The sequence below is a fragment of the Malus domestica genome, chromosome 16, assembly GCF_042453785.1.
Source record: "Malus domestica chromosome 16, GDT2T_hap1".
NCBI lineage: Eukaryota > Viridiplantae > Streptophyta > Magnoliopsida > Rosales > Rosaceae > Malus > Malus domestica.
In genome coordinates, this window is record NC_091676.1 from 14038166 (window position 1) to 14108755 (window position 70590).

General features: G+C 39.9%; 6 protein-coding genes across 16 annotated transcripts; 3 read left to right on the top strand and 3 right to left on the bottom strand.

Moving 5' to 3' along the window:
* Positions 1 to 8719: 8719 nt before the first annotated feature.
* Positions 8720 to 10235, bottom strand: LOC114821941 (uncharacterized). The gene is made up of 2 exons (XM_029095463.2): positions 9763 to 10235; positions 8720 to 9088 (listed from the first exon to the last, which is right to left on the bottom strand). The coding sequence occupies exon 2, from the start codon at positions 9084 to 9086 to the stop codon at positions 8913 to 8915; it is 174 nt and encodes a 57-aa protein (XP_028951296.2). The 5' UTR covers positions 9087 to 9088; positions 9763 to 10235; the 3' UTR covers positions 8720 to 8912.
* LOC114821940 (NADH dehydrogenase [ubiquinone] 1 alpha subcomplex subunit 8-B-like) lies at positions 9888 to 11508 on the top strand. Of its 2 annotated transcripts, none has more exons than XM_070816259.1 (2): positions 9888 to 10237; positions 11237 to 11508. In XM_070816259.1, exons 1-2 carry the CDS (start codon positions 9888 to 9890, stop codon positions 11250 to 11252), a joined length of 366 nt encoding a protein of 121 aa, XP_070672360.1. In that variant the 3' UTR covers positions 11253 to 11508. The 2 variants fall into 2 exon arrangements, with proteins under 2 accessions (XP_070672360.1, XP_070672359.1); XM_070816258.1 differs by lacking the exon at positions 11237 to 11508 and adding an exon at positions 10717 to 11048.
* LOC114821939 (serine/arginine-rich SC35-like splicing factor SCL28) lies at positions 11346 to 15441 on the bottom strand. Of its 7 annotated transcripts, XR_003769803.2 has the most exons (9): positions 15091 to 15431; positions 14594 to 14671; positions 14234 to 14398; positions 14081 to 14145; positions 13905 to 13950; positions 13333 to 13553; positions 12978 to 13223; positions 12428 to 12700; positions 11346 to 11672 (listed from the first exon to the last, which is right to left on the bottom strand). XR_003769803.2 is itself a non-coding variant. In XM_029095459.2 (7 exons), exons 1-7 carry the CDS (start codon positions 15273 to 15275, stop codon positions 11663 to 11665), a joined length of 822 nt encoding a protein of 273 aa, XP_028951292.2. In that variant the 5' UTR covers positions 15276 to 15441; the 3' UTR covers positions 11346 to 11662. The 7 variants fall into 7 exon arrangements, 2 of the variants coding, with proteins under 2 accessions (XP_028951292.2, XP_028951293.2); XR_003769804.2 differs by having other exon boundaries at positions 12978 to 13553; positions 14081 to 14142; positions 15091 to 15440; XR_003769802.2 differs by having other exon boundaries at positions 12978 to 13553.
* Positions 15442 to 26839: 11398 nt separating this feature from the next.
* On the top strand, positions 26840 to 32663 carry LOC103403802 (squamosa promoter-binding-like protein 7). Its single transcript, XM_008342650.4, has 10 exons — positions 26840 to 27627; positions 28381 to 28553; positions 28658 to 28881; positions 28980 to 29054; positions 29159 to 29266; positions 29408 to 29525; positions 29652 to 29787; positions 30266 to 30428; positions 30935 to 31519; positions 32001 to 32663. Exons 1-10 carry the CDS (start codon positions 27065 to 27067, stop codon positions 32322 to 32324), a joined length of 2469 nt encoding a protein of 822 aa, XP_008340872.3. The 5' UTR covers positions 26840 to 27064; the 3' UTR covers positions 32325 to 32663.
* A 1006-nt stretch (positions 32664 to 33669) lies between these two features.
* LOC103453032 (LEC14B homolog) lies at positions 33670 to 38999 on the top strand. 4 transcript variants are annotated; one of them, XM_029095877.2, is made up of 10 exons: positions 33670 to 33953; positions 34212 to 34687; positions 34830 to 34949; positions 35210 to 35287; positions 35915 to 36088; positions 36266 to 36343; positions 36683 to 36858; positions 37479 to 37637; positions 38115 to 38175; positions 38588 to 38999. In XM_029095877.2, the coding sequence occupies exons 2-10, from the start codon at positions 34298 to 34300 to the stop codon at positions 38777 to 38779; spliced, it is 1428 nt and encodes a 475-aa protein (XP_028951710.2). In that variant the 5' UTR covers positions 33670 to 33953; positions 34212 to 34297; the 3' UTR covers positions 38780 to 38999. The 4 variants fall into 4 exon arrangements, with proteins under 4 accessions (XP_028951710.2, XP_028951712.2, XP_070671590.1 ...); XM_029095879.2 differs by having other exon boundaries at positions 37482 to 37637; XM_070815489.1 differs by having other exon boundaries at positions 33700 to 33953; positions 34259 to 34687; positions 37482 to 37637.
* An 81-nt stretch (positions 39000 to 39080) lies between these two features.
* Positions 39081 to 39680, bottom strand: LOC114822253 (pentatricopeptide repeat-containing protein At4g38150-like). The gene has a single exon (XM_029096576.2). The coding sequence runs from the start codon at positions 39678 to 39680 to the stop codon at positions 39081 to 39083; it is 600 nt and encodes a 199-aa protein (XP_028952409.2).
* Positions 39681 to 70590: the final 30910 nt, after the last annotated feature.

Consider the following 70590-nt stretch of genomic DNA (forward strand, 5'->3'; position numbering starts at 1 on the left):
AATGAATCAGCACGTGCTTTGTTGCACTTGTCTCCACATGCTTCAAGGTATCATTTTCATTTCCTTTATCCGTTCCTCAGGCAGATGTGGCATCTTGTCGAGTTCCTCATCTCAGACTCCTTCTGCTGAGTTGACTGTGCAGGCTGCATTCTTCTCTGCTTGTTTCTTCTGCACGTTGTCTCCACGTGCTGCAAGGTATCATTTTCACTTGCCTTATCTGTTCTTCAGGCAGATGTGGCAGCTTCTCTGGAAGTACAGCAGCAGTGGGAGATGAGTACTCGAGAGCAGTGCTAGGTAGGCAATCAGGGAAGGGTTCCAAGCAGTCGGTTCCTTACCCGAGTTTGAGTGGAGGTTCCGGCATATTGTTTTCTTTATCATTGTCTTTGTAGGTAAGAACAAGGACAAAGGAAAGGACAAGGAAAAAGTATGATATGAGATACTTTTGCTTTGGAGTCATTTGCTTGCAGAGGTACCCCAAGGAATAAGGAACACTGAGTGACTCGAGAGCCTTCGTTGGGAAAGCATTTTTTTTAGATGAAGAAAGGTTCTGTATGTCTGCCTTGCTATGGAGGGTGAAGGTGGACAGTTATAGGAAGTCCTTTAATCCCTGTAGAGGTATTATTCTTTCACTCGTGTCGGCAACCATTGAGTGATTGATCAGTATAGCTTCACGTGCTTTCTTCTTTATCAGAAATCTTCGACAAATTGTCCGTAATTTTCGCCAAGCTGAGTGTGCATGTGACAGGTGTTCACGAGGCTGAAAAAGACTGGCGCCTCTTCGATATCTGGGATCGGCGCTTCGACAAATTGCCCGTGATTTCCGCAAAGCTGAGTTTGCGTGTGTCGGGTGCTAACGCGTCTGGAAAAGCAAGATGTCTCTCCGATTTCTGAGCTTGCATCTTCGATTTTTGAATTAGCCTCTTCGAATTCTGAGCTCGCCTCTTCGATCTCTGAAATCCCGTCGAGTGCTGATTTTTTATAGAGGCATGCAGTTCGTTTCAAAGCACATTTGAATTTTTTTGCTTGTAGAGACTCCCTTCTTGCACTTCTTCAACACTTTGAAAATGTCTAGACCCTCCGACCGTCATTTTGACTTGAATCTTGGTGAATAGGCAGTCCCGCCTTCTCCAGACAACATATGGCGCCCATCCTTCATATCCCCTACTGATCCTCTTACCGTTGGGGATTCGGTGGTGAAGAATGATATGATCGCTGCGGTGGTGGCCCGAAACCTTGTCACTCCCAGAGATAACAGACTACTTTCCAAACGGTCTGATGAGTTGGCTGTCAAGGATTCTCTGGCTCTCAGTGTGCAGTGTGCAGGTTCTGTATCTAATATGGCCCAACGTCTATTTGCTCGAACCCGTCAAGTTGAATCATTGGCAGCTGAAGTGATGAATCTCAAACAGGAGATTAGAGGGCTTAAGCATGAGAACAAAAAGTTACACAGGCTCGCGCATAACTATGCTACAAACATGAAAAGAAAGATTGACCAGATGCAGGAATCTGATGGTCAGATTTTACTTGATCATCAGAGGTTTGTGGGTTTGTTCCAACAGCATTTGCCTTCGTCTTCTAGGGCTGTACCGCGTAATGAAGCTCCAGATGATCAACCTTTGGCTCCTCTTCTTCCTGGAGCCGAGTGGTGTGGCTTCAAACAGTCAACCTCCGGCGCCTCTCATTTCTGGAGCTCTGCCGAGTGGTGAGGCGCCGCCTGATCGTCCTTGAAGATCCCCTCTTGTAAATTTGATTTTATTTATTTATTTATTTATTTTAAAGGTATGTATAATGCAAATTTATGTAAAATTTCCAGAAAAAATAAATAAAATGGACTTCTATTTCTCTCAATGCATTTCTCTTTTTTTTTTTTATGTGGTGCAATCCGCACCATCATTTTTTTTAATATATTTTTTTATTATTTATTTATTTATTTTTATTTTTTATTTTATTTTTTTTTGCTTTCTGTGGTGCTCACACCATCACCACTAACTAGATGATGGCCACCATAATCATACCGCACCATGACTCTTTCTCTTTTTTTTTATATGATGCCCATGCCGACACCACCAATGGCTGTCATTTTTTTTTCTTTTTAAAGGGGAGTGATTGCCAGGGAATTTGCAAGGACGGACGAAGAGCAGCGGAGGGCATGAAGAGGTCCTTTCTCTGCATGTACTGATGAGCATGAGGAGCTAGTGACGACGATGCAATTTCTGCGCTCGAGGAGTTCTCCGTGAAGCGGCTCCGCGTTGTCCACGACGGTTTATGCAGGTTCGGTGCCAAAGCCATGAACGCCGTCTTCAAGCACTGCCGTTGCTGAGGAATGGATCACTGTAAGGGGAATGACAGATTGACAACTTTTCCGAAGCTTCTTCACCGCCATTAGTGATGTATCCCCAATACTCATTCTTCTCAATCTCCCCAACTCCGCCGGCCTTGGGAAAAAACCGCCCTATTGCCGCCGCCTTAGGCAATTGCTTCTTCAAGGACAACCTCACCGAATTCCCACAAACCACACACTTAGTCCTACCACTCGGGAAACAATCAATGGTGTAATTGTAAGCTACAAACATAACATCTGCAAAAATTGACAGAACCCACTTGGCGATTCCCGGAACGCCGTTCTGTTCTTGGATCACAGGTTTGGCGCCAATCAGCTTCGCCGCCAAGCCTAAAGAGAATGAGACATACCCGCCGGTGCCAATGACGACATGGGGGATTTTGGCGAGGTGCTGCTATGGGAGTGGAATTGATGACGGCACTAGGCTGGCCCGTGGCATGTGGTGAGTTGCAAGTTGAAGGAGAAAACGCTAATTGGGCTTTGAGAGCCGGGCCTGGGCCTGGAGGAGCTTCGCCGTGAGAAATTCGAAGACGACCAGCCGATTTCTCGCTTACTGATCTTTCCTTCTTAAGGATATACGGGTTGGTTTTCGATTTCCGAAACAGAGACTTGCGCTCAAAGAAATCGGATAGATCCAAGCCGCAACAGAAGATCTGATTCTCGTCGACGTAGAAGATGGGGTTCCCCGCCAAACAGGGGTTGCACGGAATGTAGCAATGGTTGAAAATTGGTATCAGCAGCGAGGCTCTCTTCAAAGCAGTTCTCGCGACCCGCAAGGCCTTTTCCGGGTCGGGTGGTCTCAGCCCCAGGATTTGGACCAGAGGGTGTTCCTCGCGATTTGAAACGAAATCTCAGCGATCGGGAGGTCGAGCGAGGTCAGGCGAGTGACAGTGTTAGGCTTTGGCGAGTTCAATTGCGATGGGCATCTTCTGGAAAACGCAGAGAACGAGACCGTAGAAGTTGAAGTCGAGATTGAAGAAGAAGAAGGAGAATGAGACATGTATTTCGACAAGACTTGCCGGCCTTTGGGTCGCTTCGAAGCCATTGTTTTTCTCGGAAGGTAAGAGATGAGGCCTCGATGGGTTTTGGAGATGGACGGTGGAGGTATGGGTGCGCGCAGGAGGAGAGGGTGGAGAAAGCTTAAAAAATGGAGATGGAGAAGTTGGGTTTGGTGTTGCTTTGGAGTCCATGGCGCTTTCTGCCTTCTTTTGTTGCTGTTCGACCTAGACACACATTCCTTTTTTTCTTCTTTCTTTTTTTTTTTTGAAGAAATTGTATTATTATTATTATTATTTTGTAAATACATAATAACATGTGTATTCATTTTTTTTTTAACAAAATAAATTTATAATAAAATTGACCTTCATCAATGAAATTTAATCAAACCTTTTTTTTTCTTTTTTTTTTTTGATGTGACTGAACTCGAAATTGAATGCTTGAGCTGCCTACGTACCCTTTCAAAGAAAGAGATCAAGTCAAAACGTAGTTCAAATGAGCGATGGATTTTTTGTGCCGTACGCAGTTTTAACTCATGCAGGCAAGGAGTGTTGGTGTCGTTTGCAGTTTCAACTAATGCAGACAATGAGCATTTGGTGTTGCCTTTTATGCTCGTGCAGACCAGGAGCGTTGTGCCATGCAGTTTAGGCTCATGCAGGCGAGGAGCATTGGTTCGTGCAGTTTAGGCTCGTGCGAACAAGGAGCTTTGTGAATTTGTCAAATGATCCTGGAGAGGCATTCCTTGCAATTTTCATAGCAAGGAGTCTTGACTGAGTGATTGAAGAAGTCTTCAGGAAAGAAATTGCGCATTGTGATGGGGATGGACGATCAATGTGTCGAAATTTCATCATCTTCAACACGTTCACGTTGTTTTGAAGGTTGACAATAGCTGCTTTGCTCCCTTTCTGATTGGCGGACTTGTGGAGGAGACGTATGCTTCTTGTGCAATTTCTTAGGAGTGACTTGAGTATATCCTTCAATTTTGCTCGTCTTGGAGGATGCCCCCGGAGGTTGAGGTAAAAACTTTGAGTAGGAAGAGCCAGAAGTGATGGTGGTATAGTTTGACTTCACCACATCGTCAAGATCTAGCTCAATGATTCCTTTTTGAGCCAGCTTCATGATGAGATCTTTCAGCACGAAGCACTTTTCTGTCGGATGACTGATGAAGCGGTGGAATTTACAGTACCTTGGACTGTCGGTGCGATTCATCTCTTCTGGTCGTCTGCACTTAGGCAAGCCGATCACCTTCTTTTCCAGCAAGTCTTCTAACATGGCAACCACATCAGAGTCGGGGAATGGATAAGTTTTCTCCTCAAGCTCCTTCAAAGTGCGTCTACGCATCTCTTGATCACGAAAAGCTTCGGTTTGAATCGCCTTGCCTCGTGTAGGGATTTTGACAGGAGTTGTGTTGATCGTCATCACTTCCTTGGTGGGTTTCCATGCAGCCTTTTCCACCTTTGTCCCAAGAACTTTGTCGTTCTTGTAGTCGACGATCGGTTCTTTCTTCCCATGATGGGCGATGCTCAACTCCATGTCATGGGCGCGAGTGGCCAATTCCTCGAAGGTCCGTGGTTTAATGCCTTGAAGGATGTATTGCAAACCCTATTGCATGCCTTGGATGCACATCTCGATTGAAGAGGTTTCCGAGAGCCTGTCTTTACAGTCGAGGCTTAGAGTGCGCCATTTGTTGATGTAGTCAATGACTGGCTCGTCCTTCCACTGTTTTGTGCTTATTTGCTTTAGCATGCTCACAGTGCGGCGGGTACTGTAGAAGCGGTTGAGGAATTCCCGTTCCAATTGCTCCCAGCTGTTGATGGACTCAGGCTCTAGGTTCGTGTACCACTCAAAGGCGTTTCCTTTCAGTGAGCGCACAAACTGCTTGACGAGGTAGTCCCCTTCGGTCCCTGCGTTGTTGCAAGTTTCAACAAAGTGGGCAACGTGTTGTTTCGGGTTTCCCTTTCCATCAAATTGCATGAACTTTGGCGGTTGATAACCCTTCGGCATCCTTAAGGCGTCGATCTTCTTTGAATACGGTTTCGAGTACAACCCGGAGGTATTTGAGCTCCCTTCGTACTGTGCCTTGATGGTGTTGATGATCATCTCTTGCAGCTGCTGGATAGAAAGAGATCCCATGAGTGCCGCTGCTTGGTCTAGCTCCGGCTTCGCATCGATTCTCTCCACCGTAGGCTCATCTTCTGGGTTAGGGTTCTCGCCGTCCTGTGGCTCCAGTCGGCTGACGAGTGCAGCGATTTGCAAGTCTTTTTCTTCCACAGTTCGGGTTAGCCTTGCGATTGCTTCATTCATTTGAGCCAGCTGCTCATCGATTGAAGTTGCTCCAATGGTCATGACTTCCATGGCTGAACTGCCGCTCGAATCGGCATTGGAGAGCATGGATTCAGAGTATTTCCTTGGACTTTCGCCCCTTGGTGCCCTTGGTGAGGCTAAGGTGATCAAAGGCTCGTGCCTTGGGTGCTCTTGTTCCCTTGGCAAAGTTGATGCAGAGGTGAAAAAGGCGGCAGAAGTAGCTCTTGCCTTGCTTCGAGTCGTGATGCCTAAAGTGATACCACTTACGACGAGGACGCTCTTGTTCTTTGCGCCAGTTGCGGGAACAGTTTGAGCTTTCCTTGATGCCATTAATTTTGGAAGTGTGCTCGAATTTCTTGAACGGAGAAAGAGATGAGAGGTAGAGATTGTCCCACTGGGCGTGCCAAATTTGTGAACACGAAAATTTCCTGAAACGAAAGCGACAAGAACGTGCACAAAATAATATTTGTATTTTGATGATTTTGGGTTACAATCTCTCTCAAATTTGATCCTCTGATTCGATCTCCGTAAGGTATTGATTTGTGGATGTTTCGTTGATCCAAGGGCCGTTGAAGCTTGATCTTGGATGAACTGTTGGAAGTTTCTTCAAGGGGCCGTGGGCTTGATCTTTGAAGGTGGATTTGAGCGGATCTTCAAGGAGCCGTTGGGGCTTGATGTTAAGGATGAGTGTTTCTTCAAGGGCCGTTAAGGCTTGATCTTGAATAACGGTGATGAACGTGTCTTCAAAGGCTTTTGGGCTTGATCTTGAAAAACAGTGATGAACGGATCTTCAAGGGCTTTTGGGCTTAATCCTGAATAACGGTTGGATGTGTGGATTTGTCGACGTTGTTGATCCAAAGGGCCGTTGGGGCTTGATTTTGGATGAACGGATGATGAACGATGGTGCTTTCTTCAGGGGCCGTCGAGGCTTGATCTTGAATTGGTGGAAGTTCTTCAAGAGCCTTTGGGGCTTGATCTTGAATTTGTGGATTGTTGATCCAAGGGTCGTCGGGGCTTGATCTTGGAAGAACGATGAACGAACAACGAAGAACACTTTCTTCAAGGGCCGTCGGGGCTTGATCTTGAATTGGTGGATGATTGTTGATCCAAAGGGCCGTTTGGGCTTGATCTTAGGATGAACGATGAACGAAGAACGAAGAGAGCTTTCTTGATTCTTCGGGAACCTGGATGCTTGAGAGCTTCTAAGTTTCAGAGCTTCAGAGCTTCAAGAATTTTGCCTAATGATTTTGGTTCCCCCTAAATGAATGAATTAGCCTTCTATTTATAGAAATTTCCAAGGCCTAATTTTGAATATAATATTCCAGATGAAATAAGTCATTTCTGCCAGGTGTTGACACGTGTCCTGTTTGATGACTTTTCCAACTTATTTTGATTTTTTGTTTAGACACACGCTACGTGTAAAATTTATGTAATACATGAGCGTTGAAACTTTGATTTATCGGTCAACATTTATTTACCGAAATTTCGATGTCTACACATGTAATTCACTAATACATTAATGCTATGAATTTTGATCAAAATCTAAAAACTGATAAAGTCTCAGTCAATGCATATTTTGATACTTTGCACGAAACTATGCCATCATTTTTGCCTGAGAAACGTACAAGAAAATGGTAAAATTTGTTGGTCGAAAAGCAATACCCTGCTTGTTCTCGTCTCTTGATTCACCATTGATTTATTCAATCATGTGGCTACAACAAAGAGAGAAAAGGCAAGGCGATAAAGAGAGTGGATACCATTTTCCTTATCCAACTATTGAATTCAAGGGGAATAGCTTCAACGAACAAAATCTAGAGGAGCGGGATATAAACATGGAGTGCATGTTTAAATGCTCTTAACACTTAGGCTACAAGCTTATTGTGAATATCGCATTTAAGAATGAGAGAAATAGAACAAACTCGAAATCGGAATAAAATAACCAAGATAAATAACACCAAGAATTAACGTGGTTCGGCTATATGTGCCTACGTCCACGGGGCAGCAACAACAATCTTTCACTATATCAATAATGCGTACAACGAATAATCTTGCCAAAGTCTCTAGGATTAAGACTTGACTAAAAAATATGAAAGAACAAGAACAAGAAATACACTCTTTATCTCTTTTCTTTTCTCTCGCACACACTTTACCCTTACAATATTCTCTCACTCCGACTCCTTGAGTGGTATACTATTTTTTGTTTTACTCCAATTCAAAACTAGCATAATGGCCCCCTTACATAGACATGATAAAGGTCTTCTTCAATAAGGATTACTAATCCTAATTGGAATCTAGTTATAAATCCTTCCCCAATTGAGCAACTAACTCTAATTGGGTAAACAATTTAAATTGGATAAACAACTTCAATTGGTAAACAACTTCGATTGGGAAAACAACTTTGATTGAGAAAACAACTCCAATTGGGTAAACAATTTAACATCTAAGACTGTAATTCTAATAGAGTTAGGCCAACTCATCATGGGATGGAAAGAACCTAACAAAGCCCTTGTGAATCTGTGATAACAAGTGACTTTACCGTTGCACTTTCAAATATTCTATCTAATTACATACCAAACATCAGAGAACTTACTCCAACTCATTCTTCCTAATTTATTTGATCAATCTTAAAGGAAATCACAACATATCATATATATAGATAAGCAGCTTTCATTCATGGAGAAATGACCGACTCCAATAACTGTACTTTTTGCCTTATTAGACGGGGCATAAAAACCTAATCAAACTTAGGTGGATGAAACTCCAAATCCCAACTCTGGTGTTTCGGGTGGATTCTTGGGTACAACCGGGGTTGTTATCCCCGATTAGTATCTCTCTCATCACGCATACATCCTAGATTTTCTGAGTGACTAGACCCAGTAAACAACTAAGCGAACAGCTAGGAACTTAAGACTGAGAAAAGCAAAACATCACATGGCCAAGACACAGAGCCAAAGAAGACATAGCAACGCTATGATAGCATGATGGTCTTCCAAATAAGAAACCACAACACGTTAACTCTTAATAAAGCTCTTCGATATTTCAATCACCCATGTTTTAGAACAGCATGAGAGTGGTAGATTAGCAATCGAAATTTGAGTTTATTATGCTTGAGCTAGAGAGAGAGTGTGAACTTTCATCAAGATACAGCAGAAAACACCATTAATTAACCCAAGTTCTTAAGAGTTAGGTCTACCTTTAAACAGAGTGCCTACAAGGATTAAAAACAAAGGCGGACAATAATGGAAACATCCATAGTGCAGTGGAAACTTGCTCATTTCATCTTTGCCTCAGTAAATAGAACATGACGATTTACCCGAGGGTCAAATTTCCGAAACTCAAGCTTCTCTTGCACCCTACTCGGCTTCTTCTTGACATAGAAAAATCCAGTCCCAGCTGCTGAGATAAGTCGGATGAACAAGGTAGCCTTCTTCTTCTTTTCACCCATTCCTTAATTCAAACAACAGAAGAGAAAGCCAATCAAAAGTGACAGAAAACGCACGTTTCACTACACAAACAAGGAAACATGTGCACAACTAAAGTTGTGCATCTGCAGTAATAAACGAAATTCCTACATGGCCTTAAACATCACCCCCCAACAAAAAGGAAAAATTAATCAAGAGGAACAACAGCTATCTGTAATTCAAATCAATTCACAACAGAAAATCCTATCAAATCGCATAGGGAGAGGTAGGCATAACATCAATAAAGCCTTTGCACAAACAAGTTTACATCTTGACATGGCCGAGAATTTGAGATTCATTTTCCCAAGCACACAAACAAGTTTACAGTAGCACCTCCTCCTTTCAGATCTCTGCAACCCAACTAAAATTACCCAAATTTTATAGGAACCCCAGTTGAATTCTGAGTCAGATTGAGAAAAATATTAACACAATGGTTTAATCCCATAAATACAACAATGGTTTAATCCCTCTATCTTCCACCAAATCACATAAACACAACAATGGTTTAATCCCTCTATCTTCCATAACTACTACAACCATTCCCATTTCAGAAAAAAAAAAAAAATCAGTAAGAAAAACAAAAAAAAATTCAGAAGAAAAAGAAAAGCAGAAAGATGGAGTATTTGTAGCCAGAAATGATGAGAAGAATTTCGGGCTTACTGTTCAACTTTTGCAAGCTGCAATCGCCTGAGAAGTGAGAGGTGCAAAGCCGAAATGGAGTCTCAAGGAGGAGACTGAAAACCCGCAGTGTATTCTAATTCAAGTACAAGGCCCAAGGGTTTAGGATGGAAAGACTAAACTGCCCTTTCAATCTCCAACTCCAAAGTCGCCTTGTGCGTGTGGAGCTTTGTTTTTCAATTGGATTTCTCCGAATTAATAAAATTTTATTTTTTTGCTTCAAAGTTTGGATCTTTTTTTATCGGAATCGATCGGAGGAGGAGCCGGATATGGCTAGCGCGGTGGGCCCAGCGGGAGAACCAATCCTAACGTCGGCGGTGCTGACGGCGGCGGCGAAGCACATTCAGTTCAACTGCCAGGCCGAGAACGTGGCGTTTCTCAAGTGCAAGAAGAAGGACCCGAACCCCGAGAAGTGTCTCGACAAAGGTCGTCAGGTCACCCGGTGCGTGCTCACCCTGTAAGCCAATCCCAAATCCGCCTCCTATTTTTCGTGTCACTTTTCTGAGTTTCTTATGAATTGTTACTCGTTTGTGTGTGGACCCTTTTGAATTGAAGCTGTGATTTTTTGTGAATTGTGGCTTGGTTTGGTTAAATGAGCTCAATGTGGTTCAAGGGGTATGCAATTGTTCAAATTTTGTGGGAAATATGCAGAAATAGAACTGATTAATCGAAAAAATACAACTGAGGGACGCTAAACAAACAATAAGTTAGGTCTAGCTGATTAAACATTGTATCTGAACACTTTTTGGTGCCAAGTGAGTGTTGATCCTCGTCGTTAGAGTCGGTTTAATCCCAATGCTTATTTGACAGGTCAGTTTTAGAACTTGTGTTAAATGCCATGAATTTTGAAATCATTAGTCTTGCTGCTATGGAGAATATCAGGATTAATCTTTTCTTTTTCATACATATCAACTTAATAAGTTTCATGGGGAGCAGATTTCAGGAACTTTGTTTCGAACCTTGTTGATTGTAGCAAGCAATGTGACCTTTTGTCCGTGTTTCCCTTGAGTTAAAGAAGAGCTTGTTTGGTAACTTTTTTCGTTTTTAGGTTTCATATTTCATTTTCCTTGTATGAACAAGGGAGGAAGAATGGTGGTGGGAAGGAGTTGGAAGAAATGTGTACTGAACGGCACATAATATGGGAACCAGAAATGATTTTGAGCTGTTTTTTTTTTCCGTACATTCTCTTTCATTTCCCCTTCCTCGCTTCACCCTTCTTCATCCATACTTTACGCTCACTGATTTTCTTTTTATCTCTATCAAAAAATGAAATCTGAACCAAAAAATGAAAGGGTTATCAAACGCCATCATCCCAATAATACGGGCAGTGTCAAATGAGCGAATATTGTCGCATACATTTTCTACACATCTTGTTTGTGGAGCTCAACTAATTTTTGCTTACAGGAAAATTTGCACCGTTTTAAAGCATGATTGATTTCTCTTACCTGTGTTGCAGTTGCAGGTGCACCTGAGGGATGATTGGTTTTGTCATGAAAAACGCCTCCTTGTTCGGTCTCCTTTAAATTTTAGTATTACGAAAAAATGAGAGCTACAACTCAAGCCGGTATTCTATCCTTTACTTTATAAATCAAAGAAAAATCAATTAACAAAAGCAAAGAGTACGGAAGGAGAAATCGAAGTGCGAATTTCCTTCCGTACTTCAAACAATTTCAAACAATTGTACAAGTCACATTGAGCTCCATACAACTTAGATCCATTTGACTCGAACATACGAATAGTTTTAAATCCATAGGGCAAACTGATATGGTCCGAAACTCATATTTACCAAACATTCATGATCTTCGAGAATACTAAAGCATATCATCCAGTTAACCACGCTCAGAGTACACTTGGAAGCAGCAACCAACATACCCGACAGGCATCAGCGGGGACTGCACAGCAAAAAAATTATAGAGATTACCACCACAGCACTTAATCGACAAGCTAGTGTAATGAAATAGATAGGATGTGAAGATGACCGTACAGCAATGGTTGTAGAAATTATCACCACCACTACATATTTGGTTAGACAATTTAAGTAAATAGGGTCACATCCCACCCCACATACTTCAGGGGACCTTAATCACCAACTACACTGAGACCAGGCTATTACCATCCGTCCTAGTAGGGACTTGGAACGTAAACTGTTTTTCATTGGTCTAACATTCAGAATTTTGGTTAGAACATTCAGCATTAAAAGAAAGGTAAACAGGCAAAACTTTCATCCTCGCCTAATCACTAGAACCAAGCCCAAAGTAATTAACAGCAGCACTCAAATTATACAACTAAATCCAACTGAAAAATAACAGAAAACGATTTGGAAGTAGATTTTGTTTTCAAAATAAAGTTAACAAAAATACACTAAACTCCACTTCCATAAGGCTATCTCTCACATAATATGAAACTATATTCCGCAAAATTAAGACCATACCAAACTCCACTTCCATAAGAGTACCTCTCAAACATAATATGAAATTATATTCCGCAAAATTAAGACCACACCAAACTCCTTCCATAAGGGTACCTCTCACATATAATATGAAACTATACTCAGCAAATTTAAGACCATATTCTGTGGCCTCAACAAAGCTTATTATGATTACACTAGAAATTATTTACATGAGTACAAAGTCGAAGAGGCATCTACCTGTAGGATTGCGAACAAGACCTTGGTGGACTGCAACTGTTACCCCTAGGACTCCTTGATCTGCTGGCTGCATACTCCCTCACATCACGAATACTCCGACCATTCTCCCTGGGACTTGGGGACCTCCTGTAGTCTCTACCATCACGAGGACTTCGACCATTCTCTCTAGGACTTGGGGACCTCCTGTAGTCTCTTCCATCCCGTGGTGAGGGAGATCGTGAAATTGATCTAGATTGCACTGGCGAGCGATAATCATCCTTAGCCCGACGGTCCCTTCCAATGGAAAAAACACCTAATTATGTATTGAAAAAAACATGGAGATGCAGCAAGAGAATAAAATAGAAATATTCCAAATGAATAAGAGATGCACTAAACCCATCTCCATTTTTCACAAGAAAAAAAAATTCCCCGATTAATAATCTAGTACACATGCACAAGCAAAAGTAAGTTGAGCACAGATCAACAATTCAGAACCAATTATCTGTTTCAAGATAACCGAACAACTACTTACATCCTCTTCAAATCTAATTGATCAAGATATAACCTTTACCTGAACCTTTACAGGGTTCTGAACAAAAAATATGACACTTGGTTCAAACACTCAAGAGTTAGGCTAGTACTGGTTGATCAGCATCTGACAACTTCATAGCTCACTTTGCCCCAACTTTCTAAAACCAGATAATATCTTTTCCTTCAACATGTCACCATACTCTACCGGTAAAAACTTTGAATGGCTTCGTTTCTTTGTAGATGAATTCTTTCTTTGGCCAACTATAAGCTTTATATTCTTTCTTTACTGTATGGTATATGCAAAACAAGATATCAAACTTAACAAATTTCTCATTAAAACTTACTTAAGCTAATATAAGAAGGAAAAATAAATAAATATTAGTAAAGATTCCAACATCTCTAACACCCAGTTAGCTTGTCAGTTCAGTCGGTCGTAGAAAGTCTCACAAACCAAAGTCATAACAATAGGAACCCAATGCCATTTGTGGATGAAAGTTGATGGTGGATACAGATAGTACTTATGGAGACCATTGGTGGAAGGTAAAGAAGTTGCCCGTCACTTTTATGATCTCTTTTCTCATTAAACTTTACTAATCCAAAAGTCTTTAAATTATATCTGCATAAACAAGGCCACCAGAAAATATTATACAATTCATTCTCTCTACCTATAAGAGTTCTCATTCTGTAATTTCACCAGAAACACAGGTATGTGAACATAAAAGGTGGATTCAGTTATATTTCAATGAAAATGTGATCGCTCTAATGTACTCATCCATGAAAACAAGCATTGAATAACTATAACCATTGATCAATTTTGGAAAATATTATATCACCACGTGAACGTATTGCTGATGAATCTACCACACCTTTGAAAGGAGTAACCACCCTACCATGCAGATTACAACAGTATTATAGAAATGAAACAGTGTTAATGAATAAAAGAAGCATCTAGAGATAATATAGAGACCTTGAGTAACGCCTAACAGGTGATGGTGATGGTGACGGCGAGTAAGCTGTGACCAAAAACATTTGATGATAACTTAGAAGAAAGTAGGAGCAAATCATTTCACAAAGGACTTCAGAAAAAATAAAAAAAAATCTTGCATGTCATTCAGAAAAAGCCAAGTGAAAGTTAAAACTGACAACGATATTGCCGTCTTGGGGACCTTGGTGACGTTCTCCTTCTGGAGCTTCCTCCATGTCGACTACTGCAGATAAATATAAAATAAAATAAAAATCACATTTATAAAATGAATATCTAATTATATTTAAGAAGGCATGCCAAATACAACGTACCTTACGCGGGTAGTTGTGCGCATTTCTTGAGGAGTTTTTCTATTCTCCTCAGCAAACACAATTCTTATCTCACGCCCACCAATAACTGTATGATTCAATTGTTGCCTTGCTTCCGCTGCATCCTCACCAAAACGGTACTTCACAAACCCAAAACCCCGTGGCTCCCTACAAATTGAAAGTAAAAACAGTGAGTCAAAATAACTTAAATTTGTGCTATCCAGAAAATTCACAAATATGTCCACTTTCAAAGACATATCTATTCCAGAGTGCAAGTTTTACACCATTGACCCACAGCAGAAAAAGAAGAATCACATTACAACTTTTGCATAATTAACACTATAACAATCAAGAATGGCATACCCCGTGTAGTAATTCTTTGGAAGATACACATCCTTTACCGGGCCAAATCGCTCAAATGGGATCCTAAGATCTTCTGGCCTGCATAAAACAGATAAACAACGAATAAGCCTAGATGTTCAGTAATGGAAATTATCATGAATCCGTGCTTTGGGGTTAAAAGACTTGTCTTAATCAACTCAATTAGCTGAAGGATTAAGTCTATAACCATGGAAAATCAAGTTATTCTTCGATAATATACTTGTATTAACCACAGATTAACACAAAATTGTAGATTTAGAGAAGTAAAGCACAAAAAATTACAAAAACAAAGAAAATCATTACCACCCAATTTTAGTCACGCATTTGAAGAATAACCACATAAACAACATGATTAAAAATCTTGACTGACAAAAACCAAAATATACATATCAATACAAACATATATACATATATATATATATATGTATATATATATATATACATGCAGACAAAGAGATAAGACAGAGAGAGATAGATACCTAGCGTCGAGAGGGAGATTGCGAACGAGCAAGCCAGAAGGGGCGGGTGAGCTACGGTCTCTGTGAGACCTACTGTCACGGTGTCGATCACGCGGCTCGTCGTCGTATCGCTTGCGTCCACGCGGCGGAGTCCGGCTGCGCCGACGAGGGCTGTAGCTTCTGCTTCGGCTTCTGTACCTGGCCATTGTTGCAGCTAGGGTTTGAACCCTGAGCGCGCAAAACCCTAACCCTAAGTCCCTAGTATGATGGTGGAGAAGAATAGAGTGCGGTGCAGATATCAATTTAGGGAGTGAATTGAATTAGATTTCAGGGAGTTCTAACGAAACGCTTACGACGGTACTGTTTACTTTAACGAAAAATCATATTTTTACATTAAAAAGTCAAACATGATACTATTTATTTTACCCTTTATTTTGTCCTTATCATTAAAACTCAAAGTTTTCAAACCTTTTCATTAGTTTTCCTTAAATTTTAATAGATTTATGGGGTTTGTTATATTAACATCTCACTAATTGTTGAATATACTCATATTCTCACTACAACTCATATTTACTTTTTTAATTAAAATTTAGAGTAAAGTACAAAAAATTATCTCAATTATTGATGTAATGACACTCTCATACCTCATCTTTTAAAATTGACAATGTCATACCTCATCTTACGAATTTGTGTCAATGTCATACCTCCGTCAGTTTTTCTGTTAATTTCTCAGTTAAATGCTGACGTTACTTGATTCCAGACCCACTTTCTATTAAAAATTTATTAAAAACTAAACAAATCATTTAATATTTTTTAAATACTAAAATAATAAAGAAGGTTTTAAAAAAAATAAAAATAAACCAAACAAAACTTCCCCCGTTGCCCTCTCTCTTCTCCCCCATCTTCATCTTCTTACCTCTTCTTCCCCCCATCTGCTGCAACCCAGAAAAAAGAAAGAAAAAAAAAACAAAACCTATCTTCATCTTCCCTAACCCCCCCTTCCCTGCAACTCATCCCTTTCTTCCTTCCTCCTGTCTTCCCTAAACCCTCCGCACCCACCCTCGCACCCACTACCTGCAACCCATAAAATGATATAAAAAAAATTAAAAAAAAAAACCTAGATCCCGTTCGCCAGGCCGATTCCACAGGTGGAAAACTTGAGCGCGGAGAAAATGGGGGGAATGGGTGTGGATTTAAGGAGTAAGATGTGTAGAGGAGGGAAGAGGGTGGGTGCGAGGTTGGGTGTGGAGGGTGGGTGCAGGGGAAGACAATTGGTTTTTTTTTCTTTTCTTTTTTCTGGGTTGCAGCAGATAGGGGGAAGAAAAGGAAAGAAGATGAAGATGGGGAGAAGAGAGAGGGTGCGTCGGGGGGGGGGGGAGGGACAAAGTTTAGTTTCTTTATTCTATTTTATTTTATTTTATTTTTTCTGGGTTGCAGGTAGGAAGAAAAGGAAGGGAGAAGATGAGGGAGAAGAGAGAGAGCGTGCATGGGGAGTTTTGTTTGTTTGTTTTTTTTTTTTTTTCTGTCTGGGTTGGAGCAAATAGGGGGAAGAAGAGGAAAGAAGATGAAGATGGAGGAGAAGAGAGAGGGCGCCTGGGGGTGGGGGTAAGGGACAAAGTTTTGTTTTTTTTTTTTTTTTTTCTTTTTTTTTGGGTTGCAGTAGTAGGAAGAAGATGAAGGGAGATGAATATGGGGAGAAGAGATAGGGCGCAGGGGGAAGTTTCGTTTATTTTGAATTTTTTTTAACCTTTCTTTATTATTTTATTATTTAAAAACTATTAAATGATTTTTTTTTAGTTTTTATTAATTTTTTATTAATTTTTTAATAGAAAGTGGGTCCTGAATCAAGTCACGTCAGCAATTAACTGAGAAATTAACAGAAAAACTGACGGAGGTATGACATTGGCACAAATTCGTAAGATGAGGCATGACATTGTCAATTTTAAAAGATGAGGTATGAAAGTGTCGTGACACCAATAAAGTATCGTGACACCAATAGTTAAGGTAGTTTTTTGTACTTTACCCCAAAAATTTATCTTAATACACTCCACCATTATTCCTCATAATAGCCTCACACCCTACACTATCAACATACACCCCGTATTTTCTGCATACACTTCACACTCTTCACACCTAGGTGCAAGTGAAAGATCATGGAAGTATCCTTCTTGTTTCAAAGAGACATGGAGAGAGCCAGAAGGTATGTCTAGCTCTTAGGTGTCTACATTGCTTTAATAAACAACTCACAATAGACCAACGGAGCAGAACTTATTCGGTATTGTACAAGGTGGCTTAGCTGCTAACAGTGCTCATTTGTCACATAATTCAATGGTCCTCCCATGAAACATTTGAGTTAAACGGAATTTATGTTTGCCTTCTACTCAAGTAGTTGAGAGGTGTTCCTTGAAAGATGAAACTTCAAACAAACAAGGCAATCCAACTGATCAAAGGACATTGAAGGTTCGAATCAAAATGAACCCTGATGACATAGCTCGAAAGAATGTAGCAATATATAGTGGTCTTGGACTTGGCTCTCCATTTTCATCTTTGGAGAACAACCCTGAGGAAAGTAAGGAGATGATACCTCAATCTAAAGTGATTGTGGATGACTCTCCCACTAACATTAAAGTAAGCTAAGATATTTTAGTGCAGTTTCTATTGCTGCAAATGAACCTAAAATGATATGTTGCATTGATGGGCGTTGTTTATGTTTTGTAACAATTTATGACTTCTTTTCGTAGTCCTGGAGATGCATTAATATCACCACTTCATAACAGTTTTCTTTGCTTAATAAGAAAGTGAGAGCTTTATCAACAAAAACTAGTGCCTTCATCTAAGGGTCATCGTGAACATTCATCTTTTTTTAGTAGAAGAAGATAAATAATCTTGGGATATATAAATTAAAATGATTTTGGTGAACTTAGAAAATTTTTATTTTTTTAAGGTTGAAATTGTCATTGCGTAGTAGGTTAAATAACTTATCTAGTATTAAATTTAATGTGGGGTGTATTCAACAATATATAGGGTACTAATATAAAAACCGTTTAAGGGGGTGTATTAAATTGGAATTTTGACTTTGGGTTTTTATCATAACTTGTCTATGAAATCGACCCTCACTATCAAGATAGTCCTTGAAATTGAAAATTAATTAATATAGTCCTTGAAAATAGGTGTCGCAAATTAATGTGGTCCTTCCATCACAATTCTGTTAAAAATTCTGTTAAGTGTCGATGTGACACATAAATGGGTCTTATAAATCCTTTTTTTCTCATTAATGGTCATTGAAATTGACATGTGACATCAAAATAGTCCTTGCAATTGACCTGCAACATCAAAATAATCCTTGAAATTGAAAATCGATCAATGTAGTCCCTCAAATAAGTGTCACAAATCAATGTAGTCATTCTATCACAATTCCGTCAAAAAATTTATTATGTGATGATGTGACACATAAATGGATCATACAAGTCTAATTAAATTTAAAAAAATACAAATAAGTTTAATAATTTAATAGTTAATAAAAAGTTATGGATCCAAAAACCCAGTCCTACAATCGCCTCTAATCCTAATCCACATTCCTCTACCTCCTTCGTTGTCTATTCTTTAAAACAAATCTCAGTACACTCATCTTTACACACTTTGATACCCTTCATCGAATTGAACCTAGATCGAGATCACCTTTGGTGAGGGTCAATTTCATTGTGCAACCTAGATTGACATACTTCAACACTCCATTTGGAGTAGGTCCTATTATAAGAAAAAAAATTCTATTGTGCAAAAAAGGTATTTGGACAAATTTTTTCATTAATTATTAAACATACATCAGCACATAATAAAAAAATTCACAGAATTGTAGCGGAAGATTCGTATTGATTTGTGACACCTATTTTCAAGGACTACATGCATCGATTTTTAATTTTAGGGACCATTTTGATGGTGTGGGTCAATTTCAGGGACTATCTTGATGGTGTGAGTTAATTTTAGGAACTATTTGTGATAACAACCCATAAATCTCGTGGGGCCCATTTGTGTGCCACATCAGCACTTAACAGAATTTTTAACAATCTTGTGACGGAAGGACCACATTGATTTGCGACATCTGTTTTTAGGGACTACATTGATTGATTTTCAATTTCAAGGACCATCTTGATGGTGAAGGTAAATTCCAGAGACCATTTGTGATAAAAACTCTTCGACTTTTAAGGCTTATTAGTCAAAATGCCTTCTGAAACTATCATTGAGTCTTAGTTTATCTCTTGAAATTGGTTTTTGTCTCACTTTGACCCCTAAAACTGATATTTTTAACTCTTTTGTCTCACTCTACCCACTTTCATTAATGAAATGTTAAATCTAAGGTTATTTTAGACATTTCAATTTTTGCACATTTATTTACCTCTAGTCCCACACTAAACAAGTCTCAATTTTATTTTTGACAACTCTAATTCAACGCATAAATTTTGGGCATTTTTTAAAATAAATTATCCAATCAATAGAAAAATTCCGAGCAACAAAATCATTGTATCAACCAAAATAAGGGTTACATTTGTTTGTATGTCATTTTACTTGCAAGACATCCATGTATTGGCTTGAACTTTGCAATTGAAAAATATTCATTACAACAAAATCATAATACCGTTAAGCTATCCTATCCAAAATACTTTCAAAACCAAAAAAATCATTTAAAGCAAATGTGCACAATTTGAAAAAAAAAAAAACACATTGTTGAGCACTAAATCCACTAGGCATGAGCTAGTTCAAACTGTGCACATTTGCTTTAAATGATTTTTTTGGTTTAGGAAGTATTTTGGTTAAGATAGCTTAATGGTATAATGATTTTGTTGTAATGAATATATTTCAATTGCAAAGTTTCGAGTCAATACATGAATGTCTTGTAAGTGAAATGACTCTACGAACAAATGTAACCCTTATTTTGGTTGATACAATGATGTTATTGCTTGGAATTTTTGTATTGATTGGATAATTTATTTTAAAAAATGCCCAAAATTTATGCATTTGAATTAAAGTTGTCCAAAATAAAATTGAGACTTGTTTAGTGTGGGGACTAGAGGTAGATAAATGTGTAAAAACTAAAATGCCTAAAATACTATTATATTTAACAGTCCATTAACAAAAGTGGGTAAAGTGGGACAAAAGAGTTGAAAATGTTAGTTTCAGGGATAAAGTGAGACAAAACCAGTTTCAGGGGGTAAACTAAGACTCAATGGTAGTTTCATAGGGTATTTTGACTAATAAGCCTTTTTTAATGAATTTAGGTGTATTCAATCAGGATTGTAAGTAATTTTTTGAAATTAATGTGTATTCAATCAGTAGTTTATTAAAATCCTTAAAAATATGGGTGTATTCAATTAAGATTTTAAAGAAGTTTATAATATTCCAGGTGTATTCCATTACAATTTGATTTTAAAGAATTTGAAAAAGTTGAGGAATTAGAAGGAATTAGAGATGTTTTGTAGTGTATTTTAATCATCCACAAATCTCACATCTCCCCATGAGATTTTGAGGGAATTGAATCAAAATTTTACATGGAATCTCTATAAATCAATTAAACTCCTTAATAATCCATGGATTTATAAATCCATTGAAATCTCTCAAATTTCTCGAAATATCATGGGGAGATGTGAGATTTGTGAATGCTTAAATTACATTACGAAATCTTTCTAATTCCCTCAAATTCCTCAACTTTTTAAATTTCTTTAAAATAAATTCTCAATTGAATACACCTAAAATGTTATAAACTTATTTGAAATCCTAATTGAATACACCTAGATTTATAAGGATTTTAATAAACTATGTAAAATTTCTGATTGAATACACATTGATGGGGGTGTATTCAATTGGGATTTTGAAGGATTTTAATTCTTTTAATGAATATAGGAGTATTCAATTAGGATTTTAAGTGGTTCTATGAAATTTAAGGTGTATTCAATTATAATTTTAAGATAGTTTATTAAAATCCTTAGAAATCTGGGTGTATTCAATTAGGATTTTAAAGAAATTTATAATATTCCAGGTGTATTCAATTATAAATTGATTTTAAAGAATTTGAGAAAGTTGAGGAATTAGAGGGAATTTGAGAGATTTTGTAGTGTATTTTAAGCATCCACAAATCTCACATCTTCCTATGAGATTTCGAGGGAATTGAATCAAAATTTTATATGGAATTTCTACAAATCAATTAAACTCCATCAAAATCCATGAATTTATAAATCCATTAAAGTCTCTCAAATTCTCAATAAATACAAGCCCCTGAATTTTACAGAACACTTAAAATTATGTTTGAATACCCCTAAATTCATTAAAGGGTTTATATCACAAATGGTCCCTAAAATTGACTTACACCATCATAGATGGTTCCTGAAATTTGAAAATAGATCAATGTAATCCCAAAAAATAGGTGTCGCAAACCAATGTGGTTCTTCCGTCACAATTTCGTCAAGACTTCTGTTATAAGAGTTTTTATCACAAATGGTTCCTGAAATTGACCCATACTGTAACATCCCACATCACCCAAGTGAGTGATCCTTAAATGTATATTCACATCCCTACCTAGCATGAGGCCTTTCGGGAGCTCACTGGCTTCGGGTTCCGTAGGAATTCCGAAGTTAAGCGAGAACGATGTCAGATCACTCCCAGGATGGGTGACCCACTAGGAAGTTACTCGTGAGTTCCCAAAAACAAAACCGTGAGGGAATGGTAAGCCAAAAGCAGACAATATCATGCTACGGTGGTGGAACGGGCCCGGATGTGGTGGACCCGGGCTGGGATGTGACAAATGGTATCAGAGCTAATCCCTGGTCGGAAGTGTGCCGACGAAGACGTTGAACTCATAAAAGGGGTGGATTGTAACATCCCACATCACCTATGGGAGTGATTCTTAAATGTACATTCACATCCCTACCTAGCAGGAGGCCTTTTAGGAGCTCACTGGCTTCGGGTTCTGTAGGAACTCCGAAGTTAAGCGAGAAGAAGACCATAGCACTCCCAGGATGGGTGACCCACTAGGGAGTTGCTCGTGAGTTCCCAAAAACAAAACCGTGAGGGAATGGTAAGCCCAAAACGGACAATATCGTGCTACGATGGTGAAACGGGCTCGGGATGTGATGGACCCGGGCTGAGATTTGACACATACCATCAAGATGGTCCCTGAAATTGATCCATAATCAAGATTGTCCCTGAAATTGACCCACAATCAAGATTGTCCCTGAACTTGAAAATCAATCAACGTAGTCCTTGAAAATAGGTGTTGCAAATCAATGTGTTATTCCGTTACAATTATGTCAAAATTTTGTTATGTGTTGATGTGAGTTTAACAATTAATTAAAAAAGTTGTCAAAAAACTTCTTTGCATAATGAGATTATTTCAAGGCAAAACTCGCCATTCTCCGCGTCACCAAGATCACCGGGAGAGCGCCTAACAAGCTCTCCAAGGTCAAGGTTGTAAGGTTGTCGATCGCCCAAATATTGACTGTAGAGTCACAAAAATCGTCACCAATCCAAGTTGTCACCAAAGGTGGTCTCGATACTAGTCAAATTCAATGAAGGGTGTGAAAATGAGTGTCTTAAGATTTATTTATTTATTTTTATTTTTTTTCTAGAGAAGAGAGATGAATGCTACCATAAATGGAGGTAGAAGAGTATAGGTTGGGATCAAAGGTGATTGCGGGACTGAGTTTATGGGTTGATAACTTTTTTAATTAATTATTAAATTATTAGACATATTTCTAATTTATTTTTTATTTAGTTAGACTTGTGGGCCCATTTATATTATACATCAGCACATAACAAAATTTTTGACATAATTACGACGGAAGGACCACATTGATTTGAGACATCTATGTTCAGGAACTATATTGATTGATTTTCAATTTTTGGGACCATTTTGATGGTGTGGGTCAATTTCAGGGACCATCTTGATGATATGAATTAATTTTAGGGACCATGTGTGATAAAAAAAAGAAGAAAAAAGGACTTGTGGGACCCATTTATGTGCCACATCAACACATAACAGAATTTTTGACAGAATTGTGAAGGAAGGATTACATTGATTTGCGACACCTATTTTCAGGGATTACATTAATTGGTTTTCAATTTTCTAGGGACCATTTTGATGGTGTGAGTCAATTTCAGGGACTATTTGTGATAAAAACCCTTCATTAAAAGAATTAAAATCTCTCAAATTCTCAATTGAATGCATCCTCCTTAATGATGGGCGCTCTTCAACTAACTCAGTTTAGGGTATTGGCAATAATATTAATCTGGCTTACCTAACTACTGTTCGCTCCCTAAATCCGCCATGGCGCCTTGCGGGCAAGTCGAGGATTTACTTCACATACGATATTGGTGGGTGCGGGCGTGCCACTACTAGATGCCGCTAGTAGACGAGATTTGAATGATTGAGGTTGCGCCTTTTGACTTCAAATCAAGAGATTGTGCCATTTGAGTGGGAGTTGCTCAAATTAAGGTTTTTTGTTTGCCTTAAAAATAAGGACTTTACTTATATGGAGAGATAGAACAATATGTAAATGACAAGGTTGCTTGGAAATATAAATGACAGAGGAAAGTGACTAAAATTGCAGATTGCTTGTAATTTATATGACTGGAAATGAGTACATAAAAGCTACAAATGAGATCGATACCGCAAGTGAGCAGCAGAGCTAATAAACTAGATAAAAGAAGGCTTTTGGCAAATCTGGTTTGAGCAGAGTTTGTGCTTGCATTTGTTTGTTTGTTTGTTTGAGTGTCTATAATCCTTGTGCATCTGCTCCTTTTTATAGAGGTCTGGAGGAAACCCTCCTGCTGAGGTTTTGTACTTGCCCGAAAGAAACTTGGGCAGCTTGCATTTCCTTACTTGGGTAGCTTGCATTGCTTTTGCCAACTTGCATGTAGAAACAATATTAAAAGGGGAAATTGCATCTCCACCACATATTTTTAGTACATGTTTTCCCACTTGTAATAAACTAACAATTAAAAGAAGCAAACTAGCTTTTTTCATTACACATTCTTGCCCGAAAGCTCTCCCATTCACTTGCAATACATGCATGTATCTTGATTAAACAAAGGCTTGACAAACCTCCACCACCCAAGCAAATGGGAAAAACAATATTATAGTGTCAAACCCATCCACTTGCAACTAAATATCTTTCCAAGTTAGCTTTCTTGCATATTAATCCTTCAAATACCATATTTTACCCAAATTGCCCAAATAAGTAAAAATAGGTATATTTTGAGTGCAAACAACTACCAAGGCCCAATGCACGATTTTGTTTATTTTTCTTTCTTTACAAGGAACTTCTATATGCAAACTAAGACTCCAACAAAGGCATTATCAAACTCGTCATAGTTCAACTACACCTTTCAAAAGGTGTTGAGAAGAAAATATGCAGTGTTTATTCAATAGTCCAGGACTTAATATATGATAAAGATTGATATTAAGATATCGAATGGTGAAAGTTGTTTAAAAGGTCCGCTACTTAGTATTTTGGGGCTTCAAATCTTTGACGCCAAATATTTGTGCCAAAAAATGCCATCCTCTTATAATTTGACACATCCAAGCACTTAACACCCTAACCAAACAATGTGAAGTTTAACAAAAGTTAAAACTAAGAATTAAAAAACCCATCATCACCAAAGCTCAACCCACCCCAACCCGATCAACCACTCAACTCCGCCAACGGTAACCTTTCCCTGATTATCTTTTCTCATTTCTTTTAGTGTATTAAAAACACTACACCAAGCGTAATAATCTAATTTCCAATTAAATATATTATTACATTTGGTGTACCGGATGTATTACTAACAAAGTTAAAAATTGCTCTTAGAGCACTTCCACCCTTGTCAAATCCCCTAGGGGATAGTGGATTAAATCTCCTCCCTCCCCACAAAACTCCTCCATCCCATTCCAATCCACTGGGCTCTGGGGGAGCCTAGTTGCTCACCTAGGCTAAAATCGACCAACGTAGCCCCTAGACCATATGATGCAAGGTTGACGTCGGCTACATTAAAAAAATTAAAAATAATTTTTTTTAATTTTTATAAATATCTAACCATGTCTTGTTACCTTACACTATATTTCAATATTTTCAAATACTTTCAACAAATATTTTATTATCATCTGAAATTAAAAGTAAAATGATCTTTTATTATTTTATAAAAAAATAATAAGATTTTAATACGAATTGTTTAAAATATTCAGTTTAATGGTGAAGATTGAACGGTTACTGTCAGTACACTTGTAATGATTGAATTGCTTAGTGTTTGGATTGGCTTTTTAAGTGTGGAAATGCTGTTAAAGGGGATATTTATTAATAAATTGCCTCATGTGGCAAGCTTTTGGACTACTGAAGACCTGGAAATATGATGACGTTGACATCAGTTGTAATAAAAACACAAAAAGTTGCGGTTTCAAGCAGAAAATAAAGCAGTAAAAGTGAATTGTTCGCGTCAGGAATTTCCGTCGGGGACGTTTCCTGGCCGACGAGCGCACAGCTCCCCGGGAGGTTGGCGCCGGTTGAGGGCTGCTGTCGGGCTTCTGCTTCACTATCGGGCTTTGTCGGGCAAGCCTCGTCGGGCAAGGCTTATCGGGCAAGACTCGTCAGGCACGGCTTGTCGGGCAAGGCTGGAAGAGAAGGACATCGTTAACTTTGAGAGGTGCCTTTGTGGGGCCGGGCCTTAGGTGTAGGCCTTGAGGCTCACAATCAAGATTAACTTCTAAGTACTCAGGCGTGCCACTGCCATCTTTAGCATGGCAGATGTAAAATGGATGTTGCGTTTTAGTTGTATATATATATATATATGCCCGAGAAACCGTGTTAGTTATAACAGGTGCCTTTGTGGGGCCTTAGGTGTAGGCCTTGAGGCTTCATATCATAATCCATTCCATGCTTAAACGTTATATGATCATCATAATATAATAGAAATAAAACTAAGGGGTAGGTTGATTACTTGGGCCCTAAGTAACTTAGGACTTCTTGTTTATCAAGGACTATCGTGGATGAGTTAAGTCCACATAAGGTTCTTTTTTATGCCTTGAGGCCAAGGACTTTCAACTGATCAAATTTACATGCCCGAGAGCTTAGAACTTAGATCTGGTTTGAACAATGAAGATATATTCAAATCGGATCCAAGTACTAAGAGATTCTTTTAATAGTCATCTTACTAGATATAACTTGAATACAACTGGAAGTATACAACATATTGCTAGGCTAATGAATGAAAAGACAAGAACAAAGAAGGTCGGGCAAGGTTTAACCTTGTCGGGCAAGCCTGGTCGTCTTGCAGGTTCCTATCTTTGTGGCTTATCAAGGGTCTGAGAGCTTTTAGGGAGAGGTAAGGAGAGGAGTTTACAAAGAGAAATCGATACTACAACAAGGTTGAACAGGGTAGCCGAGCTATTACAAGGGTTTGAATGAAGGCTTGTCTCGAGAGGGATGAAGGCTTGGGATGACTACAACTTTGTTTTGAAGGCAAATCTGGCTTTGAGCAGAGTTTGTGCTTGCATTTGTTTGTTTGTTTGAGTGTCCTTAATCCTGATTTCTCTTTCTTCTTTTATAGACAACTCAGCTTGGCCTCTTGTAGCAGCAGCCTTGCCCGAATGCAACATGAGAGGCAGTGACTCATCGACTTTTTTACTTGTTCTGCCATTATAAAGTACTTTATGGGTTGTATAGCTGGTCAGTCTATACCACTTGGCCTTTAGGTAGGTGAGCAAGTGGTCTTCATGAGCTGCACCAAGTCAGAAAAGCCCTTTTCTGCTTTCTGGGCTTTGAATGGGCTTAAGCCGATTCTTCTTTTAGGCATCCTTTTGGGCCAGCGCCTTCCTGAACCAAAGTTCAAGTTTTGATCCAAACATGAATTGCTGCGGTCTTACCCTTTTTCAGCGCCGGTGGAAGGGGAATCTTGACGTCTAAGGTAGGAAGGTAGGAGACGTTAGGTGAGCTGCCGCTGCCAATTTTAGGTAATTTTGACCACAAAAGCGATGCAAAGCTCGCCCCCTCTCTCTCCAACGCAATCGCAACGGCAGCGTTTAGACCAACCACCTAGGGTTTCACAGATGGAAATTCAACCGCCGCTGCCCTCCGACGACACCTCCACCGTCTGGGAATGGGGAGATCTCTTCGATTTCACCGTCGACGATGACTTGTCGATCTCGTGGGGCTCCGCCGAGTATCCGGACCCCGAAGTCGGCCCGGCCCCGGAGCACCTGCTGGAGGATCCGAATTCCAATTCGAGTCGGATAAGGAAGCGGGACCCGAGGCTGGCTTGCCCCAACTTCTTGGCGGGTCATATCCCCTGTGCGTGCCCCGAGATCGACGCGAAGATGATGGAGCTGGAGGAGGAGGAAGCCGGGCACGGGAAGAAGCGGGTCAAGACGGGTCGGGCCCCGAACGGAACGGCCCGGTGTCAGGTCCCGTCTTGCGGCGTCGATATCAAGGAGCTGAAGGGGTATCATCGGAGGCACAGAGTGTGCCTTGCCTGTGCAAATGCCAGCACTGTCGATATCGACGGTGAGAGCAAGCGCTATTGTCAGCAGTGTGGCAAGTAAGCCAAAGTTTTTTTTTTTTTTGTTTTTTTTCCGAAATTAGGGTTCTTGATTGTATTGTTTCAGCTATGGCAGTTTCGTTTTTAGTAGTTTGGAAGTGTTTTACTGAGTAATGTTTTCGGATAAATTGGTTTTCGAGCTTCTCAATTTGTGAGCTGTGATTGTAATCTTACTTAGTCACTAGGTGCTAATGACGAGGACAGCTTGCACGAGTCGTTTTGGCTTCGAATTGATTATCAATTTGAAGGCTTTACCTAAGTTGGGGAAGAAGGGTTTCTTTGGACTTGTTAGCTCCGAAAAATGCAGAGTAGTGACTGTTTAAAAGCGATGGCAACAGTTTCAGCCCTGCCTCTTTTAGAATGGCATGAAGTCTCTTTGGGTTCCCGAGCGAACACGGTAGAGGAATTTAGTTACTCAAGGCTTAGATTGAGATATATTAGTACTAATATGCAGATTCAGTAGTGTAAAAGCACATGATTTTTCTTAACTGAGGTATCATTTGAATTTGTCTTTGGAACTGTTTCCATGGTTGATTTCTTGTTCTTAGGTGAAGGGAATCAGAGGAATTTTCTTAGGAACAAGACAAGCATCACTTTATTAAAAAAAGATATGCCTTCTAATGTTGTAGAATTGTCACTATTCTGTTTTATTGAGGAACTGCATGTATTATTTTAAATTGTTGTAATGTGCTAGTTTTATGTTAATATTGTTTATGTAATTTCGTTTCTGCATGTGTGCCCATTCTTTGGCAGGTTCCATGTCTTATCAGACTTTGATGAAGGTAAGCGGAGCTGTCGAAGAAAATTAGAGCGTCATAATAATAGACGGCGAAGGAAACCTAGTGCTTCTAAAGGACTGAGTGGAAAGGAATCACAAAAGGAAAATCAAACTGAAGAGACCAATTTTGATGGTGGAGCAACAGAAGGTATTTGATATTTGTTTTGATGCAAACAGCTTGTAAAAGAGTACTAAAGCTGCAACACTGCTTTGGAAAAAGAACCTACGTCTAATTGTATGAACAATGTACAGATTGTTTACAGTTAAGCAGTCAGTTAAATGAGGAGGAAGAATTGCTGGAGTCTCAAGGTGGGCAAACTCCTATCCTCTGTTCAGTGCCTGAATCCCAGAATATCCGTAGTGACAGCGGTGTATCATTTATGGCTTCTGGTGAAACCCAAATGGATGCAAGAAAACATGATTCTAACAACTCCCTTTCTCCGTCAAATTGTGACAACAAAAGCTACTCTTCTATGGTAGGTCTTTGCTGAATGTCATTGCTTTTGCATGGGTAACATTGATTGTAATATGAGGAGCTCTGTTTGAGGCATACTGATTTGATACATTCTTGTAGTGTCCAACAGGTCGTATATCATTCAAGCTCTATGATTGGAATCCAGCAGAATTTCCTAGAAGACTTCGGCACCAAGTACTATTAAAAGATTGTCATTACAGTTTAGTATACATAGGGAGAATTGTTTTTTAATGGAAAATATCAGGGAGCAATAAACAAGTGGGCTTATGTGTTTTCAGATATTCGAATGGTTAGCCAGTATGCCGGTTGAGTTGGAGGGATATATCCGCCCCGGATGTACTATCTTGACTATTTTTATTGCAATGCCTAATTTTATGTGGATGAAGGTAATGGTGTTGGCAATCTTATTTGTAAGATTGAGTTTGTCACAGCTTTTCTCTTACCTTCACTCTATAAATTTTGTTCTACAACTTTGGTTTTGATCTTCTTTTTTTATTTTTTTATTTTTTATTTATTTTTTTTATCAGTTGCTTGAAGATCCTGTATCATATCTACATGAATTTGTTATTGTACCTGGGAAAATGCTATCCGGGAGAAGCAATATTCTGATTTATCTAAACGACATGATTTTCCGTGTTGTAAAAGGTAATCTGATGCTTCATATCGGTGTTATGTTTCTATTAGATTATTGCGTTTTAGGTTGGGAAAGTAATTGGTCTTTACTAGTAGTTTGAACTACTAACATGCTTCTTTTTATTTTGATATGCACAGACGGGACTTCTGTAATAAAAACGAAAGTGGAGGTGCGGGCCCCAAGGCTTCATTACGTTCATCCTACATGTTTTGAGGCTGGCAAGCCCATGGAGTTTGTTGCCTGTGGAAGTAATTTATTACAGCCCAAATTTCGGTAGGGCTTTCAATCAGTGTTTTCCACATGTTTTTAGTAGTTTATTGTGCTGTACCTTTGATTCACTCCTTTTGGCTGTTTCTTGTAGCTTGTTATGCACACACTGTTCCCTATAAACTGTAATTTGTTTGAATAGTTAATAAACTTGATGGAGAGAGGGGAATCTACTTGATGGACACTATATAGACTTGTCACTATTTGATAGTAAGTAATGTAATCACTAGTCTTCTCTGTTGCTTCTAAACTTCAACACTCATAGTGATCTTGAGATGTATATCAAATGTGGAAAATATTTCTAGTTGTCTGATGGCATCGACTGATTAGTCTTCTACTTTTGAAGCTTAATACCAAACAAAGTAATTCTCATTTGTTTAAAGCTTTGCATTTTGGTATATAATATTCTGTTAGCTGTTTCATGCATGCAGAGAGCAAAACTGCTGTCACGTAAGCTTCCTAATAAAGATCATTATGGTTACAGGTTTCTGGTATCCTTCTCCGGGAAATATCTGGAATATGATTATTCTCCTCCATCTTCCCATAGTCAGATTGATGGGGAGACTGCTAGTAATTTAGACCATCAGTTCTTCCAGATACAGGTCCCTCAGACTGAATCAGATTGTTTTGGTCCTGCATTTATTGAGGTAAACATTCTGATTTATTTTCTCTTCTTACTTTTCCTTTTACACCACGTTCAACTATCAGCAGGGACATTCTGTCTATCTACATGGTTGTTCGTCATCTGTAAATATTTTTGATACATATTTAGCCTCATTGTTGTGTATATCTTGTCTATTCATATTTCCAGACTCCAGTGATCATAAGAGTGTTATGACCAGGGATTTTTAGTGGTTAGTTTATTTAGCTGGTTGTGCATTGATGAGAGTGCTCGCTCTTCAAACTGGCATCTCGTATGGTATCTGGCACAATTACGTAGGTTTGCTGATAACGTTAACGACAAGATATAACTCTGGACGGGAATCTGCTGTATCTGCACTGTTCCAGATTCATGTAGATAAAATTAAAACTTTAACACTCATGTAGATATAAACATACTTTTCAATAGCATCTTAAAGCATGATACTTGTTTTGGACTTACCAGGATTTTCTTTTGTTACGTAATTTAATATTGATGGAATCTGTGTTGCAGATTGAGAATGAATCTGGCTTGTCCAACTTTATACCGGTACTCATTGGGGACAAAGAGGTTTGTGCAGAAATGAAGACTATTCAGGAGAGATTTGATGAATCTCTCTCTTTGCAAGGATTACACTTTTCTTCTAGGGTTTCCCTTTCAAACTCTTGTGAAGCATCTTCAATGAGGCACACAGCATTTTCTGACATTATTTTAGATATAGCATGGTTACTAAAAAAACCCTTGTCGGAAAACTTCCAACAGATCATGACTGCTTCACAGATTCAAAGATTCAACTATCTATTGAACTTTTTGATATCCATCAAGTCAACAACCATATTGGATAAAGTTTTACAAAATCTGAAGACTCTAATGGTTAACATGGAGTTAAACAGTGCAAATAATGACAGCGTTGATGCAGATATGAGGCTATTACAGAATTACATGAAATATGCCCGTGATCTTCTTTGTAAAAAATTTGAAAGCTCTGAGGTTTCAGTCAGAGAGTCTGGAAGGTTGGTGAAAAAAGAGGATCTTGTTTCTCAAAGTCAAACCTGCTTTCAGAATGATGGAAAATCGGTTGCTCCATTCCACTGTGAGGTGAGTGCTTCTGTTTTCATATTTTGTATCCTCTGATATCGGGTAATCCTAGTTAAGATAGCTTTTCACTTTACACTTGACTCATTATCAATTTAGCACTTGTTCTGATCTGGTGCTACAAGCCCCTTGCACTAGTCAAGGAATTATTTGATTATACGATTTGGCTAGGTTATGGTTGGGCTTACAATCCTGGTTTTTTTCCGCCCATTTTAAAATTGAGATTACAGCTTTACTTCGGCCATCTATGATCTTATAATAGCTATTTTGAGTAATTCACCATTAAATTTATATCTGTAATAAAATGTTTTCGAACTTCTAGCCTGTAAGAGGTCTTCATTGGGAATATGGTTGTTTTGTTGAGCACGATCAATGACTATATGTAGAAAATTTCTGTGCTCGTTATTTTCTCTCGTCGTAGTTTAGCATTATTTATTTCATAAACTGATGCGTGTTTTGTTACATAAATTGTTATGTAAAGCAGGATACGGAGATAACTGTAGATGGTAGGCTGGGTATAACTGTGGGTTCAACTGCTAATGAGAGAAGTGAAACTGTTCCGATGTTGAGTAAAAAAGCAGTTGGTAAAGCCAACTTCATCAAGGAATTGCCTAGCGTGGCTAAGTGTCGCACTTCCGGGGAGGTCTTAAGGTTTCGCTCTAGTGGGATGTTCTTGAGATTTCGCCCTGCACTTTTTGTAATTTCTGCTACAGCTATCTGTGTAGGGTTATGTGCAGTCCTCATCCATCCTCACAAGGTTGGCGAGTTTGCAGTATCAATACGCAGATGTTTATTCGACAAATTTTAGATGTTAAGGCTCTTTTTTTCCCTCTCCCTTCAATGTATTTCGCAACCCCTTAATCTTCTGTTCATATATCTCCGTTGTACACAACTTTCTAACACTAGGTTAAGACAAGCGGCTAAAACGCTTTATCTTGTCACCGTGTAGTTCTTCCGGGTGTGCTTCTGGGCGATGTTTACCCACGGCGTTTGAGGTAGTAAGATTTTTTTTTCTAAATTTTTGTTGTAATGTCTGTAGACAGGTTGCCTGTTGTGCTTAGTTAATAAGAAACCATGGTTTTCCAATGGGATTGCTTCCAAATTGTAAAATTGTAATGATCTGAAATAAAGGGCTTTTTAAATTTTAGTTTTCAAACTTGCCATCAATTTTTTAATCATTATTATTATTTTATTTATTTAATATAATTATCATTTGACGGTCAAGTATAACTCATGTCAATATATGTCTGTAATACAATCACTATATAAATATTGTAGCCAAATTTCTTGAAGGACTAGCTACAATAGTATTGTAGCTAAACTTTGAATTACACGTAAGAACACAAATGATTGGAAAAACTATTGTATGGTATTGGAACACAATCACATGTTTATATTTAAAGTATGGGTGAGTGTGATCGTGTTTAGATTGATTGATTGATGACAATGGACTGGTGGATGTTAACATTTTATATTTCCACTGCTTTTTGTTTTATTATTTCTATAAAAAAATCAATATAAAATGTTGACGTGATTTAACCGTGATTACATAAATAGAAGATGATGGAAAGGAAATGGGATGGGGGAGGACAGATAATCCAGGTCCCAATTTCAATCCACTTTGGTTCAAACAGAACCCCACATCGAAAATTAATCTCACCCTCAAACAATAACTGATGAATAGTTAATTGGTTTTTATATGATCGAAATTTGTAATTGGAGGAATCAAACATCTCTACAAGTAAGCAAGTAATTTTTTTTTTTATAATTAATTAAGTACAGTAACCTTGACAAATAATTAACAACAATCAAATAAGAAAAGAAAACTTCTTGAAGATGCGAGTGAGATTTGTTGGTGATAATATTGTTTATATATTTTGGCTCAACTTTGAATCTCCCGATCACAAATTATAAGAAAAAGTGTTATTCTTACTATTTATTTGCATTCTTTTTTAGTAGAGATGCGGTTCATACTGGATCTTACTTCTATTAAAAATATGATACAAATAAATGATATGTTCAAATTAGTCTTTTTTTTTTGTAATATTAAGAAGATTAAATTTTCAAATCAAATTGTACAAACTAATGATATGCTTGTTGATGATTCAATTATTAATTCAGTACTACATAATTTGATTTGCAAATTTGATGTCTTTATCCTTTTTATTTTGTTTGTGTTGGGTGAGAAATTTGATGGTCACCAAATCAGCCGGCAAAGGTCCCACTCTTTTGAGTCTGAGACCGTCTAGACTCATCATCGTTTGTTTCAGCATGACGACGCCCTGCATTCAAACATGTATGGTTCCACGTTAACGATCTCTCCTTCCACCCAAAATCCTTTCACGGCGGCGATTACTCGACTCTCCGGCTCTGTTCAAATTTACACGGCCCTTCTCCTCTAACCCAATTCGTAGGGATCGAAGCTCGGTTCGCGCAGGTAAGTCACTGCAGCTCTGGTTATCTTTCAACGGCTAAATTTGTAATCATTTGCCTGCAAATGTTGAATGGGAGCTCAAAGTTCGAATCTTTTGTTTGAATAATATCTGGGTTTGGTTAAAGTTTTCTGATTAATCTGAGCTCTGCTTTTACTGTGTGTGTGTGAAGTGTGAAGTGTGAGTAGGATGATTCAGGTTTGAACTTTAAAGTTAGGAACTTTTTAGCTCTGGGCTCTGAATTATTCACTTTTACTGTGCAGTTTTTACCCTAATCAGAACTAAATTCCATTGATAATTTGATATGAAGGTCCATTGAGTAGTGGGTACTGAGTAAAATTTAGAAAAAATGAGTTACATAGCGAGGCTTGGTAAAGATAATAGCGCCTGTGATACCGGAAATTCTGCTGAAGGTTCGGGTTTAAGTAAAGGACCTGATGAAGTATCCAATGATTTTGATCATGAAATTGCTCAACTTACCAAGCATAAATCAAGACCCCATCAACTTTTGAGCGGGGATATGCCTGGGAAGTTGAGGTTACCGGTTTCAACGATGAAAATGCTGGTCGGTCGCGAAAGTAATCATTCAGGGCGGGGGAGGTTCTCATCGGCAGATTGTTGCCATGTTTTGAGCCGGTATCTGCCCCTAAATGGTCCTTGGGGGGTGGACCAGTCCAGAAGCCCTGCTTATGTTTCTCAATTTTCCAATGATGGTTTGTTTTTTGTTGCTGGATTTCAGGTATTGTAATTTTAGCTTAAAGTTATAATTCATTTTTATTGTTGTGATTTTGAATTGTTGTACTTAAAATTCAATTTCTCACTATGCATGCACAAAAGTGCAGTTTTGAAGTCCTAATTTCGTTTTTCTTATAACGAAACAGGGAGGCCATATTAGAATATATAATGTTGAAAAGGGATGGAAAGTTCAGAAGGATATCCTGACCCAAAGCTTGAGATGGACAATTACCGATACGTCTCTATCACCGGACCAACGTTATCTAGTGAGTTTCTGATGTTTTGTTGAATAAGAAGAAGCTTGTCTATATAACTACGACTTTACAATCTGAACTTATTCTTCCTTGATGATATACACATAAATATAAATACTGCATGGTCCTGATAGTTCCGAACCCATATTTATCTTAATGCGTGTTTTGACTGCCGATGGAGCTTCATTTATAATTGTCATCTTTTTAGTGATTTTACTTTTTCTGAGTTTCTTAACTTAATCAGTCACACTTCTAATTTGATAAAAACACAGGTTTATGCTAGCATGACACCGGTTGTCAATATTGTGAATGTGGAATCTTCTAAGACAGAGTCACTTGCAAACGTTACGGTATGTGAAACTAATGGTCCTTTTAGTGCTACTAGCTTTGAGTATCATATGAAATAGCTCGTAGATACGAGTTTAATTGGTTCATCTACAGATTTGGTAATCAACAATGTTCCTGGGGATTCTTTTTTAATTAACCTATATTGTTTTTCAGCATAATCTTGTATGAATCCTTGTTATCATCTTTTAAAGTAGATATCTTTATCAATGTTACAAGACCACAAGATCTGGAAGATGTTTATCCGAAATTAGCTAGGGATAATTGTCTTGGATGATCTGTTAAAGGTGATGGTATCTGAATTGTAGTATAAGCTACCATCCGTTGAATCTCAAGGTGGAGATCTTCTGGTAAAGGAAAAGGAAGTATCCAATTTGATGATGTCTTTGTTTCTAAATTATTGTTTTTCCTGAGTAATCTATTGTGGCATATTGATGGCTTTAGAAGATGTTACAGCTCACCCTATAATGCTCGTTATAACGTGAATTCGTACTTTTTGGAGTTTACAGTTTTACTAATCAATTGATTATTCACTTCTAAGTCGGTTGCTTTTCTATTATGATTGCTACCAAGAGTCACCTTCAAGTTCGTACTGTTTTTTTTTTTACATAAAAAATTGCCTTTTTATTCAGGAAATTCATGGAGGTCTAGATTTTTCTATTGATGACGATGAGGATGAGTTTGGAATTTTCTCAGTTAAATTTTCAACTGATGGGCGAGAGCTTGTAGCTGCAAGTAGTGATGCTTCAATATATGTTTATGATCTACAAGAAAATAAAGTTAGCCTCCGAATACCAGCACACCAGGTAAAGGATCTAACAAAAGAATATACTCAAATTACTTCTTTATGGTGGTTTCAAAGAAGATTTTCATTTACATATAATTTTAAAGACACAGACTCTCCCATACTGGTTCCTTCCTCCGGAGACTCTGGATGGCACTTAAAAGCATCATTTGGTTATTTTATTTATCCTCTGTTGCAGTCTGATGTAAACACTGTATGCTTTGCTGATGAGAGCGGCCATCTCATATATTCTGGCAGTGACGACAACCTCTGTAAGGTAAGGTTCATCGGTATTTATATGGTATAAGATGTAGAAACCATGATTGCTTCATTGTTTGGTACTCTTTTTTTCATTTTTTAAACTCTGGTTTTCCTTATTGTAGTTGCTGAAATGTCACTCTTAAAAACTGTGATGTTATGAACGATTTGTTCTTTGCTAGAGTTGCTCAAATCTTAAGATTCAGTAGCCCAGCCTCAAATCCTAAGTAATGGGATGCTTTTCTTTTTTATGTTGTCATATCTCTCTCTTGGGTTGGGGGGTTAAGTGCCTCATAAGTTCTTTACTATTGAGCTATGAAGTCCCCATGAAGTTTAGGCCTCTCTATTTCTTGCACAGGTGTGGGATAGACGCTGCTTAATGACGAAAGGAAAAGCAGCTGGGGTCCTGATGGGACATCTTGAAGGTGTTACATTTATTGATAGTCGGGGAGATGGGCGTTACTTGATATCAAACGGGAAGGACCAGACTACCAAACTCTGGGATATAAGAAAGATGTCCTCTACAGCCATTTAGTACAACTGCGTTACTTGTTTCCCTTTTCTGCTCATGTTAACTTATTGGCTTTCCGTTTGGTGCTGTAGAAATATGAAATTTACTGCTGTCAGCATGTGATAAGTTGACTTAATTTTACTATATTGTCCTCCCATTATTTTGACTCTATACTATTCTATAGTGTGGAAAATAGTTTTGTGGTATTTGGGCTTAGAATAATGTGGTTAAATTGATGTTTCATGCTTAAAGTTTATATGGTCTAAAATACCGGGGAACATATAGTAGCGGAAAAGAGGACTATTTGCGAGTAGTTACTATAATTGACGTTGGAATATTTCTTGTATTTATTGAACCATTTATCATATTAAAGCAGCTTTGTGAGATCAAGCGAGTACAGCAGCTTCTATTATTAGAGCATGCTGGGATATCTCTTATTTTTGTTGAACCATTCTATTTGTACCATATTAAAGCATGCAGTTCATGGATCTTAATTTGAATTTTGAACCCGTCTGCTCATGCTTGTCTGTGTTCACATTCATGTCGAATGACTTTTGTTATTTAGGTACTGGCTCAGAGCCTAGACCCTTTATTGGTTCAACGTAATATTTTTTTGGCCACTGATTTTCAACTTTCCAACCAGCAGTCCAAGGCGTACATATCGTGACTGGGATTACAGGTGGATGGAGTACCCAGCTCATGCAACAACTTTGAAACATCCTAATGATCAATCCTTGGCTACATATAGAGGCCATGCAGTCCTGCGCACTTTAATTCGCTGTTACTTTTCTCCAGCATATAGGTAATTTTTATTTCTTTATTCTAATCCTGCATTTAGGAGCTAATGGAAGACTTGGCACAAAACTAACTGCAGTGGCATTCTAGGATTCATACAGCCAACCCCACTTAGTGGGATAAGGCTCCGTTGTTGTTGTATTCTAATCCTGTATTTAGAATTTGTCTTAAAAACATTGTGCGAATTCAAAGATGCTGGAGTACGTGTTTGTTTCAATTCCTGTTTTCACAGTTATGTTCTGGTCTTGGTTCTTCATTATGTTTGATTCTAGAGTTCTGCAAAGTCCATATATCAGATTATGTTAGCCCTAGGGAAGTTGGTCAAGTAAAACAGCTGGAATGGATTCAACCTGCAATCTTGTTAGCTATTGTTTTGGTTTTAAGGCTTCTGGTTTTTCTGATAATATCATATAATCAGTAGGCTGTGTTGACTGTTGTTTAGGAGTATTGTATATGTTTCTAATTTCTATCCTGCTTATTGCAGTACCGGACAGAAGTACATCTACACTGGCTCAAGTGATCATTCTGTCTATATATATGATCTGGTACATAACTGACCTTTTATGTTTCTCGTCATCAAGACCATGTTTTTCTCATGTCATTCTCTTAAGGAAAACGTAATGGGATGATTCTGCAATCTTGTTTCATATTCATTTCTACCAACCGTAAAAAGGATGTTGATACATAATTGGTTCGTGTTCCCGATTAGTTAGGAAAAATATAAAGATGCTTTGAAAAGTAAATGATGGTACGAGGTTTCTTGTAGGAAAGCAAGAATCGTGGTTGGCATTCCTTAATGAAATTAACACCCTCGTTAAAAAGTTTCGTAACTTTGGCCTGTAGGCTTGTTATTACTACAAAGGCCAGTAAAACTGGCCATCATACTCACTTCAAAATGCTATATCTTGGGAATGTGGTATTCGACCTCTAGTAATTTGTTTGTTTTGTTCTATAAAGGTGACTGGAGCTCAAGTTGCGAGACTAGACCATCATGAAGGACCTGTAAGAGACTGTAGTTGGCATCCTCTATATCCCATTTTGGTCAGCTCTTCTTGGGATGGGACCGTTGCCCGATGGGAATTTCCTGGTGATGACCAAGTTCCCACCCTGATGAGGCCAAAATTACGCCCAAGGAGAGTCTTCTACTGAGGAAGGCTCATTGTTTTGCGCTTCACAAGATGATTAAGTATTTAAACTGGTTCATGATTTTCATACATTCTGTAACGTTATACTGCAGAAAGTTAGCCGTAAGTTGAGAGAAATTATAGGTTCTTGGTAGCTTTTAACGCATGTAAATTATGTAATCTTATGTATTCAGAATCAAAACATTGTATAAAGTTTCACTCATATAGAAAACGTTATCTGAAAACGTAATCTTTTTACATTTTTACACCTTGACACAATTGGTTAACGATATTCGGTACTATGACATGCATGAATGTCGGTTTCACTACACGTTATACTTGCCAAACAGAATGTTCATGATGCAGCTAACCGCTTCTCCAGTTCGTCCTTTCAGAACCTCACCCACAGCCTCCTCGTCCGGCACAAATCCCTTGCTTTTCATTACCCGTAAAAACTCACTCCTGTCCTCTACCGCCCTGTCCCCTTGCCTCGCGAAGCCCCCAAAAACTGCGGTGTAGGTAGCAGCATTGGGATGCATCCTCTTCTCCATCATCTCCAGCCAGTACTTCTTGGCATCCCCAAAGAAGTTGGGGTCAGTAGCAAGTGCCTTGATGAAGACACTATAAGTGTAGCAGTTCGGCATAATCCCAACCGCCGACATGTGTTTATAAGCCTCAAAAGCACCCTTAATCTTGCCCGCAGTGGCATAGGCCTCAATGACAGCGGTGTGGGTGACAATGGCGGGTAGTACGCCTATGTCAAAGAACGGCTCAAAGAGCTCCTTGACCTCATCCTTAAAGCCGTCAACTAGCATACCTTCGACCATATCCATTATTTGTTTCATGCTGATGGCTGCGTCGGTGCGCCACCTGTAGAAGGTTTTTCGCGTCTCCTCATCAGTCGTTTTGGTGGCATAGTTGGACATCCTATATGCATCGAATGCCTCTTCGAGGTGTTTGTGGCATTCAAAGTACTTTTGATTTTCAAGATCAAACCCCCTATGTTTAAGGGAACTTTAATGAAAAGTTCCCGGTACTGTTTATTTAACGAAAAACCACATTTTTACATTAAAAAGTTAATCCTGATACTATTCACTTGACCCTTTATTTTGTCCTTATTGTTAAAATTCAAAGTTTTCAAGTGATTTTCATTAGTTTTCCTTATATTTAATTCTTCACAAACTCCCTGCCCTCCGCCACCACCTTCTCCTTATCGTCCAACTGGCAGGCTCCATCACGAAGGTGTAGGCAGGGGGGATCAGGCTCCATTCCTTTGTCAAGCATTTGCAGAAAGTACTTCTTGGCATACTTAACGGCAACGGGGTATGGTTTCTGGAAAGCGAGTCTCTTGATGACCATATTGTATGTTTCAGCCTTAACGGGGATCCCACATCCTAACCTGTGCAAGATTTCTTGTATATCTTCCGGGTCTTCTTCTTCTTTGCCTGATAATGTAATGGAAGGAGAAACAAAAAACTTCAGTGCTTCAACTATATTCTCTCGAAATATCAAAATCGATTGCTAACTACCGAGCATGGCGATCAATCAATATTGCAGGAAAACTAAACAAATATTTGGTGTACTTACCAGTATTCTTGTAGCAGATTTGTGACCCCCTAGCCCTCACAGCCTTCGCAAACTCCATGTACTCATTGTCCTCTGAATCAGCTCCCTTGATCACGGCTTTGAGAGTATCGTCATTGGGCCATGTTCTGTTATCCATCATCTCAAGAAAGTATTTCCTGGCATCCTGAATGAAATCCGGGTCAGCAGCCAGTGCCTGGATGAGAATGCTTTAAGTATATAAATTGGGTTTGATCCCATTGGCCAACATGTGCTTGTAAGCCTTGAGAGCACCCTCAGCCTTCCCGGTATTGGCGTAGGCCTCAATCACGACAGTGTGGATGGCCACGTCGAGCAATATGCCCTTCTCCTTGGTTTGTTTAAAGATCTCCTTGGCTTCGTCAACCTGGCCATCCTTTACCAGACCATGGTACATCCTCAATGCATCTTTCCTAATTGAAGTGGAGCGCTTCTGTAATAACCTGAAAATTTAAAATATATGATTATGTGGAGTAAATCGAGAATAAATAGATTTATGGTTGTAAAAATTTGATTAGAGAAATTTTAGAATTTTGTTTTCGGAATTTATTATAATTAAAAAAAAAGAAAAAAAGAAAAAGGAAGAGGAGTTTGGAAGCTGCCAGATGGCAGCATGAGAGAGGAGGAAAATGAGAGATGCGACAGAGAAGAAGGAGGAGGGGGACCATTCGGGAAAGGAGGGGAAAAAGGGAGCCCAATCAGAAAGAGGAAAAGGAGGGGAAAAGAGAGTGTAAAAAAAGAGAGGAGAAACGAGCTAACCCATATACCCCATCGGACCCTACCTGTATTGCCCCCTTCGTGGCGCTTTTCCGTCGGTTTTCCAGCCAAGCCACCTAACCACCTGGGAAACACTCGAAGACCTTCCCTCTACCCATTCCACCCCAAATTTGATGAAATTTGGCCTTGAAATTGTGAAACCCCGCAACGGGGTTCTGGTGGCAATTCCTCAAATCCTAAAGCTAAACCCTTCAATTATCACCACATTTGGACTCCCTTTGAGGCCTGGAACAAAGCCTATACATTGGTTGGGGCGTTGATGTTGTTTTGGAGTTGAATCAAGAACACCCAATTCAAGGGTTTTCGAAGGTTCAAGGGTGATTTGTGTTGTTTCCTGGCCGAATTGGACTTCAGCTCAGGTATGAAAGTTGTTCCTGTCATTGAAATCTACTTGTTTGTAAAATTTGGTAATTTTTAGAGTTCGTCGGAAAACTAGGTTTCCGTTCATCGGAAACCGCTGCCTACGGTAGTGCGTGGCCAGTGGGCCGATGCTGCCTTTGTTATGCAAATTTTGATATTCTAAATTCGTTTATGGTATCCATTTGATGTGTTTCAATTGTTAAATATAGTACTAAATATTTCCTCCTTGTGATTATTTTTGGAAATGGATTAAAAATGATTTGTGAACTACAATTGGCTTGATCCCTCCAAATGGTACATAGGTAGTCTAACGAGAAGTTAGATGCAACTATAGAATAAATGAGATTAATTTTTAGCGGAGAATTAGAATGGTTATTAACTTAAGGGTTAACCATGACTTTATTTTTGGCCTACCACTAAATGTAAATTTTGAAATATATTAGCAAGTCGGGGAGTTACATCATCTTTTTGAAAATTTGTTGCATTTCCTTATCACTAGTGTCTTTGGTTGCATCTTCAAGCTCTTTCCCTTGACGAAAATCAGCTTCTGTTGGCATGAACCCCTTAGCTTTAACCAGCTCCACAAACTCCTCCTTGTCTCTGCCTTCATCAATTTTCTCAACCAAGGCAAAGTAGGTCCCCGGAGTAGGTTGCAATCCCTTGTCCAGAATCTCCACAAAGTACTTCTACGCAAACTCAACGAAAAAGGAGAAATTGAGGTTGCTTGGGAAGCAAGCAGTAAGTGCCTTGATAGTTACAATATATGTTATATGTCCCACATCGGTGGGGTTCAAAGAAACCCAATGGGTTTAAATAAGATTACCCTACTCTAACTAATACTGAGGCCTTTATGGTAAAACCTCACACCTGACGGATTGGGCATATGGTAAATTTGGGGACAATATCAGTATCGTTAGAGTGGGGGCGGGCCCAGCGATCCAAAAATCTAACAGTATAGGTGTATGCATTAGGGTTCACCCCGGTTTCTAACATGTACAAGAACACTTTGAAAGCATCATTGGTTCTTCCGGCATTGGCGTAGTGCTCTATGACTGTGATGAGAGGGATGACATAGGGAAAACTACCATTATCTTGGTCCTAGGCCTTGATTTTAGCCGCCATGTTACCGGATTTGGCCAATTCGGAAGCCATCTTCACTGAATTCTCCAACATGGTTTTGTGCACCAACATCTTCTGGTAGGTTTAGTCGAAATCCACCGGGCGGTGTTGCATATCGTCCAAACACTCCAAATCGGTGAGAGACAAGTTAACGAAGTTGGTGGTGACATGGCACAAATGAGAAAGCAGAGGGGAAGCTCCACCTCCTATGGAATTGATGACAACATTGATGATGTTTGTTAAAGTCTCAGTTGGTCGCCACAACAGAAGCTATAGGGGCTCGGAAAACGCGCTGCTTACTTGTAACGAGTCGAAAAGCCCGAGATAGCATCGCCATTGTTGATAAAGATGAGAGCTTTGAACAAGAAACAAAGAAAAAAGAGAGAACTTGTCAGCAAAAACAAAGAAAAACGAAACTGTGACAAAAAACTAGGAAAATGGGAGAGCTTTGAGTAAACCCATAAAACCCCAATTCGTAGACAAACAAGATAATCTAAAGTCTGAAAAAAAAACCTAGAAAATAAATAAATAAATATACAAGAACAAGAAAAAAGAAACACACCTGATGGTTTACGAATGGATTTCTTTCTTGGGTAGGAGGCTTTATGAGGGGAGCTCTGCTGCTGCTGCTGCCTAAAGAAGAGAATGCTGAAAGTTAAGAAAGAGAGAGAACTGGATACGAAATTATGGTTTTGATTAATTCTAGGTTCAAACATATGTAAGCCGGCCATAGTCCCATAATCCAATAAAATCTAGTAAGCTACGTACAGTGAAAAATAGGAAAGTATATTATGAAATTTTGATATTTGCCTCTTTAGACATCAAATATAATATGTCAAAATTAAAAGGGTAAATTACACAAAACTACATTAACTATGGGTCGCACCACAATCTCATGCCTCATCTTTTAAATATTGCAATGTCATATCTCATCTTATGAATTCATTGCAATGTTAGACCTTCGTTAACTTATCTGTTTTTTTTTTGGGTAAATTACACAAAACTACCTCAACCATGGGTCAAACCACACTATCATACCTCATCTTTTAAAAATGACAATGTCATACCTCATCTTTAGAATTTGTTGCAATGTAATACCTTAATCAGTTTGTCTGTTAATTTCTTAGTTAAATACTGACGTGGCTTGATGCGGGGCCCAGTTCCTTGCCCAAATAGATTCCAAGTGGCACCACACCCAAAGTTTTCCCACCAAATGACATCCAGCTGAGATTTCCAAAACACATGGCTTTCTCACCAGATGACACATGGATATTCCATTAAAATTAAAAAAATATATATTTAAATTAAAATTTAAAAAAGTAAAAGTATGTTGTAAAGTGTGTTATTCGAATTCATTCCCCCCCCTGATACACCCAAACCCTATCGATCAAATTCAATTCCCAATTCCAGAAAAAGAAGAACCCTAACCCTAGTTCTCATACTAGCGGCTCCAAATCTCGAACAATCAGATTAGAAATTCAGCTAAAACCCCAAATCTTCTTGTCGGCTCGTTTCCCTCACTTCATTGGTGTTGGAAGGGGGTTTCATCTGAGTTCCATTGCCTTTGAAGAAAAATCAAAGGATTCGACATGTGGTGGAATGTGTGCGAGGATCTTGACAAAACGATGCTTACCTATTGTAAGTTTATTATTATTTTTTATTTTTTTAATTTTATTTTTTCGCTTTTGATGATTCCAAATGCATACTGAACTTATTTATTGGAATGGGTTGAATGTGGGTTTTGTTTATTCTTGTTTGAAAAGGTGGATTTGTGCTTTGTGAATTAAAAATGGTTCCTGAGGTGTTGGATAAAGGGTTTATAGCTTTGTTTATTCTTGTTTGAAAAGGTAGATTTATGCTTTGTTAATTCAAAATGGTTCCTAAGGTGTCAGATAATGGGTTTGTAGCTTTGTTTATTCTTGTTTGAAAATATGGTTTTATGCTTTCTTAATTCGAAATGGTTACTGAGTTGTTGGATAATGGGTTTGTTGTTTTGAATGATGATTTTATTCTTCTCAATGAGAAGTATTTATACAAGGTGTACAACCCTAATGTAATAGGAAGAAAACTAATTACACAAGATTACAGGAGATTACACGGAATTGATATCAATTAGGAATCCTACCTAAAATACAAAGTCAACACTCCACCTCAAGTTGGTGCATATATGTTACTCATGCTCAACTTGTGTAAGAAACATGAAAACTTATGACTTGAAACAGCTTTCGTGAGTATATCTGCCAACTGATCCTCTGTTCTTATTGTCAGTAGCTCAATTATTTTTTCTTCTAATTTTTCTTTGATGAAGAACCGATCAACTTCAACATGCTTTGTTCTATCATATTGTATCGGATTATGTGCAATGTCACTGGCAGCTTTATTATCACAAAATAATTTCATGGGTTGACTAGGTAGTATACCCAAACCGCGAAGCAGGAGCCTAAGCCACAAATTTCACAAATCCCCAAAGCCATACCTCTATATTCATCTTCTGCACTGGAACGGGCAACCACATTCTATTTCTTACTTCTCTATGTAACCAAGTTACCCTCAATGAATGTAAAGTAACATGATGTTGAGCACCTATCGTCAATCGAACCCGCCCAATTTGCATCAATATAACCTTCAACTCTAAGATGATTATTCCTTTTAAACAAAATTCCTTTGCCGGGACTTCCTTTCAAATATCTCAAAATTCTCATCACTGTATTCATATGTTGTTCTCCGGGATCATGCATGTATTGACTTACTACACTTAAGGCATAAGCAAGGTCCGATCTTGTGTGTGCCAAGTACATTAAACGACCTACTAACCTTTGGTATCTCCCTTTGTCAACTGTTACTTGATTAGTATCAACACTAAGCTTCAATCCTTCCTCTATGGTGTAGGTACTGGTTGACAAGCTGACATGCAACAAATCAATAATATACTTCCTCTGTGAGAAGAAAATTCTTGAACTATTTCTCGATACCTCAATCCCCAAAAAATATTTCAAGGATCCAAGGTCATTCATCTCAAATTCTGTAGACAAATATCTTTGCAAGGCCGCACGTTCTTCTGGGTCATTACCTGTTACCACCATATCATCTACATACATAATAAGTGCAGTAAGTTTCCTATTTCTTCTTTTTAGGAACAGAGTATGATCGGAGTTACTTTGTTTGTAGCCAAATGCTCTAATAGATTTTGTGAATCTTCCAAACCATGCCTGATGGGACTTCTTCAAACCATATAAGGATTTCTTCAACCTGCACACTTTTCTTTTGTATTTATCTGGAGCATTACATCCCGGTAGAAGATCCATATAAATCTCTTATGCCAAGTCCCCATGTAAGAAGGCATTCTTCACATCAAACTGCTATAATGGCCAATTAAGATTTGCAGCCAAGGACAACAAAACACAGACTGTATTAATCTTGGCTACAGGGGCAAATGTATCTGTATAGTCAATTTCATATTTTTGAGTGTATCATTTTGCTACTAGTCTTGCCTTGAAGTGATCCACCGTCCCATCAGCTTTGTACTTCACCGTATAGACCCATTTGCATCCCACAGGTTTTTTACTGGCTGGCAAGTCTGTGATCTCCCAGGTAGCATTCTTCTTCAAAGACTTCAATTCTTCATTCATTGCTGATTGCCAACGTGGATCAGCTAAAGCCTCCTGCACACTGTTAGGAATAAATACAATAGATAATTGATGCATAAATGACTTATTTGATTCTGACAGGTGACTGGTAGACACATAATTACTTAACGGGTATAACACATTAGACTCAAGGTTAGGCTTACTCATCGGATACCTAGTTTTGCATTTCGGGTCGGCTTCATAAGTAAGTTTAGGAATACCTCGGTTGACGCGATCAGGGAGACGACGTGGTGGTGGTGCATCTGGGATCGAAGACGATTGATTATGGTTATTGGGACTCAAGATTGACTGTGAAATATCTGGCGACATAAGACTGTCCGGTGGCGAGGAAACTGTCAGTGAGCCATCTGGGGATGTCGACTCGTCCATTTCAAGGTTTTCAACATTGTTTCCATGTGAATGATCACCACTTGTCTCCAAGACATCACCACTTAGTTCCAATCACATCATTGTTCTCGTGTGAGTGATCACCACTTGTCTCCAAGACATCACCACTTAAATCCAAATCATTCACACTATCTATATTTGGAATATGATTATCAAGAGTTTGAACTTCTGCCTGATTCTTCCCCTGAAGTGAAGACTCGAGATGGGCAAAGTACATATCATTCTCATGAAATGCAACATCCACAGTGACAAACAATTTTTTTCGTCGGAGGGTGATAACAACGATACCCCTTTTGATTTGAGGCATACCCTACAAACACGCACCGTAAGGCCCGAGGCTTAAGTTTACTTCTCTGCTGTTTATGAAGATGAACGAAGGCCACACAGCCAAACACGTGAGGTGGAAGATTAGGAACTGTAGGAGCATCAACATATGAAGAAAGAGTCTGAAGCGGTGTCTGAAAGTCGATTGATCGGGATGGAACACGATTTATGGGATACGCAGCGAAGGTGAGAGCTTCTCCCTAAAAATATAATAGGAGACTCGCCTCAATCAAAAAAGCATGAACAACCTCTAGAAGCTGACGATTTTTGCGTTCTAGAACACCATTTTATTGTGGGGTATATAGACATGTAGTCTGATGAACAATACCATGATGATCAAGAAAGGCACAAAGTTCAGAGTTTATATATTCACCGACGTTGTCACTCCTGAGAACCTGTATTTGTGACTTATATTGTACTTGTACCATTTTATAAAACCGCCGAAACAAAGAAGGAACTTCATTTTTAGACTTCATCAAACAAACCCAAGTCATACGTGTGCAGTCATCAATAAAAGTAACAAACTAATGAGCACCACCAAGTGTAGCAGTTTTAGATGGTCCCCAAACATCAAAATGAATGATCATAAACGGGATTGAACTTTTATTCAAACTAGGCGGGAACGAAGTACGATGACTTTTAGCCATTCCACAAACACCACATTTAAGGTTAGAAATATCATGCTTACCAAACAGGCTAGGAAACAACTTCTGCAGATAGCCGAACGAAGCATGTCCCAGTCGACGATGCCACAACCAAATCTCCGAAGCTTCATTCCTATCCCCCGGATTTCCTTCCACTGCAAGAGCTTGAGTCAACATTCGGGAACTGTTGGATGTTAGCTCCAAGTAGTAGAGCTTCCCTTTCCTAATACCATAACCAATCGTCTTGCGAGTCCGAATGTCATTAAAAACACCAAAGAAGGCCAAAAAATCACAAGACAATGTAGGATGACAGTTATTTGAGTAATATATAATAAATTATAGTCAAGAGAAGGAACAACAAGTACAGTATCAAGACTAAGGGTATTTGAAAGGGAGATGGTTCCTTCCTTAATAACAGGGGCATGACTACCAGTGGCGACACCGACAACATTTTTGGTGGATGGTTTTAGGGTTTGTACCTTTCTAGAATCACAAGTCATATGTTCAGTAGCACCAGAATCAATTATCCAGGTATTATTCATAACAGAGGCAGAAACCTTTAAAGCTTTACCATTGTTACCTGTATTAGTAGAGGTAGACACTTCCGCAACTATATTCTCAGAATCTGCCTTCGCATCAACAAACGAGGTACATGGTCGTATTCTCATGTCCAAGTTGCTCGGATCGATTTGGAGACATACAATTCCAGACTGCCATTCCCAAGCAACTTTAATCAACACGTCACTCGGAGATTGGTAAAGCCCAAATTTCCAAGCAAACCAAGCCCAAAAAGCTTCAATTTGCACAGGCCAACAAGAAGGATAGCCCAACAACAATTAAAAAAAAAAATCTAAAAAACCACAATTCGTTTTCTTGTCGTGTGGGCCCCAAACAACCAAATTTTTTCTTTTTTCTTTTTTTTAACACCACCAAACCTCTTCCGTTTGATTCCCCTTTTTCTGTTTTGTTTTCTTCTCACTTTGAAACAGCAGCGATGGTATGGTGGTTCAAGGCTCCAACAAGGATAATAGCAGCAAGGACAGATTGTAGTTCAAGATGCGAGACAGAGGTGCAAAAGTGTTGTCGTGGATTGGTCAGATCAGCAAGTCGGATGGGAGCAGGTTCGTGGGTCGTTGAACCTCGAGTTGGGTACAGCGCAGCAACACAAGTCAGTCGGGTTACAATCTGTGCAATTTTTCACGGTTTCAGATCAAATCAGAAGCAAATAGGCCAATTGGTCTGTCGTGTCACACAACAGAGAGTCAAACGATTCGATGAATTCGGATCAGCAACGACGGCGTCGCTCACTGTTCGTTTCGAATTCAGAGAGGGTAGCAACAACAATAATCGCTCGCTGATCGAGGTCGGCGCACCACACACGGCTGAGCCGCAATAGTGTTATCGTAGCTATGGGTATTTTTTTTTCCTTTTTTTTGACCTGGCTTTGATGCTAAGAAGAGAATGCTTTAAATGATGATTTTATTCTTCTCAATGAAAGGTATTTATACAAGGTGTACATCCCTAATGTAATAGGAAGAAAACTAAATACACAAGATTACAGGAGATTACACGGAATTGATATCAATTAGGAATCCTACCTAAAATACAAAGTCAACAGGTTATTCTTGTCGATATAAGGTGGTTTGTTGCTTTGTTTATTCTTGTCAAGATAAGGTGGTTTGTTGTGATTTGTTGCTTTGTTTATTCTTGTCAAGAAATGGTTACTGTGCTTTGGCTGTTTGCATATAGTGTGTCGGCTTTGGTTTTTCTTAGTCATGTGCTTTGTTTTGTGAAGAATCTTGTGCTTTGGTTTTTGTTGGCTTTTGATTAGGTTAAAATACAATTGCTTTTGTTTGTTGTTGGTTTTTAATTAGGGTTTGTTTTTGTGAATTTCAGTATATCCAGAACTATTCTCTATTGAATTACATCATAGTGGGGAGATAAGTTATAACCTTTATGTTGGGGGAAACGTGACATATATATAAAACTGTGATAAATACCTCATGTCACTGCCATTGATAGATGATATGGTGGAGGCAGTTGGATATAGTGAGCGGTTCATAAACTATTATTACAAGATTCCCAATATGGACTTTTGCAATGGTTTGAAGCCAATTCAAAGTGGTTCTGATGTTCAGACGATGTACAATTTTGTTCCAAAGGATAGACGACAGAAGAAGCCGTAACCCAAGAGCAACAGTTTCTGAAGTCTATAGAAGTCAGTGATCCAAGTAAACTGAGGTAAGTAGTTCAGAGGGGGATGTTAGGCCAACACCATTTAAACCAAGAAGATATATGGGCTTGCTAGCTATTGAAAGGCCAGAAGTGGATGATTGTTGCACATCTCAACTAGTGCAAACATGTGTGATTGAGGTAGGAGAGAGAAATGCTGATTCTGGGAATGATTAGAAAGAGAAAAATGGTGAAGGGCCAGTGGAGAATAAGGGGAAATCTATGGCTGAGGTAGGAGAAGGGGATATTAAGGTAGGAGAGGGGGATGCTGAAGTCTTCTTTAATGTACCTATTAATTTTGAAGGGAATGTTGAAGAAGAGAATGAAGAAGATACTGAAGAAGATGATAGTAAGTTTGAAGAAATGAATATGGGAGTGATGCTGATAATCCAATGTTTTCCAAGTTTGATGGTATTGTGGAAGAAAATGAAAGGGAATATGGGCATAGAAATGAAAGGAACTTTGAGCAAACAGATGAAAGAGATTATGAGCAAAAAAATTGCAAGGCAATCTGAGCAAAGCTGGGAAAGAGAGGAAGAGCAAAAGGAATAAGAAGTTAACACTGCAACTGTGGAACAAAATGTGGTTGATGATCCAGACTATAACTCTGATGCCCTGGAGAGTGTACGCTCTAAAGATGATGAAGGAGGCAAAAAAAAAAAGAGCATTTTCTATAGTTCAATGAGAAAATGAACATAGAGAATCACACTTTTACACTATGACTTGTTTTAAGGGATCATGTGCAATTTTAGTGAGCTGTCATCATATACTCCATAGTGAATGAATATGAGGAAATCCATTTTCCTAGGAATGAGAAGTTGAAAATCACAGCAAAGTGTGCAAAAGGCTGCCCTTGAAAGTGTTGTGCTGGAAAAATGCATGGTTCAAACAACATACAGATCAAGACCATACTTGATCGCTACACCTGTGGGATAATTTTGGCAAACAAGAACTTGAAGTCCCATTTGTTGATGGATTTGTACATGGACAAGATAAAACTTAATCCCACATGGCTTGTGGATTCTTTTTTAGCAACTATCGAATCAGAGTAGAATCACGGTTGTACAAGGATGAAGGCTTACAGGGCTTTGAAGATCATTGAGGGAAAACATGTAGAGCAATACATAAAGTTATTGGATTTGGTTCTTAGAGTTACTGGCCGTTGATGTTGGTATTGTCAACACGGATGAACATTTATCAATGATAAGCAAAATGGGGTTAATTCCGACCTTTCAAAAAGTCCTCCATAATTCCAACCATAGATTCTGTGTGAGACATTTGTATACCAACTTCAGAAATCTGTTCAAGGGGAAAACTTTGAAGGATTCTTTATGGTCAATAGCTAGAACAACAATAGTTCCCCACTTAAAACAAGCAATGAATGATATGAAGAAGTTGGATAAAAAAAGCCTACAATTGGTTGGTGAAGAAACCTGCACATTATTGGAGCAAGTCCTATTTTCAAACCTATCCCAAGTGTGGCATGTTGCTGAACAATCTCTGAAAAATTCAATGCTGTCATACTTGTGCCATGATAACAACCTATTGTCACCATGCTATTCCTCATTCACACACTGTTGATGAAGAGAATTCATATGAGAAGAGATATAATAGTGAACAAAGTTGGAGATCTTTGTCCTAAAATCAAGAAGAAGTTGGAGGAAGCCAAAATTCAAAGTGGTAGGTGCATTGCACAATGGCCAGGGGGGACTAAATTTCAAGTTGATGTTGTAGGGAGGAGCAATATGCGGTTGACTTGGTTGAGAATACATGTTCTTGTAGAAAGTATGGCTTGATAGGAATCCCATGCAACCATGCAATAGCTACCATAAATTTTAAGAGAGAAAAGCTAGAGGACTATGTCGATGCTTATCATTCGAAGGCACGATACTTGGAGGTGTATTTTCATTTAGTAATGCCGATGAATGGGATGTTTGTGTGGGAGGAAACTGACAACCCACCAATATTGCCTCTAACATATACAAGGCAACCTAGAAAGCCGAAGAGGAGGAGAAACAAGGAAGCTGCTGAAAGGGACAATGAGGGTGAACAAACTCTTATAAACCCAACCAATAATCCTCAAGGTCCTTCTCAGCCACTTAAGCTAGGAAGGAAAAGGCAAAGCAGTTTGAAACGTACCATATGCAAAAAAGGAGGTCATGATGCAAGAACCCATCATAGGCATCTTCTTCCAAGGGACAAATAGGTAACATTTTCTACTTTATGTGGTTTTTTAAATCCTTTAATATCATATCAGACTCTTAATCCTTTCAATTGCTTTGTACGCATTCATATCCGCTCAAGGACAATCACCATTAACAAGTTCAGTTGAAGCTGCACATAGAAAGAGGACAAGGAAAACAAGGGTAAAAACCTAACCATTTCCTTAGTTGTAAAACATTTGGATTTAGTTAAAAACCTTGCTTTGCCTCTTATAGTTTTAATGAACTTTAGATTTAGGCATCACAACCAGTAACTAAATTATCTAGAGGCACCAAGCATAGAAATACCAAGCAATCCAGCCACTAGTTTTTTTGCACATATGGTTCTTTTTTGTAAAGGAATTGTAATGTTAGAGCATGTTTTATGCATCTAGTAGGTATTTTGTGAATTGAATTGATGATGTAGCAGGTTTTTATGAATTCAATAGGTTTTGTAATGTTGGTTGGAGATGCTAGATGAATTCTGTTAGTTTTTTGAACATGTTTATGAATTTCCGGATAATTAAGTACGTTTTATGCATAATTTGGCCCATTTCATATTTTTCTTCGGAAATGATGATTAGTTTGTGTTTGAATACTCTAGTTTTGTTGTGGTTATATCATTATTTTTGGGTGAGATTTTTCAAATTTGGGGTCAAGGATGATAATTTGGGTTTAAAATGTTAGATTACCTTTTTCTCATTTTTGGCAGGAAATTTGAAATTCAAATTACCAAAAAAAAAAAAAAAATCAAATATTTTTTTATGTGTCCATTTTGGGTAGGAAAACTTTGGGTGTGGTGCCACATGGAATCCATCGGGGGGGGGGGGAATTAGGCCCCGCATCAAGCCACGTTAGCATTTAACTGATAAATTCACGGACAAACTGATGGAGGTATAACATTGCAACAAATTCTAAAGATGAGGTATGACATTGTCATTTTCAAAAGATGCGGTATGATAGTGTGGTTAGACCTATAGTTGAGGTAGCTTTGTGTAATTTACCCTATGTTTTTATTAAATGCTGACGTGGCAGACAAGAAGCTAACTCCTTGCCTAATTAAATTAAAAAAGTTAATCAAATATTAATAAACTAATAATTTTTTATCTAAACAAAATTTAAATGAATAAAAAAATCTCCCCCTATTCTTTCTCTCTTCACTTCTCTTCTCTTAGAACCAAGAACATGCTTTTCCCCAAGCCCCGAGTGGAACTCAACCAGCTTTTAGCCCGGGATCGAGTCAGGCATGCCTAGCTCTTGTAGAATATGGTGGGCATCGTCGAATTTTCAGTCGAAGGCACCTCTGATGTCTGTAACGGCGCAATAGGATGGTGATGGGGGTCGGGCGGTCGAAGGAGAATGTACGGAATGGGTGGAGGGAGTGATGTTGACATGCTACCGGGGAAGGGGGAAGCGACGGCGGAATAAGCCAGTTAAGCCATTGATGGCGAAGTCTGGAGATTGAAAGGGTGAATTGAGATCGAATCGATCACCTGTAAAAAATATTTTGGTTTTTTTTTTGTTTCAAAATTTGTTTGTTTTTGGGGAGAGAAGAGAAAAGTATGGGAGTGAGATGAGTGGCTGGGGAGGTGGAGGGGGGGATGTTGGCGCGGGTGGGATTTGGGTTTTTGGTTATGAAGGAATGAGGGAGGTGGAGGGGAAGACAGAAGGAGTGGGGGAAAGTGAGGGTGATGGGTGGTGGGGGTGGATCCCATAATTTTTTAATAAAAAATTAAATGTAGTCATTTAATTAATATTTAATTACAATTTTAATTTGAATAGGTGATGATGTGGGTCCCGCACTTGCCACTTCATCATTTAATAGTCAAACTTAACAGAAAATTTAACAGATGTCTGATATTGCAATGAATTCATAAGACGAGGTATGACATTACAATGTTTAAAAGATGAGTTATGAGATTGTCGTTCGATCCATAGTTGAGGTAGTTTTGTGTAATTTACCCAAATTAAAATATATAAACTTGATTTTAGTTTTGGATTGAGATCACCTCCAGATCCCTACTTTCGGGATCCTCTAATTCTGAGCGTTCAACGCACCATGATTGGTCACGATTCAAGTATGTGGGTGTAGAAAAAGCGAATTGTCGTATTGGTGCAGTAGGTGCAGAGCTTCTATCTGGGAAGGGGTTCGAGATGGTGTAATGGGTTGTTGATATCGATGGACGGTGAATGTAACAAGTCAGATTAGTAGGTGGATGTTGCAACAATGTGAGGCAGTAGATGGATGCAGGCGAGCCTGTTGCTGCATCGACGTGGGTTTCTGAGAAGTCAACGGCGAAGTCTAAGCATGATGGAGGTTGTGGGATTACGGGCTTGTAGACATCGAAATTTCGGTAAAATAAATGTTGATCAAAAAATTAAAATTTCAATGTTTATGTGTCACATAAATTTTACACATAGCATGTGAATAAACGAAAAAAATCAAAATAAATCGGAAAAGTCATCAAACAGGACACATGTCAACACCTGGCAGAAATGATTTATTTCATCTAATTATTTAAATCCAAAAAATCAAGTTTTGGAATTCTATAAATAGGAGGCCAAGGCATTCATTTTGGAAAACCAATGGAAAACCAATTCATAACCAATTCACCTCATACCACAACCTTGAAGCTTTGAAACTCAAAAGCTCCCAAGCAAATCCCGAAGGATCAAGAGAGCTCTCTTCGTTCTTCGTCAAATCCTCATTCAAGATCAAGTCCCAACGGCCCTTGAAGAACTTCCACTGATTCAAGATCAAGCCCCGACGGCCCTTGAAGAAAGTGTTCATCGTTCATCATCCGTTCATCCTAAGATAAGCCCCAACGGCCCTTTGGATCAACAAACATCAACAAATCCACACATCCATTCTTCAAGATCAAGCCCAAAGGCCCTTGAAGATCCGTTCGTCAAGTTCAAGCCCAACGACCCTTGAAGATCCGTTCATCCGTTCGTCAAGATCAAGCCCCGACGGCCCTTTAGACAAACAACATCAAATCCACCCATTGCAAAGATAGAATCAGAGGCTAAATTTGTAGAAGAGATTGTAACCCATAAATCATCAATACAAATATTATTTTGTACACGTGTTTCTTGTCTCGTTCATCGCAGGAAATTTCTGTGTTCACAAATTTGGCACGCCCAGTGGGACCATCTCTACCTCTCATCTCTATCTTTGAATCCGCAAAAAGCACAAATGGCATCAAAGAAAGCTCAAGTTGTTCTCGCGGCCAATGCAAGGAACAAGAACGTTATCACCGTAGGCGGTGTCACTTCGGGCATCATAACTCGAAGCAAGGCAAGAGCTCTTTCTGCCGCATCTTCCACCTCTGCATCAACTCCACCGAAGGAACAAGAGCACCTGAAGCATGAACCTGTGATCACCCTGGCTTTGCTAAAGGCGCCAAGGAAGGAAAGCCTAAGGAAGTACTCTGGTTTCATGCTTTCCGATGCTGACTCAAGCGGCAACTTAGCCATGCAAGTCATGACTGCTGGAGCAACATCAGTCGATGAGCAGCTGGTTCATATGAATGAAACAATCGCAAGGCTAACACAGATTGTGGAAGAAAAAGACCAGCAAATCGCCGTACTAGTCAATCAACTAGATGTAAAGCCCGACGTGAAAATCGAGCAAGAGGATGGTTCAGTAAAGAAGGAAAACAACGAGGATGAAGAGCCTCCGGTGGAGAAAACCGATGTGAAGCCAGAGCCAGGCCAAGCAGAGGCACTCATGGGATCTCTTTCTATCCAACAACTGCAAGAGATGATAACCAGCACCATCAAGGCGCAGTACGAGGGGAGCTCACATACCTCATCATTCTACTCAAAACCCTACTCCAAGAAGATTGATGCCCTAAAGATGCCAAGGGGTTATCAACCACCAAAGTTCATGCAGTTTGATGGAAAAGGAAACCCGAAGAAACATGTCGCACATTTCGTCGAAACCTGCAACAATGCAGGGACGGAAGGAGATTACCTCGCCAAGCAGTTTGTGCGCTCGTTAAAAGGAAACGCCTTTGAGTGGTACACAGACCTGGAGCCCGAATCCATCAACAGCTGGGAACAGTTGGAAAGGGAATTCCTCAATCGCTTCTACAGCACCCGCCGCACCGTGAGCATGCTAGAGCTGACAAACACGAAGCAATGAAGGGATGAGCCAGTCGTGGACTACATCAACCGATGGCGCAATCTGAGCCTCGACTGCAAGGACAGGCTTTCGGAGATCTCTTCGATCGAGATGTGCGTCCAAGGCATGCAATGGGGGTTACACTATATCCTTCAAGGCATCAAACCACGGACATTTGAAGAGTTAGCCACCCGTGCCCACGACATGGAGCTAAGTATTGCCCATCACGGGAAGAAAGAGCCGATCACCGACTTCAAGAAGGATAAGGTGTTCTCCCCAAATGTAGACAAGACTGGGAAGAAACCCCCCAAGGAAGCGTTCACCGTCAGCACTGCGCCAGTCAAGACCGCATCCGCGCCTATCAAGATCTCCTCTAAAACCAAAGCAAATGAGATAAAGAAAAGTGAGCCTCCTCGCACCCAAGAAAGGTACAAAAGCACCTTGAGGGAATTGGAGCAGAAGGTATACCATTTTCCTGACTCAGACATGGATGCAATGTTAGACGACTTGCTAGAAAAGAAGGTAATTGAGCTACCCAAATGCAAGCGGCCTGAAGAAATGAATCGCATAAACGATCCTAAATACTGCAAGTACCATCGAATCGTGAGCCATCCTGTGGGTAAATGCTTCGTCCTCAAAGAGCTCATCATGAAACTAGCACAACAAGGGCGAATCGAGCTCGACCTCGAAGACACGGCCGCGACACATACTACTACAATTGCATTTGGAACTTTCGATCCCGTGCCTCTCCGAGTAGCACTTGACCATTGCTATCAATGCTCAAGTTACACGATACCTTCTGCGCAACCATCACCGGGGGCAAACGAACAAGATGCACATGTCGATGATGAAGAAGGATGGACATTGGTGACCTACAAAAAAACAAGGAAACCAAAACCACAAGCAATAAGACAAAAGGTGGAACAAGTGAGAAAGCACCGTCGCCGCAACAGTAGGAAGCCCAAAAGCAACGTAAAAGTTGATAAGCCAATGTATGCTGGGGAACCTACGGAGCAAAAGCCACGCATTCCTATCTTATTGCACGAGTACTTCCCGAACGACTTCTTCCAACAGGGCATTATCGCTGCATGCCACATGGTCGAAGTAGAAATAGAAGAACCTTCAAAAGGCAAAGATATCACCACTGAGGGAGAAAAAGTTCTCACGCTCGAAGAAGGTCTGCCAACACACTTTAGCATTGAGGAAGCGCTGCGATTACCAAAGAAGATGCGAATAGCATTAGCAGCGATCTTGGAAAGTCCCAATGACCACGAAGTGCAAGAAAGCAAGAACGAAGGCTTCAAACTTCGGTCACATGAATATGACACATACTGTGCCATCGAAGACACAATCCATTTCACCGACGAAGACTTGCTGCTAGGATCCAAGCCTCACAACCGTCCTCTCTTCGTCTCTGGGTACGTAAGGGAGCACAAAGTCAACCGCATGCTTGTGGATGGTGGATCAGCCATAAACATCATGCCAAAGTCAACAATGACTACAATCGGCATCAAGGCGGATGAACTGTCCTTAATTCGTCTACTAATTCAAGGTTTTAATCAAGGAGGACAAAAAGCAATGGGCATGATCCGAGTAGAGATGACTATTGGTGAACTCAAGTCAAGCACGATATTCCACGTGATTGATGCAAGAACTTCCTACGGCTTGCTCTTAGGAAGGCCTTGGATCCATGCAAATGGAGTAGTACCGTCCACCCTTCACCAATGCTTGAAATTCTACCGAGAAGGAGTGAAGGTGATCTATGGCGACACCAAACCATTCACCGAAGCCGAATCACATTTCGCAGACGCCAAGTTCTACATGGATGAAGACATGGTGCTCGAAGCTCTTCCAAAAGAGATCAAATCCACGGGTAAAGCAACACCTAAAAAGCAGGAGTGGCAAGCCATGCCCAAGAAGCAAGAAGAAGAAGCCATGTCGTCTTTAAGCAAGAATGATGATGAGCTTGCTAAACCTGCAACAACCAAAGGGAGTAAGACGCCCTCAAATGTACTAAACACACCCATTTTCCGATACATCCCGATGTCAAGAAGAAAGAATGGTCAATCCCCATTCGAAACCGAAGCAAGCAAAGCTGATGCACAACGGTACATGGATAATGTAAAGTTGCTCAAGACGAATGCAGTTCTACCTCTGACACAGCTAAGCAACTCTAAGGTTGCAAGATTACCATAAGGCTTCGTAAAAGCTCTACCAAAGAGAGCGGAACCAAGTTTTCTCCCAACCAAGAGGACTGAAGAAGGTTTTGATCCGAACGCCTACAAACTCATGTCAAAAGCTGGGTACGACTTCGCTTCTTCTTCGAATCCTGAAAAAAAGGTTTTAAACACCATCAACAATAAAGAACGTGACCTCACCGAGACTAAAAAAAAGTTGAAGAAGCATGGTTATGGAATTAACAACAACAAAGCTGGACTTGGCTTCATACCAAATGCACCCGTGAAGATTTCAAGCCAAGCGAAAAATGCTAGCACTCAACATATCAGTGTGAGCATTGAACAAGATCAATAGGAGCCTGAATCCACCCCTCGAACGCCAGTCTTCGATAGGATGAATCGTTCAAGACCCAGAACGTCAGCCCTTGATCACATTGGTGGTCAAAACCAAACCTCCGTCTTCAAGAGGCTTAACATGCCAACCTCCCGAAGCTTTATTTTTGAAAGGTTGTCAAAACCTAATAAGCAAAGCAACACGGCTAGCTCTCCTCCTCGTCAGTCAGCTTTGGAAAGACTTGAAGACAACATGAAGTTTTCTGGAAATAGGGAAACAACGTCAAGGGAAGAAAAGCTCGACAGGCTAGTAGAAAAAGGCGATATTCGAAGCTCAATTCCTTCAAGGATGAAGCGTCAAGCAATCTTAGAGGTTGACACAAATGGACCACTAATAGTAAGAAGGCGCACCATCATCCATATCGGACAATCTGCATACCAACAAACCCAAGAGGACGACATTAAAGAGGAAGTCCAAGATGTCTTCCACATCACGATCCAAGAAGGTAAAGAAGACGAGACCCCTGAAGAAGATGTCACTGCTGCACCACCACAACTTGAGGATGGGGGGCAAGCCACGATTGACGATCTTAAGGAGCTCAACTTGGGCACAAAAGAGGAGCAAAAACCTATCTTTGTAAGTGCACTGCTAAGAACAGACGAGATAGATGAGTACTACCAACTGCTATCAGAGTACAAAGACGTCTTTGCCTGGACTTACAAAGAAATGCCCGGCCTTGACCCTGTCATCGCTGTGCATCATCTTGCAGTCAAGCCTGGAACACGACCAATAAAGCAAACTCAAAGGCGCTATCGATCCGAGCTCATTCCACAAATCGAGGCAGAGATTGACAAGTTAATCGAAGCAGGATTCATTCGAGAGGTGCAATACCCCAAGTGGATTTCCAACATCGTCATCGTCCTTAAGAAATCTGGACAAATACGTGTTTGCGTAGACTTCCGGGACCTCAACGACGCTTGTCCGAAGGACGACTTCCCCTTGCCAATCATCGAAATCATGGTGGACGCAACCACTGGCCACGAGGCACTGTCATTCATGGACGGCTCTTCTGGATACAATCAAATTCGTATGGCTCTCGAAGACGAGGAACTAACAGCATTCCGCACTCCAAAAGGTATCTACTATTACAAGGTGATGCCCTTTGGTCTAAAGAATGCTGGAGCTACATATCAACGCGCAATGCAGAAAATCTTCAATGACATGCTACACAAGAACGTAGAATGTTATGTGGACGATGTGGTGGTCAAAACAAAGAAAAGATCAGATCACTTGAAGGATTTGTGAGTAGTGTTCGAAAGGCTGCGAAAATACAACCTCAAGATGAACCCATTAAAATGTGCGTTTGGCGTCACCTCCGGAAAGTTCCTCGACTTCATTGTCAAGCACCGTGGTATTGAAGTGGACCAATAAAAAATCAAGGCCATTCAAAGCATGCCTGAGCCAAGAAACCTGCACGAGCTGAAAAGTCTACAAGGACGGCTTGCCTTTATCAGACGCTTCATCTCTAACCTCGCAGGGCGTTGTCAACCGTTCAGCCGACTCATGAAGAAGGATGTTCCGTTTGTATGGGACGAAGCATGCCACAATGCTTTTGAAAGTATAAAAAAGTATTTGTCAAGTCCACCTGTCTTGGGGGCGCCTGTGCCCGGGAAACCACTCATATTGTACATCGCCTCTCAGGAAAGTTCAGTTGGAGCACTCTTGGCGCAAGAGAATGAATCCCAGAAAGAAAGAGCGCTTTACTACCTCAGCCGAACCCTCACCGGCGCCGAGTTAAACTACTCCCCAATAGAAAAGATGTGCCTTGCCTTGGTGTTCGCCATCCAGAAACTCAGGCATTACATGCATGCGTACACCATCCACTTGGTTGCAAAAGCTGACCCGGTCAAATACGTCATGTCCAAACCCGTCTTGACAGGGCGACTCGCTAAATGGGCGCTGCTTCTTAACCAATATGAGATCATCTACGTCCCAGCTAAAGCCGTAAAGGGACAAGCGCTGGCAAACTTTCTTGCCGATCACCCAATTCCAGCTGATTGGAAAATCTCAGACGACTTGCCCAACGAGGAAGTGTTCTATATCGACATCTTCCCGACATGGACGATGTTCTTCGACGGATCTGCACAAGCAGACGGAGCGGGGGCAGGAGTAGTATTCATGTCGCCACAAAGGCATATATTACCTTATTCTTTTCAACTAAGCGAATTATGCTCCAACAATGTCGCTGAGTACCAAGCACTGATCATCGGACTCCAAATGGCGATCAATATGGGGATCACAACCCTTGAGATATTTGGCGACTCCAAGCTCATAATCAATCAACTCTTAACTGAATATGAGGTGAAGAAAGATGATCTCATCCCATACTTTCGGCTGGCAACTCAACTGCTACAAGAGTTTGAAACTGTGACACTAGAGCATGTGCCAAGAAAAGAAAATCAAATGGCAGACGCTCTTGCCAACCTAGCCTCAAACATGACATTAGGAGAAGATGAAGCTGCAGACATTCCAGTCTGCCAAAGATGGGTGATCCCCCTCGTCACTGAAATGCTACTAGATGATACAAATGTCATCTCAGTACTTCCAGTCGATGTTGAAGAGTGGAGACAACCGCTGATTGATTACTTAGATCATGGAAAACTTCCAGATGATCCTAGACACCGCTCCGAAATACGTCGACGAGCACCTCGCTTCCTCTATTACAAAGAAACACTCTACCGACGCTCTTTCGAATGAGTACTTCTGAGATGCCTAGGTGAGGAAGAAGTTAATCAAGCCATGGAAGAAGCACACTCAAGCGTATGCGGGGCGCATCAATCTGGACCAAAGCTACATTTCCAGCTCAAAAGAATAGGCTATTACTGGCCAAGCATGGTGAAGGACTGCCTGGAATATGCCAAAATGTGCCAAGCCTGCCAATTCCACGCAAACTTCATACACCAACCACCTGAGCCATTACACCCTACAGCTGCTTCATGGCCATTCGATGCATGGGGATTGGATGTCGCAGGACCAATTACTCCAAAATCATCTGCAGGAGAAGCTTACATCCTAGCTGCAACAGATTACTTCTCCAAGTGGGCTGAAGCCATACCCCTAAGGGAAGTAAAGAAGGAAACTGTCGTCCGTTTCATCAAGGAGCACATCATCCACCGATATGGGGTGCCTCGCTACATCATCACTGACAATGGAAAGCAATTCTCCAACCGACTCGTGGATGAGCTATGTGAGAAATACAAGTTCAAGCAGCATAAGTCTTCCATGTATCATGCCCTGGCCAACGGTCTTGCAGAAGCATTCAACAAAACATTGTGCAATCTCTTAAAGAAGGTGATCGGCCGAACAAAGAGAGATTGGCATGAAAGAATAAGCGAAGCACTTTGGGCATATCGGACAACACATAGGACTCCTACCCAAGCTACGCCTTATTCTCTTGTATATGGCGTGGAAGCTGTTCTACCGCTCGAAAGTCAAATCCCCTCACTGAGAATGGCCATACAAGAAGGCTTGACTAAGAAGGAAAATGCAAAGTTGCGCCTTCAAGAGTTGGAAGCACTCGACGAAAGAAGGCTCGAAGCTCAACAACACTTGGAATGCTACCAAGCACAGCTATCCAAGACATTCAACAAGAAGGTCCGCCCAAGGTCTTTCCAAAATGGAGATCTCGTCCTCGCATTGCGTAGGCCTATCATCACAACTCACAAGACGAAAAGCAAGTTCATATCAAAGTGGGATGGACCATACGTAATACAAGAGGTTTACACCAACGCTCCTGGTCTGCACGAGCATAAAAGGCAACACCAACTGCTCCTTGCCTGCACGAGCTGAAACTGCAACACGGGACCAAAGGCTCATCGCCTGCACGAGCCTAAACTGCATGGCACTAAGCTCCTGGCCCGCAAGAGCATAAACTGTGTACGGCAAAATCATCAGAAAAAAAAAATGCATTTGAACTACGTTACGACTTGATCTCTTCTTTGGAGGGGTACGTAGGCAGCTCGAATGTTCAAGTTTTTGAGTTCAGTCACATCAAAATATAAATAAATGTTTTATTAAAGAAAGTCAATTTTATTAAAAAAAAAAAATGATGATGAATACATATGTTTATGTATTTAAAAAAAAAAACAACAACAACAACAACAACAAAAATTAGATATAATATATTTTGTTTTTATATGTTGAAATGTCCACTTAAAAGCCAGAATGAACAATCTCAATCAAATTCTACAGCAGGCCTAGGTCCAGCTCTCGCCAAGCTCACCAAATGCCATGGGCCGGCCCAGTGCCATCATCATCTTCATCTCAATCGATGCAGCCGGATACCACTAGCCCAAATCCAGGCCCAACTCAAAATCCATTAGTCATCAAGGAAGAGCTCACCGCCCCCTTCGACTTCCATCGCTTGCTCAATCAACGGCCCTCTCCTCGCTCCATGGGAGTTCTCGATAATAACGTAGGCAAGCTTCTGCAATTCCCAGCGGACTCGGGTTTTAGTGATGATTCCGAGGGCAATTCATAGTCGGAGGCCGAGGGTACCAGAAGATTTTGACCTCAATTGGGTCTGATTCCAGCAGGAGTGGAGTCTCCGGCGCTGTATCCGACCCGACTCGACCTCTGGTCCTGGTTGACTCACAAAAAACCGGCGAAACTCACCAAAGCCCAACACCCTCAAAGTACCCATTTTCCCCATTTTCTTCAACCCATTTTCTTCGTCTCAATCGTTGCCCTTGAACCGCGAAGGAAATTACGATGCAACCACCGCCGCAGCTCGCCATGTCTGTCGTGGGTGTGGGGTTCATATGCAGGATTCCGACCCCAAACACCCGGGATTCTTCCTCAAGCCCTCGAAAAGGGATCCGATGACGTATCGATTGGGGACCCATCTCGAGCACGTTGGGCAAGTGCCGGATTTCAACGATTCCCTCAAAAGGGGTATGATAATCAAACCTGAAAGCTTGAGCTCTTATACCGATTTGGTGGGAGTCAAGGCCGAAAAGCCTGTGGTCTGCGCACGGTGTCACTCTCTGAGGCACTACGGGAAGGTGAAAGATCCGACGGTGGAAAACTTGCTACCGGATTTCGATTTTGATCATACCATTGGGAGGAAGTTGGCTTTGACGTCTGGGACCCGATCGGTTGTGCTAATGGTGGTGGATGCTGCAGACTTTGATGGGTCATTTGCGAAAAAGGTTGCCAAGTTGGTTTCGGATACAATCGAAGAGCATTCCACAACTTGGAAACATGGGAAGTCAGGGAATGTGCCAGAGATAGGTGCTGAGAATGGCTCTTCAGCTAGTTTGGAGCTTGACCTTGAACATTACGTTGTTCCAGCTCCTTCAACTTCTGCCAATTCAGGTCATATGTATGCAGCTAACATGACAGAGACTCCAAGGTCATTAAATCTTTCTGGAATTTTTACCAAAGCAGATGGCTCCACCAGTGCTTCATATACCTTCAAGGATAGTGGTATTTTATCCGATCGACATGCAACTACAAAGGAGATGGAGGTTGATATCCCAGATTCATCCAAGCTCTATTCTCCCTCTGGGATGGTTGAATCAAAGTCAGTGGGAACGTTTTCACCTTTTCAAAAGCAAGATAGTCACAGGGGTCTCTTTGTGGATAGGGGTGTTGGATCTCCTGGGCTAGTTAAATCTTCTAGTACTAGTACTTTCTCCGAGTCCAGATTTGATACAAAAAAAAAAAAAAAAAAAAAAAAAAAAAAAAAAAAAAAAAGAATTCGATTCCAGAAGCTGCTGGAGCGGTTGCGGCTGCAGCCGTAGCTGATCAAATGCTTGGACCAAAGGAAGATAAACATTTGGCAATTGTCCTGGTTGGTTTGCCTGCTCGTGGAAAAACTTTTACAGCAGCTAAGCTTACAAGGTACCTCCGCCATGGTTGCTGCCTTTGAATGTGATTGACAAAACCAAAGTTTGTAACTCACACCCAAAGGCCTTCTCTCCGTCCGTAACAAACAACAACGACGAAGAACTTCAACAAACCGCCGTCAAACGACTAGCCGGTAGTGAAGCTCAATGCCTTGCATTCTACCTCAAGCTCCAGCTGCTTTTGCACCTCCGCCATGGCCGCTGCTTTTGAATGTGATTGACAAAACCAAAGTTTGTCAACTCACACCCAAAGGCCTTCTCTTCGTCCGTGACAAACAACAACGAAGAACTTCAATAAACCGCCGTCAAACGACTAGCCGGTCATGAAGCCTCGACTGCAACTCACCGTCCGTCGAGTTCCATCCCTACAAAGCACCATATATAAAGAAAAAAAAAAAGTTTTTCAAATGGTGACCATCCACCGAAAGCAAAGAAAAGAAGTGATTGACAGGCACCATCCAAAAGGAAATGATAAAAAAAGAAAAAAACAAGAAAGACATGTCATGGTGTATGCTACTATTAGCAAGAATGAATAATTGAAAGGAAGAAAGCAGGGGGAAGACGACGAATTTCCGTCTAAAAAAATAGGGAGTAAAAGAATAGTGCGCATCAAGTACCATCTAAATAAAATAAAATAAAATAAAAAGGAGTAACACATCTTAGTCAGATATATGTTTTAGCATAATATACTGAATAAAATAAAGCATGTCTATTGATATCTCCAAAAAAACAAAAAAAAAAAAATTACAAGTGCGTAAAAAAAAAAAAAAAAAGTCAAATCAAATTTACAGGAAGGGATCTTCAAGGATGATCAGGTGGCGCTTCATCACTCGGCGGAGCCCCAGAAAGACGAAGCACCAGAGATTGATTATCCGGAGCTTCAACACTTGGTGAAGCGCCAGAGGACGAAGGCAGAAGTTGCTGTTGGAGTAACGTCACAAACCTCTGATGATTACTCTGAATCCGAACTTCGGACTCCTGTAGTTGATCAAGCTTCCTCTTCATGCTTGTTGAGTAATTAGTTGCGAGCATGTGCAACTCTTTATTCTCGTGCCTAAGCACCCTGACCTCTTGCCGAAGACTGGCCACCTCAGCCATCAACGACTCAACCTGACGAGATCGAGCAAGAAGGCGTTGGCCCATGTTTGAAACTGAACCTGCACATCGGACGCTGTAGGCCAAAGAGTCCTGAACAGCCAGCTCGTCGGACCGCTTGGAAAGTATCCTAGTGTCTCTAGGAGTGAGAAGATTTCTGGCCACCACCGAAGCGGTTGTATCGTTCATTATCATAGAATCCCCAACTGTAAGAGGACCATTGGGAGATACGAAGGACGGCTGCCAAATGTTGTTTGAAGAAGATATGTCACTATCTTCCCCGACATTCAAGTTAAGACGACGGTCAGAAGGGCAAGACATTTTCGAAGGAGTGAAGAAAAAGAAGAGGTCGGACAAATCAAGTTCTTAGAAGTGCAAGTAGGGAGCTTCTACAGGCGGAAAATTCAAGTGTGCTTTGGAATGTGATGCGTGCCTCTCTTTTAAAATCAGCACTTAACGGAGCTTCAGAAATCGAAGAGGCAAGCTCATAGATCGAAGAGACGTTTGCTTTCTCAAAAGCTGGGCTGCTCAGAAACCACGGGCCGATCTCAGATATCGAAGGGGCGCCAGTCTTTTTCAGCCTCGTCAGCACCTATCACATGCACACTCAGCTTTGCGAAAATCACGGATAATTTGTCGAAGTGCCGATCTCAGATATCGAAGAGGCGCCAGTCTTTTTCAGCCTCGTCAGCACCTGTCACATGCACACTTAGCTTTACGGAAATTACGGGCAATTTGTCGAAGAATTCTGATGAAAAAGAAAACGCTTGGAGCCATACTGATCAATCACTCAATGGTTGCCAACATGAGTGAAAGAATAGTACCTCTACAGGTATTAAAGAACTTTCTATAACTGTCCACCTTCACCGTCCATAGCAAGGCAGACTTGCAAAAATGCCCAACCCTTCCTCATTTCCGAGAGTACACTCTCAGCAGAGCCTCTCGAAATACCCAGTTTTCTTCCTCTCTTGGAGTACCTCTACAAACAAATGACACCAAAGCAAAAGTATCTCATATCACCAGGGTAGAAAGCAAGAGTATCTCATATCATGCTTTCTCCCTGTCCTTTCCTTTGTCCTTGTTCTTACCTGCAAAGACAAGGATAAAGAAAGCAATATGTCGGAACCTCCACTCAAACTCCGGGCAAGGAACCGACTACCGGGAACCTTTGCCCGGTTGCTTACCTGGCTTTGCTCTTGAGTACTCGTCTTCAGTTGCTGATGTACTTACGAAGAAGATGCCATATTTTCCCGGAGAACAGATAAGGCAAGTGAAAATGATACCTTGAAGCATGTGGAGACAACGTGCTGATTTCCTTCAAGATCAAGTCTCCCCTTCCTTGCACAATCAACCAACCCAGCAGAAGGAGTCTGAGTTGAATCCAAGAGCTTGAGAAGTTTCAACAAACATATTGGCGGCACTATCGTCGAAGAACAAAGCCTCGCTGTGCAACGCTGTCAAATCGCCACCACTTCTTCGAAAGCAAGAGTATTTCATATCATGCTTTCTCCCTATCCTTTTCTTTGTCCTTGTTTTTACCTGCGGGACAAGGAGAAAGAAAGCAATCAGACAACACTTGGTATCAAACTTCCGATCTGGAATCAACTGCTTGTAACCCTTCCCTGATTGCTTACCTAGCACTGCTATCGAAATACCCATTGTTTCGACATCTTATGCTTCTAGAGAAAATACCACGTCTGCCTGAAGAACAGATAAGGTAAGGGAAAATGATACATTGAAGCATGTAGAGACAAGCACAACAAAACACGAGTCGATTCATTCGTTACTTCTTCAAAATCAAAAGTATCTCATATCATTAGGGTTTCAATCACTCTGGGTTTGGTGGACCTGTTTTGACCCTCAAATTCTTGGGTCGACCCGCCAGACGTTGTGAGCTACACGTGCCGATTTACCACCCTTGAATCAAATCCTTAAAGATCAAGTCACCAACTGGAAGAAAAGCCCATCAATCTTGAAGATCATACCGTTGACCAAACTGCTCAGGTGTGAATTAGAAAGATTGAACAAAGCAACAAGTCGTTACTTTCACCTCGTGCCTGCTTGCAATATGTTCGAGTCAACCTTCAAGAATCAAGCCTTAACAGCCCTTGAAGAAGTTTCCAGCCAAATTCAAGATCAAGCCTCGACGGCCCTTGAGGAAATCACAAGTCCGATTCAAGATTAAGTGTCTACCACCCTTAAATCAAAACCTAGTTCAAGAATAACCTGTGGAAAGTCAACAATTGGAGGAAACCAAAAAAGTCCTCCGAACCAGTTCAAGATCAAAGCTGTGGAAAGTCAACAATTGGAAGGAACCAGAAAATCCTCCGAACCAGTTCAAGATCAAAGCTGTGGAAAGTCAATAAGCACAACAAAATACGTGCCGATTCACCCACTACCAAAGCAAAAGATCATCTACCACATGAAGCTCCTTGTGGTCCAATTTCAACCTTCAAGATCAAGCCTCAACGGCATTTGAAGAAATTTCAAACAAAGTTCAAGATCAAGCCCCAACGGCCTTTGAAGAAATCACCAACCCAGTTCAAGATCAAGCCTCAATGGCCCTTGGATCAACATCTACAATAAGGGACTTCAAAACGCATCTTCTACACGTGACAAGCACATGTATACGACGCGCCTTGAAGTGGGGGCATTTGTAGACATCGAAATTTTGGTAAAATAAATGTTGATCAAAAAATTAAAATTTCAATGTTTATGTGTCACATAAATTTTACACATAGCATGTGAATAAACGAAAAAATCAAAATAAATCGGAAAAGTCATCAAACAGGACACATGTCAACACCTGGCAGAAATGATTTATTTCATCTAATTATTTAAATCCAAAAAATCAAGTTTTGGAATTCTATAAATAGGAGGCCAAGGCATTCATTTTGGAAAACCAATGGAAAACCAATTCATAACCAATTCACCTCATACCACAACCTTGAAGCTTTGAAACTCAAAAGCTCCCAAGCAAATCCCGAAGGATCAAGAGAGCTCTCTTCGTTCTTCGTCAAATCCTCATTCAAGATCAAGCCCCAACGGCCCTTGAAGAACTTCCACTGATTCAAGATCAAGCCCCGACGGCTCTTGAAGAAAGTGTTCATCGTTCATCATCCGTTCATCCTAAGATAAGCCCCAACGGCCCTTTGGATCAACAAACATCAACAAATCCACACATCCATTCTTCAAGATCAAGCCCAAAGGCCCTTGAAGATCCGTTCGTCAAGTTCAAGCCCAACGACCCTTGAAGATCCGTTCATCCGTTCGTCAAGATCAAGCCCCGACGGCCCTTTGTACAAACAACATCAAATCCACCCATTGCAAAGATAGAATCAGAGGCTAAATTTGTAGAAGAGATTGTAACCCCTAAATCATCAATACAAATATTATTTTGTACACGTGTTTCTTGTCTCGTTCATCGCAGGAAATTTCCGTGTTCACAAGGCTGCGCGCAAGATGACAACGAATTTTTTTTTTCCGACTTAAATCTTGACTGTTCATTGTATATTGAATCTGGAGTTGATCCCAATCATTTACTTTTCATCCTATTATTAATAGGACCCATGTATTAAAAATTAATATATTTGACTCAATCTTTGTTTGCAGTAAAAAAGACAGTTAGAAAACAATGAGTCAAATAGCTACCACGTCATATATGATATCTCTATTTGAGGACACCTGATGTCTTTTAGTTCTATTTTGTGTATTTGACATCTCCTTTGGGGATGGTTTTAAGGTTTATATTTCGAGTTGGCTTTTATGAGGAATAATATTTAGGTTTCCTGCTCCTCCTCAATCTAGGGTTGCTTGTTTAATTAGAATTAATTTATTTCTTGTGCCACTTAATACTACGGTCTAGTGGTATTCCTCTTCACTTGTAAGTAAGAGGTCTTAGGTTCGATTAGCTCATTCTTCCACTTACAAATAACGTATCTTCATAGTTGAAATTTATAATTGGAGCCGTTCAATTTATTAATCATCATTCAAAGATCATCCTCACAAAAATAGTTCAAACTCAAAATCATAGTCATCAAAACGTATCAAATAAATATTTAGTTTAGGTATCAAGTAACATATTAATGATAAACTGTCTATTTATTTGATGCATTTGGATGAGTAAACGATCTTCGATTTGAAAGATTTTTTTTATAGTGATGATCTTTAAATGATGATTAAAACTTTGAATGGTTCCGAAAATTATAAAATTGCTGCGGTGAAAATACATTTTGTGTAAGTGGAGTGTGGGACTATGAATTTTACTAGGCTAGAATAAGGTGGATCGAAATACAAGTGTCTTAGAAGTCCAGTCATGGACTTAACGGCTCTGAATCGAACTAAGCCGCCTAAACGGACTAATGATGCCACCACACCCAGTTGAGCTCCAGAATGATAGGCAAAGCCCGTAAACCTTGTTGATATCGACCACACTTGTTCCGCAAGACATGGAAACCTGATTTGATAAGAGATCATATTGGTTTTCTATATTCTTGGACAATCTTACAAACTAGGAATTGACATGCACAACAAGTAATCACAATATAAAAAAAGAAGCAATATCTTATGTTAGATATCTTCTGGAATTCTTCCGGTTTAACTGGATTCTATATCTTAAAAGGGTTATCCCTTGACTAGTATAAATAACCCCATCTAGGGCTCATCTATGGTAATGCCTTCATAATGCATACTTTGCTCTAGCCCACTGCTTGAATTAGAAGTTTAAAACTTTACAAACATAATTAAATTTTTCTAATAATCGCTTGAGTGCTTGAATTAGCGACCATTCGTCAGAGGTCAACCTAAACAATATATGTTTACTTCCATTAGCAATATCATTTGATGATATTATTCTTCATTTGTAAGAGCATTACAATAAAATGATGCAAATTTAAGATGTAA

What these genes read in the sequence shown, in the direction of transcription:
- LOC114821939 (XM_029095459.2), bottom strand. Translation starts at nt 15,275, where the DNA reads ATGGCCAGGTACAGAAGCCGAAGCAGAAGCTACAGCCCTCGTCGGCGC. An exon ending in AATCTCCCTCTCGACGCTAG is followed by an intron (nt 14,672 to 15,090) that starts GTATCTATCTCT and finishes TGTTTTATGCAG; the next exon opens with GCCAGAAGATCTTAGGATCC. An exon ending in CCCAAGACGGCAATATCGTT is followed by an intron (nt 13,951 to 14,080) that starts GTCAGTTTTAAC and finishes TTTTGGTCACAG; the next exon opens with CTTACTCGCCGTCACCATCA.
- LOC114822253 (XM_029096576.2), bottom strand. Translation starts at nt 39,680, where the DNA reads ATGTCCAACTATGCCACCAAAACGACTGATGAGGAGACGCGAAAAACC.
- LOC114821941 (XM_029095463.2), bottom strand. Translation starts at nt 9,086, where the DNA reads ATGGGTGAAAAGAAGAAGAAGGCTACCTTGTTCATCCGACTTATCTCA.
- LOC103453032 (XM_029095877.2), top strand. Translation starts at nt 34,298, where the DNA reads ATGAGTTACATAGCGAGGCTTGGTAAAGATAATAGCGCCTGTGATACC. An exon ending in CACCGGACCAACGTTATCTA is followed by an intron (nt 34,950 to 35,209) that starts GTGAGTTTCTGA and finishes ATAAAAACACAG; the next exon opens with GTTTATGCTAGCATGACACC. An exon ending in ATGTCCTCTACAGCCATTTA is followed by an intron (nt 36,859 to 37,478) that starts GTACAACTGCGT and finishes CTTTCCAACCAG; the next exon opens with CAGTCCAAGGCGTACATATC.
- LOC103403802 (XM_008342650.4), top strand. Translation starts at nt 27,065, where the DNA reads ATGCAAAGCTCGCCCCCTCTCTCTCCAACGCAATCGCAACGGCAGCGT. An exon ending in TGATGGTGGAGCAACAGAAG is followed by an intron (nt 28,554 to 28,657) that starts GTATTTGATATT and finishes AACAATGTACAG; the next exon opens with ATTGTTTACAGTTAAGCAGT. An exon ending in CTAGAAGACTTCGGCACCAA is followed by an intron (nt 29,055 to 29,158) that starts GTACTATTAAAA and finishes ATGTGTTTTCAG; the next exon opens with ATATTCGAATGGTTAGCCAG.
- LOC114821940 (XM_070816258.1), top strand. Translation starts at nt 9,888, where the DNA reads ATGGAAAGACTAAACTGCCCTTTCAATCTCCAACTCCAAAGTCGCCTT. An exon ending in ACCCGGTGCGTGCTCACCCT is followed by an intron (nt 10,238 to 10,716) that starts GTAAGCCAATCC and finishes CATGGGGAGCAG; the next exon opens with ATTTCAGGAACTTTGTTTCG.